General features: G+C 45.0%; 2 protein-coding genes and 1 pseudogene across 3 annotated transcripts; all 3 read left to right on the top strand.

Moving 5' to 3' along the window:
• Positions 1-303: 303 nt before the first annotated feature.
• CYP4F11 (cytochrome P450 family 4 subfamily F member 11) lies at positions 304-20,390 on the top strand. 2 transcript variants are annotated; one of them, XM_055237732.2, is made up of 12 exons: positions 304-684; positions 3,973-4,117; positions 6,088-6,141; positions 6,232-6,359; positions 8,671-8,792; positions 9,469-9,739; positions 11,426-11,492; positions 11,690-11,819; positions 19,181-19,314; positions 19,410-19,474; positions 19,673-19,755; positions 20,153-20,390. In XM_055237732.2, exons 1-12 carry the CDS (start codon positions 487-489, stop codon positions 20,328-20,330), a joined length of 1,575 nt encoding a protein of 524 aa, XP_055093707.1. In that variant the 5' UTR covers positions 304-486; the 3' UTR covers positions 20,331-20,390. The 2 variants fall into 2 exon arrangements, with proteins under 2 accessions (XP_055093707.1, XP_055093709.1); XM_055237734.2 differs by lacking the exon at positions 3,973-4,117 and having other exon boundaries at positions 617-684.
• A 1,678-nt stretch (positions 20,391-22,068) lies between these two features.
• On the top strand, positions 22,069-23,310 carry LOC129460932 (inositol polyphosphate multikinase-like; annotated as a pseudogene).
• A 10,133-nt stretch (positions 23,311-33,443) lies between these two features.
• On the top strand, positions 33,444-52,228 carry LOC129459452 (cytochrome P450 4F2). Its single transcript, XM_055236168.1, has 12 exons — positions 33,444-33,642; positions 35,424-35,568; positions 38,482-38,535; positions 38,627-38,754; positions 40,629-40,750; positions 41,376-41,646; positions 43,686-43,752; positions 43,941-44,070; positions 50,340-50,473; positions 50,569-50,633; positions 50,818-50,900; positions 51,309-52,228. The coding sequence occupies exons 1-12, from the start codon at positions 33,445-33,447 to the stop codon at positions 51,472-51,474; spliced, it is 1,563 nt and encodes a 520-aa protein (XP_055092143.1). The 5' UTR covers position 33,444; the 3' UTR covers positions 51,475-52,228.
• The last annotated feature ends 18,898 nt before the right edge of the window (positions 52,229-71,126 follow it).

Raw genomic sequence — 71,126 nt, 5'->3', positions numbered from 1 at the left:
ACAGCCTTCCCTAACTCGGGGGGCCAGAGGCAAAGACCTCCTAGCAGAGGGGGAGAGGAGGGTGTGTGGGACAAGCTGCTCCTGACAGAAGGTGCCAGAATGGGGGTGGCAGGGCTGGAGGGTCCTGGCCTGGGATGGTGAGGGGACTGCCCAAGGCTGGGGTGGGTCAAGGCTGCTGGCCTGGGAAACTGGTGATTTCCTGGTAACCGGACCCCTGGCAACCTCCCAGTGATTCAGGCTGGGCCTTTTTGGATTCTAATCAGCCTCTCTCTCTCTTTCCCTTTCTGTGTAACTGGAGGCCACTTGGCTGCTGGTTTTGATTCAGCCTTTCTGGACTTTAGATCTCAGCTCTTGTTTACGCATCTCAGAGCCTTCCCTGATCTGCCTCCAGCACTGCCCATCCTTGCACCTCTCCACTGTCCCTGGAGCTTCCTGGGCCCTTCCCTGGGCCTCAGATCTCACCCTCCATCCCGTCTGCCCTGCAGGATGCCGCAGTTGAGCCTGTCCTGGCTGGGCCTCGGGCCAGTGGCGGCATCCCCATGGCTGCTTCTGCTGCTGGCTGGGGGCTCCTGGCTCCTGGCCCGCGTCCTGGCCTGGACCTACACCTTCTATGACAACTGCCGTCGCCTCCAGTGTTTTCCCCAACCCCCAAAACAGAACTGGTTTTGGGGACACCAGGGCCTGGTAAGTTTGTCAGCAGGACGGGTCTGGGATCTCAGGATGCATGGAGTTCCTGAGGGGCAGGAATGGGGCTCAGGGAGCTGGCTTTTGAGGGTGGCTGGGGTGTGGGAACACAGAGAAGAGAGGGAGGCAGCTCACTCATTCCTCTACCCACTCACTCATTCCTCTACCGACTCACTCACTCATTCCTCTCCTCACTCACTCATTCCTCTACCCACTCACTCATTCCTCTCCTCACTCACTCATTCCTCTCCTCACTCACTCATTCCTCTCCTCACTCTCTCATTCCTCTCCTCACTCACTCATTCCTCTGCTCACTCACTCATTCCTCTGCTCACTCACTCATTCCTCTCCTCACCTCACTCATTCCTCTGCTCACTGACTCACTCCTCTCCTCACTCACTCATTCCTCTGCTCACTCACTCATTCCTCTGCTCACTCACTCATTCCTCTCCTCACTCACTCCTTCCTCTGCTCACTCACTCATTCCTCTGCCCACTCACTCATTCCTCTACCCACTCACTCATTCCTCTCCTCACTCACTCATTCCTCTCCCCACTCACTCATTCCTCTGCCCACTCACTCCTTCCTCTGCTCACTCACTCATTCCTCTACCCACTCACTCATTCCTCTACCCACTCACTCATTCCTCTGCTCACTCACTCATTCCTCTCCTCACTCACTCATTCCTCTCCTCACTCACTCATTCCTCTGCTCACTCACTCATTCCTCTGCTCACTCACTCATTCCTCTCCTCACTCACTCATTCCTCTCCTCACTCACTCATTCCTCTGCCCACTCACTCATTCCTCTGCTCACTCACTCATTCCTCTCCTCACTCACTCATTCCTCTGCTCACTCACTCATTTCTCTCCTCACTCATTCCTCTATCCACTCACTCATTCCTCTGCTCACTCACTCATTCCTCTGCTCACTCACTCATTCATCTCCTCACTCACTCATTCCTCTCCTCACTCACTCATTCCTCTACCCACTCACTCATTCCTCTACCCACTCACTCATTCCTCTGCTCACTCAATCATTCCTCTCCTCACTCACTCATTCCTCTGCTCACTCACTCATTCCTCTATCCACTCACTCATTCCTCTCTGCACTCACTCATTCCTCTGCTCACTCACTCATTCCTCTCCTCACTGACTCACTCCTCTCCTCACTCACTCATTCCTCTCCTCACTCACTCATTCCTCTCCTCACTCACTCATTCCTCTCCTCACTCACTCATTCCTCTGCCCACTCACTCATTCCTCTGCTCACTCACTCATTCCTCTTCTCACTCACTCATTCCTCTCCTCACTCACTAATTCCTCTCCTCACTCACTCATTCCTCTGATGTGCCATCCCAAGTCTTTCTCACCTCCCTGTCCTCCCACTCCAGCCTGCTTGGATCTTTGTCCTGCCTGTCTTCCCTGTGTTACTGCACCTCTGATGGGCTCCTGCACACAGCAAATATCTCCTAGCATTTGCACCTTGTCCACTGCTGGACTTGAGGCCTCCTGAACCCACTGTCCAGGGACTACTCCCTGCCTGGCCCATTTGCTTGTGTCTGCCCATCTCTGTGCTGCTGCTTTCCCACAGGAATTAGCTCTGATCCCCTTTCCATACGCAGGGACACAGCGGGGCCAGAAGAGAAGTGTGGGCAGTCTCCCGCTGCCTCCTTTTCTGGACGCACCTTCCTCCTATCTTGCTCTTCCTCACTAACATGTCCCAGTCGGCCTTGTTACCTGCCTGAATAAAAGTTGGCCACTCTCTTCTCTTTTCAGAAGCTGTCCTTGACTCCGCAGACTTTGACCTCCTACTTAGACCTGCTCTCCCATTTGGGGGATGTGGCCTTGGTCTGTTCACTTGTAAATGGCAAGATTGATGGGTGTGTCCATGGGTGCAGTGGAGGGTGACTAGGACACACCAGCAGAGAGCCTGGCCTGCAGGAGGTGCTTACTGTAGACAGTTTAGAGTCACTCCTCTACGCCTGGGGGCTGCTGAGAATGGAATGTCCCCAGAGTGGGAGGAACAGCAGCCGGTACGGACCGGCCAGGACGTGAAAGGGATGTAGGAACCAGCCTCTGGGATGTGTCCTGAGGCCACACTGCTGTCCACAAACCTCCTTCCATGGGGACTTTTCCATGTGGCTGTCCCCAGGTTGAAACCATTTCCAAGATGAGAAAACACATCCTCTTGAGCAGACAGCTTGCCTTCTCCCTCTGCTTTGGTATTTACTCTTGGATTATTTATTTATTTCTTTATTTATTTTTGAGACAGAGTCTTGCTCTGTTGCCCAGGCTGGAGTGCAGTGGTGCAATCTCAGCTCACCGCAACCTCCGCCTCCCAGGTTCAAGTGATTCTCCTGCCTCAGCCTCCTGAGTACCTGGGACTACAGGTGTGAGCCACCATGCCTGGCTAATTTTTGTGTTTTTAGTAGACACGGGGGTTTCGCTGTGTTGGTTAGGCTGGTCTCGAACACCTGACTTCAGGTGATCCACCCACCATGGCCTCCCAAAGTGCTGGGATTACAGGCGTGAGCCACCACGCCCGGCCATTATCTTTGGATCTTGGAGACAGCCCCAAGAGAGACGGAGCAGGGGTCAGCAGAGATTCTCTGCAGCGGTTCAGAATCCACACACGCTGCTCAGGGCACAGGCTGCACCACATCTGGAGGCTGCGAGGGGAACTTGCTGTGGCTCCTGGTGGAGAGGTGCATTACTCAGGGCTGTTTTTAGAAACTGAATTGGCAGGATATCTTCCTGCTTATATCTCATGCATGCATGAGACGGAGAGACAGAGAGAGAGAAAGAGAGAGCATGAGCGAGAGAGAGCTTATTATGGGAATTGGAAAATGTGATGATGGAGAACAAGAAGTCCCGTGATATAGCATCTGCAAGCCAGAAACCAGGGACACTGGTGTTGTAAATTCAGTCTGAGTCCCAAAAGGCCTGAGAACCTGGAGTTCTCATGTCCAAGGACAGGAGCAGATGGATGAGCCAGCTCCAGAAGACAGCGCAAATCTACCCTTTCCTCTGCCTCTTTGTTGTATCTGCACCATCAAAGGATTGGATGACACCCACCCCCACTGGGGAGGTGGATCATCCTTCCTCAGTTTACCTATTCAAACGAGAATCTCTTCTGGAAGTACACCGATGGACACATCCAGAAATAATGTTTTACCAGCATGTTTTATCTGGGCATCTCTTGGCTCAGTCACATGGAATTCATGGTTAATTCAGGACACCTAGAATTAACCATCACAAGAGCTGACTGCCTTTGCCTTGCTTTCAGGTCACTCCCACGGAAGAGGGCATGAAGACACTCACCCAGCTAGTGGCCACATATCCCCAGGGCCTTAAGTTGTGGCTGGGTCCTACCTTCCCCCTCGTCATTTTATGCCACCCTGACATCATCCGGCCTGTCACCAGTGCCTCAGGTACCCGTGCAGAGCTTGTGGTGGTGGGGCTGGGAAACATCGAAGGCCTTCTAGCCTCTCCCCTCCCTAAGCTTCTGCGTGGCCCCTGCAGGACCCAGGTTCCTCTTCCTGCTTCTCTCTCAGCCATGTTCCTCTTTCCTTTATGTATTCATGAACCCCCATCTCAGCGTCTCCTCCCTCCACTGCCATCTCTCTCTGCCTTTGTGTTCTGGGCACCACTGGGACCCCAAGAAACCTCAATTTGGGGCCCTGTCCTCGAGGAAGCCCCATGCTTGAGGAAATGGATCTGGACAGAGACATCTCAAACTTCGTGGAGTCAGGAATTGGCAAGAAGGAGATGGGTGTGACAACTGGGAAAACAAGGTCTTTCCTGGGGGCATATTGGAAGGCTTCCTGGAGGAGGAGTTGCTGGAAAAATGAGTAAAAAGATTTTAAAGCAAGGGGAAGGGTGATGCAGTGGACATCATTAGTATCCAAGTCCCCCTGCCAGGCCTGGCATCAGCCTTGCCTGTCCCTAAGCCTACAGCACTAGGGAGATTTGAGGCTGGTGGAGAATCTGGGCTGCTATTTATGTGATGTTAAAGTCTGGTGAGTTTATTCCTTTTATCTCATCCTGTCACTCATCCACCCTATTCATGGCTCTCCTGCTCCAGGCCCCAGGAATCTCCAGTAGGAGATCCCACCCCAGTCTGGGGCCCTTTCTTTACCTCTGCTCACCCTGTGCTTGAATAGGCCAGGCTAAGCAGGGGCAGGGGAAGCATCCCACAGAAACTATGGCTGTAACCTCAGGATGCTGAGTGACTCTGGGCAGGTCCTCAGCTCTCTCTGGCTGCTGAAGTCTCTTTCAGTTGTGAGTGATGGAAACTCAAACCCATGTGGTCTAAGCAAATAAAGAGAATCAATGTGCTGTAAGTCTGGGAAGAGTGGTCTTCAGGTATAGTTGGATCCAGGTGTCAATTAATCCACATCACTGGGAATCTGTCTCCTTCTCTCGATTTTACCATTCTCTGTCACTTTGCCTTTTCATACGGTGTCAACAATGAGTCTCAGAAGCCCAGCTCCAATCAGAAAGCCCACCTTTGTCCCAAGGGTCCCATAGATAGCCTATGTTTTCTACATTATATTTGATTGTATCTGGTATATGCTTCCACCTGGGATCATACAGAGAAGTCATCATGTGTGGGGCTCAGCTGTGGCTGAGGACATTTGGGGCATGTCAGAGTCTTTTTGGTTCTTGTCTAAGATATAGTGTGAGATTGTCTCTTTATTCTACTTCAAATGTCTTGGCCATGTTTGGTGCTTATCCAAGGTGTAGGACCCAGGGTCTCTTTGAGAACTGTCTGAGATATTATTTGAGTCTTAGTAGAGTTAGATCTTAGGGTAGATTTGAATTATGCCTGAGGAATAGGCTTGGTTACACCCGGGCCATATTTAGGACATTAGTGACATCATATTTAAATGCTATCTGGGACCTGTTATTGGGGTACGCAGAGGTCATATCAGACCATCTCAGGCCCATGGCAGAGCATGTTGTGTCGTTTAGGGTTTGTCATATGTGTTTTGGCCATGTCAGGGAATGTTAACAAAGGTCAGGGCAATATTCCAGGTCCCAGATCCATTTCAGAAGACAGCAGAGAGTGCTGGGGGTAGACAGAGTGCCCTAGGTCTCTGTGAAGGCATTCTGTAGAGTGTTGAGCGATGCTCAGGTGTTGCAGAACATGTTGGACCATGTAGGAGCTATGTCACCGTGTACTGGGGCATGCTGTGTTATTGCTCTACTCTGTCGCTGCAGCCTGGTCTGGTCTCTCCTTCCTCCACCATCCTCCCTTCTTCCTCTACCTTTGGCCTTCTTCCTGCTATGCTGGGTGGGAAGAGTGGAAGTGCACACCCCTGGCTGGGAGCATTCCTCCATACCCAAAGTCCTTCTCTTACCCCTCTCCATGGCGCCTGATGGTCCTCAATCATGTCAGCTGCTGTCGCACCCAAGGATATGCTTTTCTATGGCTTCCTGAAGCCCTGGCTGGGTGAGTAATTCAGATGAATGGGGTTGGGGATATCCTTTAGGGATAAGGGAGGGTGCTGCCCTTGACCACTGTTCTTGGTTGCCCTGCCAGGGGATGGGCTCCTGCTGAGTGGTGGTGACAAGTGGAGCCGCCACCGTCGAATGTTAACGCCTGCCTTCCATTTCAACATCCTGAAGCCTTATATGAAGATTTTCAACAAGAGTGTGAACATCATGCACGTGAGTCCCTTGAACTCTGGGTCCCAGCTGGAGCCTTGGGGCAGAGGGATCACAGGCATATCTGGTCTGGAATTTTGGTTGTGCTTTGGGGCCAGTGCTCTTCCTCTCTGAGCCTTTGTTTCCTTATCTGTAAAATGGGAATAATAATCTCTACTTAAAAGGTGGTAATGGATTCATGTCCCCAGCACATAGTAGGTCTCAGAAGGTGTGAGTTTCCATGTTTCTCTCACAGAAATCCTTCAAACTCAAGAGAGTAAAGATGAAGATTGCATAGTAGCAATTGCTGAGTACAAACTGCCTCAAAACTCATTGGTTTAGAGCAATAAGGGTTTATGATACTTAACAAGTGTGTGAGACAGTTGGCTGGTTCTTCTGCATGTGAATGGGATCACTCTTGGTACATGAACAGCTGTGGGTCATGTGGGCAGCTTTGCTGATCCTGGCTCAGTTTAGTCACATGTTTGTTTGGGGCTTTACTAGCTTTAGGCTGACCTGGGATGGCTTCAGCTAGGACACCTGGACTTTTCTCCATGTGTTTCTCTGCCTCCAGGAGGCACCCTGCTGTTCACATGGCACAGGCTGGATTCTGAGAGACTGCCAGGAGACTGCAATGTCTCTGGACATTTTCTCTGCAATGTTTCGAAGTTCAACCAGGCTTAGGTCAGCACAGACTCAAAGGATCATAAAACAGTCTCCATCTCTTAATAGAAGTTGCTGGAAATCACAGTGCAAAGGGAGAAGTGAAGAATTGGGAGTTGGGATTTTGTGAATTGCTTAGGATGTTTTTCTTAATTGCAAGCTGATAAGCTAGCTTTGTTAATACTTCATGGATTCTGCAAGGAGATACGAAAGTCCTGGGTCAGAGACAAATGGCGATTTATTACTCATGGCATAGCAAGCAGCATGTTCTTGGTTTGCATAATTTCTCCAAACCACCCAAATCCCATGGGGTGCCACAGAGAGGTTTCAGTAGTTGCCTGCTCATGCAGTACATTGCATGGAAGGAAAGGAGCACTAGGCTTAGGGAATCTGCTTTCTTTCTTTTCTTTTTTTTTTTTTTTTCTGGAGTCTCGCTCTGTTGCTCAGGCTGGGGTGCAGTGGCGTGATCTCCTCTCACTGCAAGCTCCACCTCCTGGGTTCACGTCATTGTCCTGCCTCAGCCTCCTGAGTAGCTGGGACTATAGGCGCCCATCACCATGCCCGTCTAATTTTTTGTATTTTTAGTAGAGACAGGGTTTCACCATGTTAGCCAGGATGGTCTTGATCTCCTGACCTTGTGATCCACTCGCCTTGGCCTCCCAAAGTGTTGGAATTACAGGCGTGAGCCACCGTGCCTGGCCGGGAATCTGCTTTTTTAGCAAGCAGAAGCAAGCCTGATATGTGTCCAGGAGCAGTCATTGCCTTATCTCTCAATGTTGTTCTCTGCAAACACAATTCTGAGAAATGGCCCAAACAATTACAGGGTGTGTGTGTGTACATATATGTATATATATATGCACACACACATACACACACGTTTGCTTTAAGTTCTGGGATACATGTGCAGAACGTGCTGTTTGTTACGTAGGTATAAATGTGCCATGGTGGTTTGCTGCACCCACCAACCCGTCATCCAGGTTTTAAGCCCCACATGCACTAGGTATTTGTCCTTATGCTTTCCCTCCCCTTGTCCCCAAACCCCTGACAGGACCCAGTGTGTAATGTTCCCCTCCCACAATAGGGATATTTTTGAAACGAATTTATAACAATGGAGATGAGTAAAACCAACATTTACTGAGCACTCACCATATCCCAGAAACAGTACCATTTGCCAACTCCATGATACGTATTTTGTAATTTAATTTTAATAACCCCGTGAGGTTTTGGTTGGTTTTGCCCTATTGCAGACTATGAAACCGAGGTCCAGAGAGATTAGGGAGCTTGCCAAAGTTCAACCAGACAGTAAGTGAGCTAGGAGTGGTGGAGCAGTGATTCTGTCCTGGTTTATCTGGCCCCAAAGCATGTTGTCCTAACTGTTACTGAAGATTTGATAGATGGCACCTACGGGAGTGCAGGAGGTTGACCAAGAGCACACAGACCATAGGAAGCTGAACTGGGACTTGAACGCAGGTCTCTCGACTCCTAGCCATGAGTCTTTATCTCCTAATAGTAACAGTTTCCGCTTCTATCCCAGGCTGGTCCTTCCTGGGGATGGGTACCTAGGGCAGAGGACCAGGAGGATGATTGCGGGGAGTCCATCTTGATGTTTGGGTCTGGGAAGGTGCTCCCAGGAGGCAGTTCCCAGCTTTGGCTCTGTTTTTTCTCTGGCCAGGACAAGTGGCAGCGCCTGGCCTCAGAGGGCAACACCAGACTGGACATGTTTGAACACATCAGCCTCATGACCTTGGACAGTCTGCAGAAATGCGTCTTCAGCTTTGAAAGCAATTGTCAGGAGTGAGTCCTTTCCTAGGACCTGAGAACTTGGGCCTCGAACCCAAGGGAGAAGGTTGGAAAAGGATGGCTGACCGGGGTTACCAGAAGTGCCTTTCTGAAGGCACTTTCTGTGTGTCATAGCTGGGCTTTGAAGGATGGGGAAGGGGAGAGAGATAGTGGACATGAGGTTGTGGAAGTAGACAGGGGATAGATTTCAGGACATTGAAAATCAGGAAAAGTGGCATCAACTTTATCAGGAAGTTCCCAGGAATCTTTTGAAGGGGGCTGGGCAGATGACAGATGTAGTCGCAGCTGAGCTCTGTGGAGGTCTGCCTGTCATGTAGACACTACATGGAGCAGACTTTGAATGCAAGTCGGTTATGGTGGGGGCTGGGTCAGAAAGAGCTGGAAGACAGTGAGGTCTGAGTTTTGTGAACAGTTTTTGGAAGGAAGAGTCCAGGCTGGATACTGGGTGGGAGAGACAGGAGAGAAGCATGGTGTCCAAGCTATGCTCTGGGTACCTGGGTGCATGGAGGCAGCTCTCAGAGATGGGATGCCTCAGAGAAGAGAATTTGGAGAGTCAAGTCTCCTGGCTGTTTCTGGATACTCAATTTCCTGGTGGGCAGTAGCTTCTAGCTGCTGGTGAGAGGTGCTCCTGGGACTTTGCATATGTTAAGTTGTTACCTCCTGCATGCAGGAAGCCCAGTGAATATATTGCCGCCATCTTGGAGCTCAGTGCCTTTGTAGAAAAGAGAAACCAGCAGATCCTCTTGCACATGGACTTCCTGTATTATCTCACTCCTGATGGGCAGCGCTTCCGCAGGGCCTGCCACCTGGTGCACGACTTCACAGATGCCGTCATTCAGGAGCGGCGCCGCACCCTCCCCACTCAGGGTATTGATGATTTCCTCAAGAACAAGGCAAAGTCCAAGACTTTAGACTTCATTGATGTGCTTCTGCTGAGCAAGGTAGGCTTCTCTGGGATGTGAATTCAAGTAATAGAGTGGAGATTTATGCCTCTGTCAAATGAAAGAACTTGGACTTGATCCAAAGGGCACTGGGAGCCATGGAACATGCTTGAAAAAGACAGGTCAGAGACAGGTTTGAGAGATGACTCTGTGGAATTCGGCTGGCAGGGGACTGCTAAGTTTGAAACAGTGAGGAGCCTGAGATTTTACTCTACTTACATGTTAGCAAGTTAGGCTGACACATGCATATCTATATGTCTATGTCTGTATCTATGATGACAGATGCACCAAACCCCTGGATCACAGCAGCCTATTCATCATTCACAGCAATAGCAGCAACCAGAGTAGGACTGTAGAGCTGGCTCTCCATTCCCATATTCCTTCTAGGGTAACACAATGTTTTTACCTGTAAATACACCAGAATGCACTGCAGAGAGGGGCTCCACAGTATACATCTTGGGGCTTATATAGGATAGCTAGCACATCTGCCCCTTCTTCCTTCTAGGGCGAGAGTGGGAATGAGAGAGAGAGAGAGAGAGAGAAAGAGGATGTTTGCTTTGTTCTGGAATAAAAACTACTCCTTTCCAGTGAGATCGCCATGCCTGTAGGTTTATAGGTTTATAACCCAGATGCCTTCTGGAAAGATAAGAAGGACTCTCTGAGTTTATCACTCTAGAATGTGAGCAAATACATTCAGAGTAATACTTCATTTCTTTCTTTCTTCCTTTTTTTTGAGACAGAGTTTCACTCTTGTTGCCCAGGCTGGAGTGCAATGGTATGATCTTGGCTCACCGCAACCTCTGCATCCCGGGTTCAAGCGATTCTCCTGCCTCAGCCTCCTGAATAGCTGGGATTACAGGCGCGCAACATCATGCCAAGCTAATTTTTTTTTTTTTTTTTTTTTAGTAGGGACGGGGTTTCTCCATGTTGGTCAGGCTGGTTGCGAACTCCCGACCTCAGGTGACCCACCTGCCTCGGCCTTCCAAAGTGTTGGGATTACAGGTGTGAGCCATTACGCCCAGCCAATACGTAATTTCTTTCTTTCTTTTTTTTTTTTTTTTGAGACGGAGTCTCTGTCTTTCACCCAGGCTGGAGTGCAGTGGCGCGATCTCGGCTCACTGCAGGCTCCACCCCCCGGGGTTCACGCCATTCTTCTGCCTCAGTCTCCCGCGTAGCTGGGACTACAGGCGCCTGCCAACACGCCCGGCTAATTTTTTGTATTTTTAGTAGAGACGAGGTTTCACCGTGTTAGCCAGGATGGTCTCGATCTCCTGACCTCGTGATCCGCCAGCCTCGGCCTCGCAGTGTTGGGATTACAGGCGTGAGCCACCGCGCCCGGCCGCCAATACGTAATTTCTAACCTCCAAGCGATATTGCCATTGAAATATGCTGTAACCCAGGTTGCCAGTAATGCTTTACTCCAAAAGTCCTCATTATTCAGAAACAAGAAAATATCCATAGGTCATTGACTCTTCCCAGCAGGGCCAAATAGGAGGCAAAGAAGCCAGCGGAGAAGCCTGTGGGTGGTGGGCTCTGATGGTGGTGACCAAGAGATATCTAGGAGTGCATGATGGGCTTGGGTTTCTGGAAGGAGGATGGATCTTCAGAAATTGTCTTAGGTTTGACTCAAGAGCCTTCAGAACTGGTGTGATTTGGGGCGGGGATATTGTCTTGCCTTCTCTCCAGGATGAAGATGGGAAGGAATTGTCTGATGAGGACATAAGAGCAGAAGCTGACACCTTCATGTTTGAGGGTGAGGGTCTCAGTGTGGGAATACAGTGGGAACAGGGGCCTCTCCATCCCAGGGACATAGTGGGTGGACCCTGGATCACTTCATTCTGCCCAACCTCCCCCTCCCTACATTCTCCTGAGGGCCTCAAAGTTTGGGTGCTCTCCAACCTCTGGTGCTGAAGCAGCCCAGAAACCCAGTTTTGCTTGGCTGCCCCTCAGGCCATGACACTACAGCCAGTGGTCTCTCCTGGGTCCTGTACCACCTTGCAAAGCACCCAGAATACCAGGAACGGTGCCGACAAGAAGTGCAAGAGCTTCTGAAGGACCGTGAGCCTATAGAGATTGAATGGTGAGTGCAGGTGCTAGCCTGTTCCTGATCTTTTCTCATTGGTTCTGCTCCTCAGGTGGGCGGAGGGAAGGAGTTTTTTTTGTCAATTCTTCCATTATCGCTTAGCGGGAATCGGTGCAAATCTCAGAGGCGGGGCTTAATACACAGCCTGGCCAGCAGGGGATGGTTTGCAGGTTTTTGGGACCTGGGCTGCTGGGAGAATTGGTGACAGCATGTGAAGGCAGATGATGCTACTTAGCATGTGTTCAGCAAGTGAATTTCTCCTCCACTTCCTCTTTTCACTGAATTATCATGTTTTTTCAAACATCTTCACTTTCTGAATGTTTGCTCTTCCGTATCCTAATTTCAATCCTGTTGTACAGTCCAGGGATTTATAAGGGAGACCTGAGGGTAAAAGTCATTCACTCCCATCCAGAACACCTGCATTGTTCATCCATCCAGTCTTCATTCAGCAAACGCTCCCACACTGCATTCCTATCCCCAGTTTTGTATCTAGCACCTTTCGGTGCTCTGGAGACACTTGGAAGGATCCAGCCCTGTGATCTGTTTTCCAGGTGCTCCCAGCCTGGTTGGGGAACAGTCCCAGTACAGGAAACTCCCAGCCCACATGGGCAGGGATGAGGTTGAGAACAAGAGAAGCATGACTGGGGGGTACAGAAAGTGTCTCACCTGGGCATGGTGGCTGGCACCTGTAATCCCAGCCACTCAGGAGGCTGAGGTAGAAGGATCACTTGAGGCCAGTACTTCAAGATAAGCCTGGACAACATAGTGAGAATTTTTCTCTAAAAGACACGAATAGATGAAAATAAAAGTGAGGTGCCTCAGTTGAGATCCTTAATAATGATAAGTAGATATTTGGATGCAGTAGGGCTCTAGGTCAAGAAGAGATCCTAGGCAAAGGTCGTGGGAGGAGAGAGGGAGGGAGAGAGAGAGAGAGACCAAGAGCAAGAGAAACAGAGAGAGAGAAGAGAAAGAAAAGAGGGAAAGAGAGAAGTGGCTTGTGTGCAGGGGGAGGGAGAAGGTCATAAAAAGAGAATGGAGAGAGAAGGAAAGCGAGAGAGAAAGAAAGAGAGAGGGAAGACAGAAAGAAACAAGAGAGATGAATAGAGAGGGAGAAACTGAGTCATGATGAGGTGATGAACCTGGAGATGGCAGCAGAGCCTGGGTGTGGAATACATGGAAAAAAGTCAAGAACTTCAATTTTAACTCAAGGGTAATGGGAAGGGACAGGTAGCAGAACAATCTTTTTAGGGCTAGTGTAGGGGGCATACTGGAGAGGACCAGTTGTAGAAGGAAGTCCCAGGGAAGGACATTCTGAGGTCTGAGCCAGGCCAGGAGCTGGGAATGGAGAGGAGACATTAAGCTGGACAGGCCTTTTGAAGGTAGCGCCCTTACACCCAAGCCTTTGCTCAGCACAGAGTCCTGTAAGGTGGAGAAACATTTTTATGCTTTTAAAACCAAGATTTCAAGCAAAATTACACATTGTTAAAAACAGTGTCCAAAAATTTTGATAAAAAATAAGCTTCCTTCTTAAGCCTCACACTCCTCACTCTGGCAGTTTCCATCATCACTGCTTTTCTGTGTGTCCCTCTAGAAAACGGCTACCCTGATGCCCACTGTATATGAACACACACTCTCTTTTTCTATATGAGTAGGAGTACATAAAATAGACACAGGTCTGCACACTAACAATGTATCTTTAAGATCTTCTGTTTTTCTCAAAATATGAGTTTTGGAAAATGAGTTTTTCAATTTGTCTTTATTTTTAATTGACAAAGTTTGATTATATATATTTTTGGGGTACACTGTGATGTTATGATGTACACAATGCAGAATGATTAAATCAACCTGATGGTCATATCCTTTACCTCATATACTTATTATTTTAGCAGTGAGAACATTTGAAATTTTCTCTTTTAGCCGTTTTGGAAAACATAATATATTATTATTAACTGTAGTCACCATGCATATAATAGATCTCAAAACTTATTCTTTCTGTCTAATGGAAACTTGTACCCTTTGACCAACATCTTCCTGTTCCTTCTTCCTCCCTCCTCTGGCAACCACCATTTTCTTCTGTTTCTGTGATTTCTACGTTACCTATTTTAGCTCTCACAGATAATTGAGATCACTTGCTATTTGTCTTCTTGTGCCTGGCTTATTTCACTCAGCATAATGTCCTCCAGAATCATCCATATTGTCACCAACGACAGGATTCTTTTCATTTTAAAGGCTGAATACCATTCTATTTTGCATTTATACATGGAAAATGAGTGTTGACTTACAGAAACAATGATGAGAACAGATTCTTCTTGGACTCAATGAGACATTACAGATAAGACAGAGTTTAACCTTGACATTCCCTTGACCCCACCTAATATCCTCCCTTTCCCTAAAGGGGTCTCCTGAGACATCAATTTGTCATCTAACTGTCTGCTTATCTATCAATCAATCAATCAATCATCTATCTATACATCTGTCCATCCATTCATCCATCCATCTATCCATCCATCCATCCATCCATCCGTCCACCCATCCTTTATCTTATCTATTCATCCTTCTTGTCTATCTATCTATCTGTCCATCGATCTATCTCTATCATCTATTTCCATATATATGCTATGTATTTTATTGATATAAATAGGAGTCAATGAAATATATACATATTTATATATTTTAATACATATTAAATTTATTAATATATTTATTTAATTTAATAATCAGGAGTCAATGAAATGTATATATTTATATACATAGAAATATATATTTCCATATATATACTATATACTTATATATACTATGTATATATATACTCTATATATAGAGTAGTATATACATACACACTATACTATATATATTCCTAATTATTAAATAATAATATGTTATTAATATGTTTATTTAATTTAATAATTAGGAGTCAATGAAATGTATATATTTCCTTATACATAGAAATATATATTTCGTATGTATATATACACTATGTATTTTGCCCTTTGCTATTTACATATATGCATTTTGTGGCTTATTTTTGCCACTCAACAGTGTTTTTTTTTTTAAACAACAGCTGTATTTTTTTTTTAGTATGGCATAACATTCCATATTTTATTTGTTTCACACCTTTGTTGAAAGCACTTGTGTGTCTTTCCAATTATTGTAGATATGGCCAATTTGCCTTCCAGAATCTCTGTACTGATTTAGCTTCCAGCCTGCATTGTGTGACACAGCTAGTGACCTATTGCCTCCTTTTTTGTAGTTGCATTGTATTCTATGGTACTAGTGTTCTGTTGTGTGGATGTTTATCTAAACCTCTTTCCGTCAATGTATATTTAGCTTGTTTCAGACTTTTGCTAAATTAAACCTGTTGCAGTCAGCATGTGTGTATAGTGACCATTGCTTATTTGTGTGAATATCTCTGCAGGACAAATTCCCAAAAGTGCAATTGCAGAATCAAAGGCCGTTTTACTCTACAATTTTAATAATAATAAAAAATCTATTCCTATTAGCTGAGTTTGATGGCAGCTTTCCCATAACTTCGCCAAGAGTATTACATTATTATTTTTTTTTTCAACTTTTATTTTAAGTTTCGAGCTATGCAGGTTGATTACATAGGTAAACGTGTGCCATGGTGGTTTGCTGCACCTATCAACCCATAGCCTTGGTATTAAGCCCAGCATCCATTAGCTATTCTTCCTGATGCTCTCACTTCCCCAACCCCTCCCTGTGACAGGCCTCAGAGTGTGTTGTTCCCCACCATGTGTCCATGCGTTTTCTTTGTTCAGCTCCCATTTGTAAGTGAGGACATGTGGTGCTTGGTTTTCTGTTCCTGCATTAGTTTGCTGAGAATAACGGCTTCCAGCACCATCCATGTTCCTGCAAAGGACATGATCTTGTTCATTTTTATGGCTGCATAGTATTCCATGGTGTATATGAACCACATTTTCTTTATCTGGATTATCATTGATGGGCATTTGGGTTGATTCCATGTCTTCACTATTCTGAATAGTGCTGCAATGAATATATGCATGCATGTATCTTTATAACAGAATGATTTATATTCATTTGGATCTATACCCAGTAATGGGATTTCTGAGTCAAATGGTATTTCTGCCCCTAGATCTTTGAGGACTCGCCACACTAAATTTTTGTCAGTCTGCATGTTTCTTCTTTTAGTGAACGTTTCCTTAAATAAGAGTGGGATAGAACATCTCTTGCCATTTTTTTTTCTTTTTATGGAAGAGATCATCTTACATTGCTGTTTTCCTTTGGGTTATTTTCCCATATTTACTTATGAGACAATGTATTCAAATAAATCTTTTTTTCTGTCTTTTGTTGCCTTTTGACTTCTTGGGGACACTTTTGGTTAGTTGATATGAAGCCAATTTTTTCCACATTTTCTTTTGTAGCTGCACTATCCATCCATTTCCCAGGGTTTTGTGGGGCTTCCTTTACCAGATGTGGGTTTTCACTTATTCACATATCTGTCTCCGAGTTCCTTATTCGGAACTCGGTCTGTTCTTCTGTTCTTGCAGCTTTGCCATGCTACATTTATTACTGTAACTCAGTAATAGGTCTTAATATCTGATAGAGTGACTTTCTCTTCTGTTTTTATTTCAATAATTTGGGGGTGGGGTACAGCTGGTTTTTGGTTACATGGGTGAGTGCACCTGTCTCCTAAGCAGTGTACACTGCACCCAATATGTAACCTTTTATCCCTTGCCTCCCTCCCAACCTCCCTCCCTGAGTCCCCAAAGTCCATTATATCACTCTGTATATTTTTGCATCCTCATAGCATAGCTTCCACTTATAAGTGAGACTATATGATTTTTTTTTTTTTTGAGACAGAGTCTTGCTCTGTCGCCCAGGCTGGAGTGCAGTGGCATGATCTCAGCTCACTGCAAGCTCCACCTCCCGAGTTCACCCCATTCTCCTGCCTCAGCCTCCCAAGTAGCTGGGACTACAGGCACCCGCCACCACGCCTGGCTAATTTTTTGTATTTTTTAGTAGAGATGGGGTTTCACTGTGTTAGCCAGGTGAAAGGAGGGTCAGGATGGTCTTGATCTCCTGACCTTGTGATCCACCTGCCTCGGCCTGATATTTGGTTTTTTATTCTTGAGTTACTTCACTTAGAATGATGGTCTCCAGCTCCATCCAAGTTGTTGCAAAAGACATTATTTCATTCCTTTTAATGGCTGAGTAGTATTCTATGTGTATATATGCCACATTTTCTTTATCCACTCTTTTGTCAGTGGGCACTTAGATTGGTTCCATATCCCTGCAATTGTGAATTGTGCTACTATAAGCATGCATGTGCATGTGTCTTTTTCATATAATGACTTCTTTTCCTTTGGATAGATACCTGGTAGTGAGATTGTTAGATGGAATAGTAGATCTACGTTTAGTTCTCTAAGGAATCTCCTTACTGCTTTCCACAGGGGTTGTACTAATTTACATTTGCGGCAGCAATGTAAAAGTGTTCCCTTTTCACCATATCCACACCAAAATCTATTGTTTTTTGACTTTTTAATTATGGTTATTCTTGCAGAAGTAGGGGGTATCTCATTGTGGTTTTAATTTGTATTTCCCTGATGATTAGTGATGAGCATTTTTAAATATGTTTGTTCACTGTTTGTACATTTTCTTTTGAGAAATGCCTATTCATGTCTTTGCCTACTTTTTGATGGGGTTATTTGGTTTTTTGCTTGCTGATTTGTTTGAGTTCCTTGTAGATTCTTGATACTAGTCCCTTGTCAGATGCATAATTTGCAAATATTTTCTTCCACTATGTGGGTTGCCTGTTTACTCTGCTGATTGTTTCTTTTGTTGTGCAGAAGCTTTTTAGTTTAATTAGGACCGATTTCTTTATTTTTGTTTTTGTTGCATTTGCTTTTGAGGTCTAAGTCATGCATTCTTTGCCTAAGCCGACTTCCTCTTCTCTAATATTTTATTTTCAGATTGACCTAGCCCTTCATGATTTTTTTCTTCCCAAAAAAGTTTAGAGTAAGTTCATCAGGTTCATAAAAATTAGATAGATTATCATTTGCACTGAATATATTCTCTTGTTTGACGTGAATATATGATTGATATGTGTGAAAGCAGGTAACATCATAATATTGACACATAGTAAAATGGTTATTAATGTATTCAAATAATATTTAAGCTTTTAATAGAGCTTAAAATATTTGCTTAGATATCATATGCATGTTTTGTTAAATCAATCCTTACATATTTTGTTGCTATGGTGAAATGTATCTTTTATTCAGATAGAGGGAAATGTATAAATTCATTTGAAATACAGAGACTTTATGTCTCTTGTTAAAATTTAATTCAGATATTTTATATTATTATCATTATTATTAATATCTTATCTTTTATCTTTTTCCAGATGCTTGTTATTTTCCTGGAAAAAAATCAACTCAATCTGGTTGCCATGCCTTATAATGAGACAATGTTTAGATTACTCAAGTATATACCTTTGTTTTAAAGGCTGTTAAAAGCTCTAGAAGAAACCATGGGAGAATTATTTTATAGCTTCAGAGTAGGGATAACCCTATTTTGATACAAGTCCCAGGAGCTACACAAGAAAAGGCTGACATACTGTTAAATGAGAAAAGATATGGAATATGTGTATAGTATATGATGTACTCATATTTTTAAGATACTAAAAATTAGCTTTAGAAAGATACATAAAAATAATAATAGCTTAGGCAACCTGTGAGGAGAAGAAGCAGGTGACTTTGGGCCATAGGGGTAGAGGATGTTTTATAGAGCCACTTAAGTGTACAATGTATTAAAATTTTAAACAGCCACAGAAAAAGAAGAAAGATTAAGCAAACAATTCAGCTCCCTTACTGGGTCTTAAATGTTTTTAAATTTTTTCCAGTGAAGTGTTCTGTTTTTCTAAGTATAAAATCACCATCTGCCACCACCACATTTCAAATTGCATTCCTCTCTTTTTTTTTCCCTTGTCTAATTGCATTTGCTACTATCTCTAATACAGTGATGAATAAGAGCAAAACACTGGATCTGGGTATTTTGTTTCTTATTCACTTGCATTTTGTGTTTGCTTCCTTGCCATAAAGGATATTTACTTTTATGCCAATATGTTAACCTTTTTAATAGCTGGCTTCAGAGTGTTGTGTTTTCCTCAGAATAATCTTTAAAAAATCGGCACCATTTTTTTTTCTGGTACTTTTCTAATTCTCTGCTTTTCTACTTTTTTTCTGCTTTTTAAATTCTCCAGTATTTCATCCATGTGGAATTTATTTTGTGATAGGGAGAAAAAGTCTCACTTGGAAACAGAGAAGCTGGAGAATTGTGTCTTTGTTCCCTTGATAATGATTGAGTCTGGGGTGTTTTCTTAGGGATGACTTGGCCCAGCTGCCCTTCCTGACCATGTGCATTAAGGAGAGCCTGCGGTTGCATCCGCCAGTCCCTGTCATCTCCCGATGTTGCACCCAGGACATTGTGCTCCCAGAAGGCCGGGTCATCCCCAAAGGTGCTCACAGCCTCAGAGGGAGGAGCCTCCTGGGTAGCAAGAAGGGTCTCTCAGGCAGGGGGGCCTTGTCCTGACTGCCCTCTTCTCTCCCACAGGCATTGTCTGCCTCATCAGTATTATCGGGATCCATTACAACCCAACTGTGTGGCCAGACCCTGAGGTACTGCCTCCCTCACCCCACCCTTTTTGGAGTCCATTCCAAGTTTCCTAGAGGAGGTGACAGGGTTTTGGCCAGGAAAAAATCCAACATCACCTCCCCTCAATGGAGACACATCTGCCAAAATGTCTCTCCAAGGATGGTGGTCTTGGAGACAACTGGGAGACCCCACCCAGCAAGCCTTCTTGGTCTCATCTGCAGGTCTACGACCCTTTCCGTTTCGACCAAGAGAACATCAAGGAGAGGTCACCTCTGGCTTTTATTCCCTTCTCGGCAGGGCCCAGGTAAGGGTGGCCTGTGCCTGAGGCAGAGATGGCATGATGGGTGCAGGGGTCCAAAAAGGGGGAAGTTACAGATGGTCGATGGTTCCAGCTCTCCTTCCCTCCCTTCCTCAGGAGTTCATGGGCAACTGTTCACAGGATGAGGTTGGGAAGGTCCTAGAGGGGTCTGCGGTGTGCACAGAGTCCCCTCCTTCATCTGTTGATCTCAACTGGGGGTAGGAGCCTGGGCCAGGTTTGGGGGACATGCAAGCACACATGGGAGTCCTATGGACACTTAGCCCCTCTTTCTGCCCCTCAAGCCGATCTGGGTGCGAGTCGGGGTCCCAGGCCAGGTTCTAAGCATGATGGGGCCGGGATGGGGGTCATGGGCACAGTCAGATTCCCTCACTTTCGCCCCCAGAAACTGCATCGGGCAGGCGTTCGCCATGGCTGAGATGAAGGTGGTCCTGGCGCTCACGCTGCTGCGCTTCCGCGTCCTGCCGACCCACACTGAACCCCGCAGGAAGCCGGAGCTGATATTGCGCGCAGAGGGTGGACTTTGGCTGCGGGTGGAGCCCCTGGGTGCGAACTCACAGTGACTGTCCGACCCACCCACCCACCTTTGTAGAGACCCAGGAATAAAACTATGCTGACACTTCCGCTTGAGCCTCGTTGACAGCCAGCATGGGGCTCCTGGGGACTGGTGGGATCTGAGAAAGGGAGGTGAGTGGGTGGAGGCAGTGTGGTGTCTCCGAACCCAAAACCCTGACGGCCTCTCTGGCCGAGCACAGGGTACCTAGGCCCTTAGTGGCTTCTCCCAGAGCCCAAGTAAAAAGTTTGTCCTGTGGGGAGTAGGGAGCCCTGGGAGGTGTTTGAGCAGGAGAGGGAACAGGATTAAGAATGGGTTTAAGGAGCAAGACTGAGACTGATTCAGCGAGAAGCAACCATAAGGGTAAATCCCTTCATCTGTCCCGGGAATGTCCTCCCAAGACTGGAGTCCTCAGCTCAGAACAAAGGGAAAGGGGTGCAGCTTCCACTCTGGCAGGCTCTCAGAAATTTTTAGTTCCTTTTTCCACCAACATCCCACCCCTGTTTCTCCCCCTCCCAGTGCGTTCCCTCTGTGACTCTCTTCCCTTACCTTCAGAAGCATAGGATCTGGAGCCAGACTGCTTGGGCTCAAGTCCTGGCTCTGCTGTGTGACTTGAGCAAGTTAATTCCTCTCTCTGTGCCTCGGTTCCCTCAACCATATAATGGAGACAACAGCATTACCTACATCAGGGTTTTCCTGAGGTCTCAATATAAGGGACTCAGAACTGTGCCTGGCACACAATGAATGCTAAATATGCGGGGCTATTATTACTTACTCTCTCAGAAAGTCTGGCTGTTAAAGAATGTTGTCTTTCAAGATCGTTATTTCTACTATGACTTTAAAGGCTGTGTTTTGGAACTCAAAGGCAAAAATTCTAATATCTGTGCTCCTTGAACAATCTCTTCTCCTAGAGGGCTGTGCATATAAGACATATATATACATATATATATATATATTTTTTTTTTTTTTTTCCTGAGGGTGATGAAGGCACCTGACTGTGTGAGGTGGTAGGAGAATGAGAGAAACCTCAGTCAGTGTCTCAAAATAAAATCTTGCTACAAACATTGATCTCTTTTCATAGCCTAAGGGATGTTGCATCACTAAACCCTGTTGACTTCTCTAATCTCTTCTCTAGCTGATCTCCCTCCCTTGCTACACTCGGTTACTCTGGCCTTGATTCTGATCTCCAAATACATTATATTTTTTTATTTGGGACCATTGTATTGCCTTTGCACCTTTATCAAAGATAAGTTGCCTATATTTATTGGGATCTATTTTTTGGGCTTTTAATATTCTGTTCCATTGACTTATTTGTCTTTTCTTTTACCAATACCACAACATCTTGGTTACTGTAGCTTCACAGTAAGTCTTAAACTTCGATATTGTCAGTCCTCCGACTATGTTCTACTCCTTCAATATTGTGTTGGTTATTCTGAGTCTTTTGTCTCTCCATATAAATTTTAGAATTAGATTGCTGATATCCATTAAAAAACTTTCTGGAGGGCCCCAGGGAGCGCGGGGCGCCGCCGCTGCTGCTGCTGCTCCTCGGCTGGGTTCTGTCTACCAGGCCCGCGGCCCCGCGGCGTCATGGGCCCCCTCCCCTCACCTCAGCGGGCACCAGCCGCGGGAACCCCCGGGCCTCCTCGCCCCCGAGCCTGAGCGACCCCTGGGTTCTCCGGCGCCCCCTCCCTCCCTCCCTCTATTTTTTTTTCCTGCTCTCGCTGACCCTACCGCTTCTGTTGTCCGTTATGGCAAGAGAGCCACTATCCCCGCTCCGGGTCGAGGCGCCGGGTCGCCCAGAAATGCGGACCCCACCGGCGATCGAGGCCACCCCTGAGGGCACCCCGCAGCCGGCAGGCGGCAGACCCCGCTTCCTCAACGGCTGTGTGCCCATCTCGCATCAGGTGGCCGGGCACATGTATGGGAAGGACAAAATGGGTATACTGCAACATCCAGATGGCACAGTTTTGAAACAGTTACAACCACCTCCAAGGGGCCCAAGAGAGCTGGAATTCTATAATACGGTTTATGCTGCTGACTGTACCGAGGGTGTTCTTCTAGAGCTACGAAAATATTTGCCAAAATATTATGGCATCTGGCCATCTCCCACTGCCCCAAACGATTTATACCTAAAACTGGAAGATGTGACCCATAAACTTAATAAGCCCTGTATAAAGGATGTAAAGATAGGGCAAAAAAGCTATGATCCTTTTTGCCTCATCTGAGAAGATTCAGCAACAGGTCAGCAAGGACCCATTAATGGAAGAGATTGGGTTCTTGGTGCTTGGCCTGAGGGTTTATCTCGTTCATTCCCATAGCTGTGAGACACTAACCAACATTATGGAAGAAGCTTAACAGAAGAAGCTATAAAGGATGGAGTCTCCGGATTTTTTCATAATGGGTACTGCTTAAGAAAAGACGCTGTTGCTGCCATTATTCAGAAGACAGAAAATTCTGCAGTGGTTTGAAAACCAGAACCAGCTTAACTTTTACGCAAGTTCATTACTGTTTGTTTAGGAAGGTTCATCTCAGCCAATCACCACAAAACTGAATGACAGAAATTTGGCAGAAAAGTTTTTGTCCAAAGGACAACTGTCAGACACAGAAGTACTAGAGTGCAATAACAACTTTCATGTATTAAGTTCCACAGTGAATGGGAAAATAGAGGTTTCAGTAGGCAAAAGCTTGTCCAAGATGTATGCTTGTCACAGGAAAATGTATACAAAAAAGCATCACTGTCAGACTTCATTGAAAGTTGAAAATCTGGAGCAAGACAATGGGTAGAAAAGCAGTCACAGGAACATTTAAATGGAAATGTACTTTCCCAACTGGAAAAAGTTTTCTACCATCTTCCCACTGGTTGCCAAGAGACTGCTGAAATGTGCATGATAGATTTTGCTCATATGTTCCTTAGCAACACAGTAGATGAGGGACATGTTTATGGGCTAAAGCATTTAATTTCTGTACTTCGAAGTATTTTAGACAATTGAATCATCTGTTGCAGTCTTTTTTTTTTTTTTTTTTTGAGACGGAGTCTCTGTTGCCCAGGCTGGAGGGCAGTGGTGCCATCTCGGCTCCCTGCAAGCTCTGCCTCCCGGGTTCACGCCATTCTCCTGCCTCAGCCTCCCGAGTAGCTGGGACTACAGGCGCCTGCCACCGCGCCCGGCCAATTTTTTGTATTTTTTAGTAGAGACGGGGTTTCACCGTGTTAGCCAGGATGGTCTCGATCTCCTGACCTCGTGATCTGCCCGCCTCCACCTCCCAAAGTGCTGGGATTACAGGCGTGAGCCACTGCACCCAGCCTGTTGCAGTCTTTTTAAGAGGTGGGCCAATTATAATGAAGAGGAGCAGGCAATATCTCTGCACCTTTAATGCTATGCAAAAAATAGGTATTGTGAGTTGACATTTTATTTGTCTTTATACTTTTGGAAGAAAGGTTAACTTTCTTATAATCTTACTCAGGAAAGCTATATGTTCATTAGAAAAGTATGAAGAATAAAGAAACTTAGGAATGTTAAGCAGGGAATGTAGTGGTACATGGCTTAAACATCTTTTTTGGCTCAAGCAAAATGCAAACAATTATTCAGTCATTAAGAGTTGAGTTAGCTTTCTGTAACCAATTCGTGAAATCTCTGTCCACCCAATCTTGACAATGAGCCATATCTAAAATAATACATTATTAGAACACCTACCAAAATCTCGAAAGCACAGGTTGATGTACTTAGTCTTGCTATGTATGAAGTTATTAAAACTGGAGAAAATTCTACTTCAGAAATAAGTACTGTTTAGGTTTTGTATTAAAAATTCAGACCAGCATATCAAAGCGTGCTTCTTAGTGAAATGATTTAGAATTGTTGCATTCCAAAAGCAGGTTTTCTCTTTAATTTTTACAACTCTCTCTCTCTCTCTCTCAAAATATTATACTTCATGAAAAAGACAATTGACATGGATGACAACAACAACAGTCTTGAAATTAAGAGAACATTCATTGTTCTTACCAGGGTTAGGAGAAGAGAGAGGTTATTTTCAAGGAACAAAATATTTTGCTTTACAATCTTTCACTTATGAGAAAATTGGAATATAAATGTATTACATTGTGAAAAGTATCATAAACCATATACCTTTTTATCTAAATGCAGTTTCAAAAAAGTAAATAATTGGTTTTATTTCTCCTCTAAATAACTTGAATTTTTTTCTTTAAAAATTTATGTATTTATATGTCCCCATTTAGTTAAGTGGTAGTGTAAATGTATATTGTTAAAAGTGGTTTCTCAGAATTATAGTAAGCAATGAAAGACAGTATCTAATTAGGTTGTTATCAAAAATACTATGTGTGAATAAGTCCATCATATAGGGTTGGTGTGTATCTAAATTCATACTTATATTTCACTGTTATTCAAAAGAGTTTTATATTTGTTTAACAGTGAAATTATAATTTAATTTCATGGGGACAGGGCGGTGCTATAGTTCCTGGAAAAATTAGATTTGTATTATCTTTATTTCACACCCACCACCTTAGAAAAATCAACTAGTTGTTTGTCATTGAAAACATTTAAAACTTTGAGTCTTCAAATACATTTGATGTTAATGCTGTCATTACTTGCACTTCGATTCACTAGTAACATTTCTAGGTAGTGACCAGTTTTGTCATTTTTCTGGAAAATATTTTGGAGTTGTAAATTGTTTCTCCTCTTTTTCTTCTAGAGTTACAAATTGAATTTTTAAATGCAAGCACCTTTGTTGTGGTGTGGAGAGAAGTGTCACAATTTTATGTTTATTTTATCTTCTCAACCTTCTCTCAGGGTACTTTGCAAATACCTGAGTCTAAACAGAAGTATCAAATACATGCTCTATGAACTCTATCCTTAGTAAATCTATTAAACCTGAATAACTTAAAAGATCATGTGTGTTTTGTAATAGCAAAATTTGATTTTAATTTTTTGTTTGGAATTGGTGTATTTATCATAGGGACTTCCAATTTTTCTTCACTTTTCAAATGGATATTGGCTATAGTTTTATGTTTTGATGGGAATGAATTTCAAGTCAATTAATAATCAGAAAATTTTTAGTTTTACTTTTTCTTTTACAATATGGACTTTTGTTATTATTTGGATAGTGGTTCAATAAATCTTAAGCTCAGATAATTAAACACTATTTTGAATCCTAACAAGATACTGAGCATTTTTTCGTATGGGATGATATCAGCCTAGGTACAATGAATTTAATAAACTTAAGTATTATCAGATATTTTGCACATTTTAGATCAATAAAATCTGAATTAACTGTTCAAGATTTTTTATATGTATTTGGAAATATAATTTTGTAAAATCAATGTCTTACCTTTTTATTACAATAGATCATGTTTTGTATTCAATAAAACAAGAAGCACTTTTATCTGTTGTTTTTCAGGGAAGGGATTAACATTTAATTCTGTTTGTTTACATTTGTTTTCATTGTTATCCAATACTCATTTTATGTTGCTTTATAAGTAAGCTTAGGTATAACAGAATAAGTATCTGTTTATCTAATCTACATGAGACTGCTTTAGTCTCTCTCAGTCACTTAATATTATGCTGAAATTTACCACTGTAGGGATGAATGATCACTATCCACCAAGCGTATTTGAACATGTAAATACTTAAGAAATAAGCATAATATTGATATAGTTTGGGTTAATAGGGTTCTCATAGTTTTTTCCCTCTATGAAACGTAAGTAATGATTTTAGTGTATTTCTTATGGAATACACTCATTTATAAAGGACTTTAAGAAATTGTGGATGCAAATAATATCTTTCTCTAATAAAAATTTAAATGGTAAAAAAAACCCCAAAACCTTTCTGATATTTTCATTGTGATTTCACTGAATCTATAGATTTAGTTGGGAAGAACTGACATCCTGACAATATTGAGTTTTTTGTCTTACAAGAAATGCTCAAGGGAGTCCTGCATCTGGAAGTGAAAAGAGGATGATTACCATCATGACAACATGCAAAAGTATAAAATCCACTGGCAAAGCAGATACACTTAAGAGAAAAGAATCAAACCTTATTACTATAGAAAACTACCAAAACCACAATCATAAACAATAAGAGAGGAAGAGAGGAATAAAAGATATACAAAACAACTAGCAAACAATGAATAAAATGACAGAAGAAGGTTCTTACCTATAATAACTTTGAATGTAAATAGATTAAATCCCCCATTTAAAAAATATAGGCTGGCTGAATGGATTTTTTAAATGACCCAACTATGTGCTTCCCATAAGAAACTCACTTTACCTATCAAGAAACATATAGACTGAAAGTGAAGGGATGGAAAAAGACATTCTACCCAACTGGAAACCAAAAGCAAATAGGAGTAGCTATGTTTATATCAGATAAAAATAAAACAGACAAGGGATAAATTCAGCCAGAGCATATAACAATAGTAAATATATATGCACCCAACACTGGAGCACCTAGATACAGAAAACAATTATTATTAGATCTAAAGGGAGAGATAGACTTCCATACAATAATAGTTGTGGACTTCCATAACCCAGTCTCAATACTGGAGAGATCATCTAGACAGGAAGTCAACAAAGATACATTGTATTTAAATTTCACTTTAGACCAAATAGACTTAACAGACATTGACAGAACAGTTTGTGCAACAGCTGCAGAATACACATTTTTTTCATTAGCACATGGAAAAATCTCCTGGAGAGACCACACATTGGGCTACAAAGCAAGTCTCAACAAATTTAAAAGTACTGATATCATATCAAGTATACTTTCTGATGGCAAGGAAATAAAGCTAGAAATCAATAACAGAAATAACTTTCAAAACTGTACAAATACATGAAAATTAACAACATGCTCTTGAACAACCAATGGACTAATAAAAAATTAGGAAGTACATTTAAAATTTCTTGAATCAAATGAAAGTATAAACACAATGTATCAAAAGCTATGGGATACAGCAACAGCAGTATTAAGAAGGAAGTTTATAGCAATAAACACCTACATCGAAAAAAGTAGAAATATTTCAAATAAACAATCTAATGATGTACCTCAAGGAACTAGAAAAGCAAAAGCAAACCAAACTCAAAATTAGTAGAAAAAATGAACTAATGAAGATCAGAGCAAAAATAAATGAAATTGAAAGTAAAAATAAAATACAAAAGATCAATAAAACAAAGAGTTTTGTTCTTAAAAAGTAAAACTAACAAATGTTTAGCTAAACAAAGTAAGAAAAAAGAAAAACTCAAATAAATGAAATCAGAAATGAAACAGGAGACATGACAAGTGATATCACAGAAATACGAAGAATCATTAGAGTCTATTACAATCAACCATAAGCCAACAAATTGGAAAACCTAGTAAAAATGTATAATTTCTCAGGCACATACAACCTATCAAGATTGAACCAAAAAGAAATAGAAAGTCTAAACAGACTAATTACAAGTAATGAAATATAACCAGTAATAAAAACTCTCTCATCAAAGAAAAGCCCAGGACCTCATGGCTTCAATGCTGAATTCTACCAAACATTAAAAAAAATACTTAATACCCATTCTTTTCAAACTATTCCAAAAATCAAAGAAGAGGGAGTTCTTCTTAATTTATTCTACGAAGCCAGCATTACCCTTATACCAAAACCAGAATGGGACACAAGAAGAAATGAAAACAGCAGACCAATATCGCTGATGAATAGAAGTGCAATAATTCTCAATGACATACTAGCAAATCAAATCCACCAGCACACTACAAAGATAATTTACTATGATCAATTGAGATTTATCCCAGGGATGCAAGGATGTTTTGACATATTCAAATAAAAAAATGACATCACATCATATTTATTGAAGAGCAACAGAGTGAACAGCAAAAATGATATGATCATCTCAATAAATGCAGGAAAAGCATTTGACAAAATTCAACATTTCTTCATAATAAAAAACACTAAACAAAGTAGGTATACAACAAGCATACATAACAAAATAAATATATAGAACAAGTATACATAACAAAATAAAGGATAGGCATGACAAATCCACAGCCACCGTCATACAAAATGGGGAAACACTGAAAGCTTTTCCTCTAAGAACTGGAACAAAACAAGTGTGCCCACCTTCACCACTTTTATTCAGCATAGTGCTGGAAGTCTTGGCCAGAGAAATCAGGCAAGAGAAAGAAATAAAGGGCAAGGATGTCAAATTTTCCCTGTTTGAAGATGACATAATATGTGCATAGAAAACCCTAAAAGCTCCACCAAAACTCTCTTAGAACTGGTAAACAAATTCAATAAAGCAGCAGGATTCAAAATCAACATACAGAAATCACTAGTGTTCCCATACACAAATGACAAGCTAGCAGAAAAAGAAAAAGAAAGAAAGCAATGCCAATTACAATAGGTGCATATATATATATATAATATTTAGGAATAAATTTAACCAAGTAGTTGAAAGATCTCTGCAAGAAATGCTATAAAACACTGATGAAAGAAATGGGAAAGGTCCTTCAAAAATGGAACATCATCCCATGTTCATGGATTGGAAGAAATAATATTGCGAAAATGACCCTACTACTAAAAGCAATATAGAGATAGAATGCAATTCCTATGAGAATACCAATGAGATTCTTCACAAAAATACAAAAAATTCTAAAATTCATGTGGTATCACAGAAGACCCCAAGTAGCCAAAGCTGTCCTGAGAAAAAAGAACTTTGATGGAGATATTACACTGCCAACTTCAAATTATACAATGCTATAGCCAAAACCATATAGTACTGGTATAAAAAGAGATGCATAGACCAATGGAACAGAACAGAGAACCCAGAACTAAATCCATGAATTTAGAGCCAACTAATTTTTGACAAAAGTGCAAAGACCATTCATTAGAAAAAAACAGTCTCTTCAATAAATGGTGCTGAAAAACTGGATCTTCATATTTAGAAGAATGAAACTAGACCCCTCTCATCCTATTCAAAAATCACATCAAGATAGATGTATTAGTTTGGGTTCTCTAGAGGGACAGAATTAGTAGGATAGATGTATGAACCCCACTCCTGGTACCAAAATCTGTATTAGTCAGGGTTCTCTAGAGAGACAGAACTAATAGGATAGATGTATGAACCCCAATCCTGGTGCCAAAATCTGTATTAGTCAGTGGTCTTTAGATCGACAGACTAGTAGGATAGATGTACATATAAAGGGGGGTTTATTAAGGAATATTGACTCACACAATCTCAAGGTGAGGTCCCACGGTAGGCTGTCTGCAAGCTGAAGAGCAAGGAAACTAGTCCAAGTCTCAAAGATGAAGAACTTGGAGTTTGATGTTCAAGGGCAGAAAGCAACCAGCGAGGGAGAAAGATGTAGGCTGGGATGATAAGCCAGTCTAATCTCTTGACGTTTTTCTGCCTGCTTTTTTTCCAGCTGCACTGGCAGCTGATTAGATTGTGCCCACCGAGATTGAGGGTGGGTCTGCCTTTCCCAGTCCACTGACTCAAATGTTAGTCTCCTTTGACAACACCCTCACAGACACACCCAGGAACAAAACTTTGCATCCTTCAATCCAATCAAGCTGACATTCAAAATTAACCTTCACAATAGATTAAAGACTTAAATGCAAGACATGACACTTTGAACTAGTAGAAGAAAACATTTGGGAGACACCTCAGGACATTGGTCTAGGCAAGGATTTTTTTTGGTAAGACCTCAAAAGCACAGGCAACAAAAGCAAATAGACAAACAGGGTTGTACGAAACCAAAAAGCTTCTGCACAGCAAAGAAACAAATCAACAAAGTGAAGAGACAACCTACAGAATGAGAAAAAATATTTGCAAATTATCCATCTGACAAGGGATTAGTAGTTAGAATACATAAGGAACTTAAACAACTGAATAGCAAAAAAAAAAAAAACCTCAAAATAATCCTTTTAAAAAATAGGCAAACTATCTGAATAGACATTTCTCAAAAGAGGAGATACAAATGGCAAACACATACATTAAAAAATGGTCAACATCACTAATCATCTGGGAAATGCAAGTCAAAACCATGATAAGATGTCATCTCACCCCTGTTAACGTGTAATTATTTTTATACATTGTTAGATTTGATTTGATATTTTCTTGAGGATTTTGCATCTAGGTTTGTGAGCAATATTAATCTGTATAGTTTTTTGTTTCTTTGTTTCTTCTTTTCTTTTCTTCTTTCTCTTTTCATTTCTTGTAATGTCTTTGTATTTGGCATTAGGTATAATGCTGGCCTCATAAAATGAGTTAGGGAATATTTCCTCTGCTTCTGTCTTTCAAAAGACATAGAAGAAAATTGGTATAATTTCTTCCTTAAATGTTTAGTAGATGCAACCGCCTACAGCATTATGCTGCCCTGGGCTGCGACAGCGTGGGCACCGCCTTGGTCAACCTGGAGCCCTCGGATGTGCCGCAGGACGTGTACAGTGGTGTGGCCGTGCAGGTGGAGGTGTTCTGTAGGCAGGACGCCCAGCGGGGCACGCGGGTGGCACAGGTGCTAGAAGGCTTCATCACCCACAAGGTGGTGAAGCAGACGGTGATGACCGTGGTGTACGGGGTCACCCGCTACTGCGGGCGCCTGCAGATTGAGAAGCGCCTCTGGGAGCTGAACGACTTTCCCCAGGAGTTCGTTTGGGAGGCCTCCCACTAACTCGTAAGCCAGGTCTTCAGGAGTCTACAGGAGACGTTCTCGGGGACCGGGCCATCCATCACTGGCTGACGGAGAGCGCCCTCCTTATCTCCCACGCGGGCTCCGTAGTAGAGTGGGTCACACCCCTGGGCGTCCCCATCATCCAGCTGTATCACCTGGAGTCCAAGGTCAAGCAATTAGGAGGTGGAATTCAGAGCATCACTTACACCTACAACGGAGACATCAGCCGGAAGACCAACACACGTAACCAGAAGAACGGCTTCCGCCCAACTTCATCCACTCGCTGGACTCCTCACACATGATGCTCGCCGCCCTGCACTGCTGCAGGAAGGGCCTGACCTTCGTCTCTGTGCACGACTGTTACTGGACCCACGCAGCTGATGTCTCATCTCCGTCATGAACCAGGTGTGCCGGGAGCAGTTTGCCCGCTTGCGCAGCGACCCCATCCTGCAGGACCTGTCCAGGTTCCTGGTCAGGCGGTTCTGCTCTGAGCCCCAGAAGATCTTGGAGGCCAGCCAGCTGCAGGAGACACTGCAGGCGGTGCCCAAGCCACGGGCCTTCGACCTGGAGCTGGCGAAGCGTTCCACCTACTTCTTCAGCTGACACCCGGGGGGCCTTGCGCCAGTGTGTAAATAAAGCTCTTTTGCCACCTCCCCCACAAAAAAATGTTTAGTAGAATTAATCAGTGAACCGGCTGGGCGTGGTGGCTCACGCCTGTAATCCCAGCACTTTGGGAGGCTGAGGCGGGTGGATCACCAGGTCAGGAGATCGAGACCACGGTGAAACCCCGTCTCTACTAAAAATATAAAAAATTAGCCAGGCGCGGTGGCGGGTGCCTGTAGTCCCAGCTACTTGGGAGGCTGAGGCAGAATGGCGTGAACCCGGGAAGCGGAGCTTGTAGTGAGCCGAGATCGCGCCACTGCACTCCAGCCCGGGCGACAGAGCGAGACTCCGTCTCAAAAAAAAAGAATTAATCAGTGAACCAATTGGGGTCTTGGTTTTCTGTTTTGGAAGGTTATTAATTATTGTTTCAATTGATTTAATAGATATAGGCCTATTCAGATTATCTATTAGTGCTTACCTTTTATTCTTTTCTTTCCCCTTCTCGTATCTTTTGGATGGATGAAAGGTAAATGATGGTATATACATGTGATTCAAAATTATGTAGCTGATAAAAATTATAACATTGATAGAGAAGTATAGGGCCTATATGCATTATTTAAATACCTATATAATAATCATAAAACATGTTTATGCCATAAGTGGTGGTGCTCTTGGTGCCCATGGTGGTGGTGGTGGTGATGGGGAATTATTTGCCCTGTGACCTCCCTTGGATTAATTTCTCCCCAGGACAATGGGAAAAATCACTTAATCTTGGAGTTTTGGTTTTTTTTTGCTTGAGAGTGACTCTGATCCTGTTTCTGATGCTCATGTTCTTCAGCATCGTACTGAGTAAGTCACTGGCCTTGTAGCATCTGGAGCAATTGGAGTGACCCAAGATCCCCAGTTCCCATGTCACAAATGAGGATCCCACATATCTGGGACAGGGATGGAACATTATTTCTGGGTGTGTCTATCTAATCTATTCATCCTATCCATCTAATTTCTCTATCTATATATATATCTGCCTACCCATCCATCCATCAATCCATCTTAGCTGTACGTTCATCCATTCCATCTGTTTATCCTATTATCTATGTATCTATCTATCATCTATTAATAGCTATCTATCCATCTGTCTAATATATCCATTATCTATATCTACTTTACCTATCTACCTAATCTATCCATCCTGTCTACTCTATCTATCTATGTATCTACCCATCCATCTGGACCCTGAGCTGATTGCTCTACACCCAGCTGGCCTGACGCCAGGTGTTGGTTGGCTGCCCAGGCTTGGGAGACACATCCAGGCTGCAGGGATTGGTTGGCCCCGCCCAATGCAGCCAGCCCTCCCATAGCCTTTCCTATATCAAGGGCCAGGGTCAAAGGCTTCCCAGCAGACGGGGAGAGGAGGTTGTGTGGGACAGACTGCTCCTGACAGAAGGTGCCAGGATGGGGGTGGCAGGCCTGGGGGGGTCCTGGCCTGGGATGGAGAGCGGCACTGCCCAAGGCCCAAGCAGCTCCCGGGTGCTGGCCTGGAGGTTGGGTGGTTTCCCGGTAACTGAAACCAACCCCCTGGCAACATCCCAGTGATTCAGGCTGGGCCTTTCTGGACTTTAATCAGTCTCTCTCTCTCTTTCCCATTCTAAGTGCTTACTAGGGAACTGGAGGCCACTTGGCTGCTGGTTTTGGCTGGGCCTTTCTGGACTTTACCTCTCAACCCCTTTTTACCCATCCCTGAGCCCTCCCTGCTCCACCTCCAGCACTGCCCGTCCCTGCCTCTCCACTGTCCCTGGAGCTCCCTGGGCCCTTCCCTGGGCCTCAGGATCTCACCGTCCATCCCGTCTGCCCTGCAGGATGTTCCAGCTGAGCCTTTCCTGGCTAGGCCTCGGGCCAGGGGCAGCATCCCCATGGCTGCTCCTCCTGCTGGTCGGGGCCTCCTGGCTTCTGGCCCGTGTCCTGGCCTGGACCTACACCTTCTATGACAACTGCCACCGCCTGCGGTGTTTCCCACAACCCCCGAGACGGAACTGGTTTTGGGGACACCAGGGCATGGTGAGTGTCAGCAGGATGGGTCTAGGTCTCAAAGTGGATGGACTTCCTGAGGGGTACGAGGCTCAGGTAGTGGGGGTGAAGGGGTGGGCTGGGATCTGGGGTGGCAGAGAAGCAGGGGAGGCATCTTACTCATTCCTCTGCTTATTCACTCATTTCTGTGCTGTGCCAACCCAAGCCCTTCTCACCTCGTTGTCCTCCCACTCCTGGCCTGTGTTGAATCCTTTTCCTGCCTGTCTTCCCACATTAATGCACCTCTGCGGGGCTCCTGGGCAGAGGGTTGGTGGCACAGAGAGGTGAGTCCCTGGCATTCCCACATTCTCCATTGCTGGACTCGAGGCCTCCTGTGCCCACTGTCCAGGGTCCCCTCCTTGCCTGGACTATTTCCTGTTATGAGGGTACAGCTGGGCCAGAGGAGAGGCATGGGCCATCTCCCACTTCCACCACACCTGAAGGCACCTTCCTCTTATCTTCCTCTTCTTCTTTTCTCCCTCTTATCAGTGAGACCTGTTGCCAAACCCAGATAAAAGTTGGCCACTCACTTCACCTTTCAGAAGCTTTCCTTGGCCTTTCTCCTCCCCGAGACTTTGCCCTCTGACTTAGACCTGCTCTGCTCTTTGGGGGATGTGGTCTTAGTCTGCTCATTTGCAAATGGCAGGATTGATGGATGTGTCCACAGGTGAAGTGGAAGGGTGCACAGGACGCACTAGCACAGAGCCTGGTACAGAAGCTGCTCCTAGGTGGGAGCCATTGTCCTGATGGACAGTTAGAGTCACCTCTGCTCCACTAGTGGCTGCTGAAAAGGGAGGGTCTCCCATGTGCAGAACCTTCTCCATGGGAGGAACTGGAGCCTCTGTGGATCAGCCAGGACATGAAGGCTTGTGGGGACCAGCCTTAGGGACATGTCCTGAGGTGATACTGCTCCCCACAAATCTCCCCTGTGAGGACCTCCCCATATGGCTGCCTCTGGTCTGAAATGACTCCCAGAACAAGAAAATCTTTCCTCTCAAGATAACTGGGCCTCTGTGAGCGGACAGTGTGTCTTCTCCCTCTGCCCTGGGATGCACCCTTGGGACTTGGAGATGGACCCAAGAGAGATAGAGTAGGAGGAATGTGGATAGATAGATAGATAGATAGATAGATAGATAGATAGATAGATAGCTAATAGGTTAGATAGATAGATGCACAGATAGGATGGATGGATGGATGGATGGATGGATGGATGGATGGATGGACAGGTACGTAGGTAGATAGATAATTGGATAGGTGGATGCATGGACACATGGATGCACAGATAGCATGGATGGATGGATGGATGGATGGATGGATGGATGGATGGATGGATGGATGGATGGATAGGTAGGTAGATAGACAGATAATAGGATAGATGGATGCATGGACACATGGATGCACAGATAGGATGGATGGATGGATGGATGATGGATGGATGGGTAGAGTAGATAGGATGGATAGATTATGTAGATAGATAGAGTAGATATATATGATGGATAGATTAGACAGATGGGTAGATGGCTATTAATAGATGATAAGCAGACAGATAATAGGATGAATATACGGATGGATGAAAGTACAGATAAAATGGATTGATGGATAGATGGGTAGGCAGATAGATATATAGATAGAAAAACTAGATAGATAGGATGAATAGATTAGACACACCCAGAAATAATGTTTGACCAACTACCTGGGCATCCCTTAGCCCAGCCAAGTGGACACCTAGAATTAACCATCACAGAAGGTAACGACCCCTGCCTTGCTTGCAGGTCAACCCCACAGAGGAGGGCATGAGAGTTGTGACTCAGCTGGTGGCCACCTACCCTCAGGGCTTTAAGGTCTGGATGGGCCCCATCTCGCCCATCCTCAGTTTGTGCCACCCCGACATCATCCGGTCTGTCATCAATGCCTCAGGTACCATCTGGAACACCTGGTGGTGGGTGCTGCAGGACATTTGAGGCCTGCACTTCCTCTATCCCCAAGCTCCTGTGTGGGCCTTGCAGTACTCTGGCCTCTCCTTTCCTTCTCTCTCAGCTATCTTCATCTTTCTTTCATGTGTTCATCAATTCCCATCTCAGTGTCTCCTCTCTCCATTGCCATCTACCCCCTGTTCTGGTGTTCTGGGCTGCCCTGGAGCCCTAAGAGACCTCAACCCAAGGCCCTGTCCTGGAGAAAACCCCAACTTTAAGGAGATAGACCTGGATAGAGATATCCCCAACTTCATGGGATCAGGAAAGGGCCAGAGGGAGAAGGATCACAGCCCAGGGAAGAACAAGGTCTCTGCTGGGGCAGGCTGGAAGGCTTCCTAGAGGAGGAGTTACTGGAGCTGTGTCTGGAACAATGAGTAGGAATGTTTGAAAGGAGAGTGCAGGGTGATGCAATTGGACACCGTTAGTATTCAAGGCCCCTTGCCAGGCCTAGCATCGCCTTGCCTGTCCCAAAGCCTAGAACAATGAGGAGGACTTGTGGCTTGTGGGGGATCTGGGCTGCTATTGCCATGATGTCCGCCTCTGGTGGGTCAATTCCTTTTACCCCATCCTATAGCTTGTCTGCCCTAAGTTCATTGCTCTCCTGCTGCAGGTCCCGGGGATCTCCAAGAGGAGACTCCACCCCAGCTTGGGACCCCTTCCTTGACCCCTGTGCTTCCTATCATTGGACAGGCCAGGCTGAGCAGCGGGAATGGGCAGCATCCTACAGAGACCATGGCTCTGACTTCAAAATGCTGAGTAACTCTGGGCTGGTTCCCAGCTGTCTCTGGTTATTGAAGTCTCTTCCAGTTGTGAGTAGTGGAAACCCAACCTGGTGTGGTCTAAGCAAAGAAAGAGAATCTATTGACTTTAAAGTTCAGGGAGGGTGGCCTTCAGGCATGGCTGGATCCAGGTCTCACACAATGTCACTGGGAATCTGTCTTTCTCTCTTGGCTTCAGCTTTCTCCACATTGCTTTTCCTTTCAAGGTGACCTTTTCCTCATGACGTCAACAATGAGTCCCAGAAGCTCAATTCTCATGGGAAAGCCCACCTTTCCCCTAGAGTTCCCAGAAATGGCCCATGATTTACTTCTCCTGGCCTGGATCACAGGACCAGTTTTTCACCCAATTCCTGTGTCTCTGATTGCCCAGTCTTGGCAGGCCTGGGTCTTCCAGAGCTACTGTTTTGGGGGCACAAAGAAGTTTGTTGGTTGAGGATTCAGGCCATGGGTGCAGAGAGACCTAGTCTTAGGTCTGAGGCTTGCCATGATCTGGGACTGTGGGCAAGTGACTTTATTGTTCAGAGCCTCAGGCTCTTCATCTGGAAAATGGGATGAATGAGAGCCCAGGGAACATGGTGTGTGGATCCACATGGGGAAAGGCCTTTTCCATCTGTGTAACTGAAGGACTGGACAGTCCTGCATGGAAGATGTGAGGAGGCAGGGGGTGCTCAGCACTGAGAGGGAGATGAGATGCTGCTTGAAATTCTCAGGGAGAGGGCTTCGACCTCTTCCCTGCAGATCCTTCTCTCTCACAGCCTAGGAGAGCACGAATTGGGTCCTGTGTGGTTTTCTCCAGATTCACAGCTTGGAGGAAGGTCTTCTATACACACAAAGCCTGGCGTGCACCTTTGGGGATATGTGCTGCTGGTGGGTGGGGCCCTGACAGACAGTCATCCACATCTTCCTCCCCACCTGCATCAAGCCTGTGCTCTTTGCTCCAGGTAGACATTGCACTGGCCAAGCTTTGCCCACAGCTGGGGTCTCTGTCCTGCCTCCAGCTGATCACGTGACCCATGTGCAGACAGGAGGGGCTGTGGTGGAGATGCCACTGCCTCCATCGCCCCTGGACTTCCACCTGTCTGACCTCTGTTCCTGTTTGCTCATGTCTGGGGTGTGTCTCTATGATGGCTGTTATATGGCCAGGTCTGCCTTGTATATTTACACCTGGGTCCTGGTTACTCCTGAAATATGTTATACCTGGTTACATCTGGTATATAATTCCAACTGGAGTCATGTAGAGCTGGTCATGTGTGGGGCTTATCTGTGGCCAAGGACATTTGGGGCATGTGAGGGCCTGTTTGATTCTTGTCTCAGGTGCTGTTTGACATTGCCGTTTTCCCCTGCTGGTCCAAACATCTGGGCGTTGTGTGAGGTCTGGGACCCAGGGTCCCTATGTGAACTGTCTGAAACATTATTTGAGTCTTGTCTGAGGCATGTGTTATAGTATGTTTGGGTCATACCTGAGGAACAGTCTGGGTCACGTGTTGGCTATGTCTGGGACATTAAAGCTACCATATTTATATTCAACCCAGAGCCTGTATGTGGAACACAATTTTAAGATCATGTTAGACCATCTCATATGCATGTTAGAGCATACTGTCTCATGTTAGGAATTGTCATGTATTTTGTGGCCATGTCAGGACATGTGAACACATGTCAGGGTCATGTCTCTTGTCCAGGTCCATGTCAGAAGATGCCATATCAGAAGATGTCAGAGAGTGCTGGGACAGACAGGGTGTCCTAGGTCCTCGTGAAGGCATTCCATAGAATGCTGAGCTGTGCTCAGGGGTTGCAGAACATGTTGGATCATGTAGGAGGCGTGTCAAGGCATGCTGGAGCCCTGACATAGCTCCTACATGCCATGTTAGGCAGTGTCATTGCTGTACTGTGCTGCCGTAGCCTGGTCTGGTCTTCTCTCCCCTCTCCATCCTCCCTTCTTCCTCTGCCCTTGGCCCTCTTCCTGCTATGTGGGGCTCAGAGTGGGAGAAGTGCAAACCTCTTGCTGGGAGCCTCCCCCCACCCCCAAAGTCCCTCCTTCACCTGCCTCCATGGCCCCTGATTGTCCTCATTTATGTCAGCTGCCATTGCACCAAAGGCCAAGGTCTTCTACAGCTTCCTGAAGCCCTGGCTGGGTGAGTATCTGAAGGTGAACAGGGTTTGGAACAACCTGGGGGGCCAGGGGAGGGAGATGCCCTCGCCCATGGCCCTTGGCTGCCCTGCTAGGGGATGGGCTCCTGCTGAGTGCTGGTGACAAGTGGAGCCGCCATCGTCGGATGCTGACACCTGCCTTCCATTTCAACATCCTGAAGCCCTATATGAAGATTTTCAATGACAGTGTGAACATCATGCATGTGAGTTATTTGAAGCCAAGGTCGCAGCTGCAGCCTTGGGGTGAAAGGACCACAGACAGGTCTGATCTGGAATTTTGGCTTTGCTGGGTGCCATTGGGCCATTGCTCTTTCTCGCTGAGCCTTGGTTTCCTCATCTGTAAAATGGGGATAATAATCCCTACTTAAAAGATGGTCAAAGTGATGTAATGGAGTCATGTCTCTGGTGCATAGCAGGTGCCCAGAAGGTGTCTGTTTCTATGTTTCCATTACTGAAGCCCTGTAAACGCAAGAGGGTCATGACAACAATTGCATAGTAGCTGTTGCTGATAAGAAACCACCTGAAAACTCATTGGTTTAAACCAATAAATGTTTATGATTGCTAATAAGTCTGTAGGACAGTTGGCGGGTTCTTCTGTATGTGGAAGGGATCACTCATGGTACATGAGCAGCTGGGGGTCAGGTAGGCAGCCTTGCAGGTGTTGACTGAATTCTGTCACATGTTTGGGTTTTGGCTGGGACATGTTTGGGTTCTCTCACGTGTCTAGGTTTGGCCTCAGCTGGGACCCCTGGATGTTCTTCCCTATGATTGTCTCCTTCCAGAAGGCACCCCATGGTTCACAATGCAGGCAGGGTTCCAAGGAGTAAGACAAGGCTTAGCTTCATTAGTTATTAACTCATCATTTTCACCACATTGTATTTTGACATCGAAAGCCAAAAGTCCAACACAGAATCAAAGGCAGGGGGATAAAATAGGCTCTGTCTATTAATGGGAGCTGCTGAAAAATCACATTGCAAAGGGTGTGGATATGGCAGGAAGGGAAGAATTGTGGCAAAGCTTTTGCAAAGTATCTAGGATTTTTTTTTAACTTGCAAATTGATAAGTTAGCTTGTTACTGTTTCATAAATTCTTCCAGAAGGACAAGAGACTCCTGGGTCAGAGACAAAGGATAGTTTACTACTCATGACACAGACGGCAGCCTGTGTTTCTTGTTAGATTGCCTTTTTTTCCTCCAAGCTTCCCAAATCCCATGGGCTGACACAGGTGGGCTTCTATAAATGCCTGCTGACATCATATATTGCATTACAGAAAAGGAGCCTTAAGCTTAGGGAATCTGCTTTTATAGCAAGCAAAAGCAACATGTCTAGGGAGAGTCTTTACCTTATCCCTCAAAGTTACTCTTCGCAAACACAACTCTGAGAAATTTTTCATGTTAAGAACATCAGTGTCTTGCATTCATGACATGCCCAGAAAGAATGCTCAGGACTCAACGAAGGACTACCTCCCCCAAAACAGGGATATTTTTGAAATCAATTTATAACAATGCAGATGGGGAAATCCAACATTTATTAAGCACGTACCATACGCCAGAAACAATGCCATGTGCCCATTCCATGATAAGAGTATGTATTGTCTAATTTGATTTTAACAACTCTGCAAAGGAGAGATTATGTATTTCTGCCCCATGGTAGATGATGAAACTGCAGGTCTGAGAGATTAGGGAACTAACCCAAGTTCACCCAGCTAATAGGTGAGCATGGCGAGGTGGAGCAGAGTTTCCAATGTGAATTATATGGCTCCAAAGCACATCATCTTAACTGTTCCTGAAGATTTGACAGGCAGGATATAGGGGAGGGTAATGAGTTGACTAATGGCACACAGAGCACAGGGGACAGAGTTGGAACTTGAACCTAGGTCTCCTAACTCCCAATCTTGGGTCTTCATCTCTTAATAGTAACAGCTTTTGTTTGCATCATAACCTGGTCCTCCCTGGGGAGGGGTCCCTGGGGAGAAGATGAAGAGGGTTATTCTGGGCAGCCCATCTTGGCAGTTGGGGTTAGAGAGGTGCTCAAGGGAGCAAGGAGCCTGCCCCAGCTCTGTCCCCTTCTCTGGCTAGGCCAAGTGGCAGCTCCTGGCCTCAGAGGGTAGTGCCTGTTTGGATATGTTTGAGCATATCAGCCTCATGACCTTGGACAGTCTGCAGAAATGCGTCTTCAGCTTTGACAGCCATTGCCAGGAGTAAGTTCCTGCCCAGGATCTGGGATCTTGGGCTGTGGACCCAAATTGGGTAGGTGGGGGAAGGAGGACTGAGTAGGGAAATCAGACAAACCTTCCTGGAGGAGTTTTGTTATACCTGATCATTGAAGGACTGGTATGAACTTTATCTTGAGGTTTCCAGGGAGCCACTGAAGGGGTTTGAACTGGTGGGTGTGGTCAGAGCTGAGCTCTGTGGGGGACTGACTGTAATGTAGCACTAAATGGAGTTAACACTGATGCAAAGTGGCTAGGGTGGAAGCTAGACAATGGACCAGTTGCAGGAGGATAAAGTCTGAGCTTTGTGGGCAGTTTCAAGGAGAAGGGTCAGGACTATACACTGGGAAGGAAAGAGAGAGTAGGAGAATAATGTGCAAGCTATGCTCTGGGTGCCAAGCAGCATGGAGGCATCTCACAGAGATGGGATGCAGGGAGAGAAGAGAGCTTGGAGAATCAATCTCATGCTTATCCCCACCCTGTATCTGAGGGGCCATCTGTTCCTGGATACTCTGTTTACTGATAGGATGTAGATCCTGGCTGCTGGTGGGAGGTGGTCCTGTGGCTTAAGGTATATTAAATCGTTGCCTCCCTTTCTGCCCTTATCCTTCAGGAAGCCCAGTGAATATATTGCCGCCATCTTGGAGCTCAGTGCCCTTGTATCAAAAAGACACCATGAGATCCTCCTGCATATTGACTTCCTGTATTATCTCACCCCTGATGGGCAGCGTTTCCGCAGGGCCTGCCGCCTGGTGCACGACTTCACAGATGCCGTCATCCAGGAGCGGCGCCGCACCCTCCCTAGCCAGGGTGTTGATGACTTCCTCCAAGCCAAGGCCAAATCCAAGACTTTGGACTTCATTGATGTGCTCCTGCTGAGCAAGGTGGGCCTCTCTGGGATCTGAATTCAAGAAGCAGAAGGGAGCTTCATGTGAAATGTCAGATGAAAGAATTTGAACTTGATCCAGAGGGCACTAGGGAGCCATGGAAGGTGATTGAGGAAGGGAGGGACAGGTCAGAGATAGGTTTTATAGATGACTGTGGAGTGCACCTAGCAGGGAGCTGCTAGGCTTGAAACTGACAAGTGTGAGTTTGCTCTATTTGCAAGCTAATAAGTTAATTGTCCACATTTAACTTCATACATCTACATCTATATCTATGTCTGGTCTATGTTTATGCTTTTGCCTATGTATTTCTATATCTTTGTCTCTGTTTGAGTTTGTGTCTCTGTCTATGACTGTGACTATGTGTATGTCTTTGTCTTTGTCATTGGCCATATCTGCATGTCTTTGTATCTGTGTCTTCATCTTTGTCTATGTCTACGCCTTTGTCCTGTCTTTTCTATGTCTATGTTTATGTCTTTGTCTCTGTCTATATTTTCATCCATGTCTATGTGTATGTGTATATCTGTGTCTGCGTCTATGCCTTTGTCTTTTTTCCGTGTTTGTGTCTTTGTCTCAGTGTATGTCTATGTCCATGTTTTTTGTCTGTGTCTATGACTATGTCTTCGTCTATGGCTATGTCTATGTCAACGCTATGTCTATATCTTCGTCTGTGCCTGTGCTTGTGTCTGTTTTTGTCCGTGTCTATGTTTATGTCTATGAGTAGTTGTGTCTGAGTGTGTGTCTATGTCTATGTTTATTTGTATTTGTGTGTCTGTGTTTCCAAGTCTGTGACTTCATCTATGTGTGTGCGTCTGTGTCTATGTTTATGTGTGTTTGTATTTGTGTGCCTGTGTTTCTAAGTCTGTGACTTTGTCTATGTGTGTGCGTGTCTGTGTCTATGTTTGCTTATGTGTATTTGTGTGTCTGTGTTTCTAAGTCTGTCACTTCATCTATGTGTGTTTGTGTCTGTGTCTATGTCTATGTTTATGTGTATTTGTGTGTCTGTGTTTCTAAGTCTGTGATTTTGTCTGTGTGTGTGTGTGCCTGTGTCTACATCTGTGTCTATGTCTATGTTTATTTGTATTTGTGTTTCTAAGTCTGTGACTTTGTCTATGTGTGTGTGTCTGTGTCGATATCTGTGTTATGTCTATGTTTATGTGTATTTGTGTGTCTGTGTCAGTTTCTAAGTCTATAACTTTGTCTATGTGTGTCTATGTCTGTGTCTGTGTCTATGTCTTTGTCTATGTGTATGTCTATTGTGACAGATGCATTAAACCTCTGAATCAGAGCAGTGCATGTCTTGCTCACAGCAATACTATCAGCCAGAGTGGGATTGTGGCACTGGCTCTTCATCCTCAAGTCAAATTTCTCCAAGGGCAATGTTTTCACTTGTATGTGCAGCAGAGTTTGCACCCTAAGAGAGGGGCCCTACATTATGAGTCTTGGCACATTTTCTATTTCTTCCCAAGAAAGAGAATGAGAGAGAGAGACAGAGAGAGACAGAGAGAGACAGAGAGAGAGAGAGAGAGACTGAGTGAGAATGCTAGCTTTGTGAGAGAGGGTGTGCTTTGTGCTGGAGCATAAACAAATCCTCTTCAGTGAGATGCCATAGTCCGTAGGCTTACAACCCAAATGTCTCCAGGGGGATAAGATTCTCTAGATTTATCACGCTAGAATGTGGGCAAATATCTTTGAAGCAATACTTAATCTCTAATTTCCAAGGGAAATTGCCATTTAATTCTCCTGTAACTCAGGTTGCCAGTAACTTCTTCTCAGAAACTTTTCATTAAAATGTTCATGGGTCATTGAGTCTTCCCAATAGGAACCCAAGAGGAGGCAAGGAAGCCAGAGAGGAAGGCCATGACGTGGGGGCTCTGGCCATGGTGACCAAGAGGGGTCTAGGAGTGCAAGATGGACTTGGATTTCTGGAAAAAGGATGAATCTTCAGAGATTGTCTCAGATTAGACTCAAGAGCCCTTAGAACTAGTGTGACTTTTTATGGGGGTGGGGGTTGGGGGGGTTATTGCCCTTCTCTCCAGGATGAAGACGGGAAGAAGTTATCTGATGAGGACATAAGAGCAGAAGCTGACACCTTTATGTTTGAGGGTGAGGGCCCCAGTATGGGGCTAGAGAGGGGACCGGGATCTCTCCCTTCCAGGCACAGGGTGGGTGGACCCCCACAACCTTCCCATCCCCCTTCCCCCATCCTCCCGGAGGCCCTCAATGCATGGGTGCTGTCTACCTTCGGGTGCTGAAGCAGCCCAGAGACCCAAGCCTGCCTTGCTGCCCCCCAGGCCATGACACCACGGCCAGTGGTCTCTCCTGGGTCCTGTATCACCTTGCAAAGCACCCGGAATACCAGGAGCACTGCCGGAAGGAGGTGCAAGAGCTTCTGAAGGACCGTGAGCCTAAAGAGATTGAATGGTGAGTGCAGGTGCTGGTGGCCTCTTCCTGAGACCCTGCTCCCCAGGTGGGGAGGGGAGGAAAAGCAGCTTTTGTTTATTCTGCCACTATTGCTTAGTGAAAATAGGAGCAGAGGACCACAGGCAGGACTTAATACCCAGCCCGACTGTCTGGGGAAAGGTTACAGGCCCTTAGGACAGAAAGACCTGGGCTTCTGAGAGAATTGGTGATGATATGTGAGGACAGATAACGCCACTTAGCACGTGTTCAGCAAATAAACTTCCCCTCCACTCTCTTCCTTTTCTCCCAGAAATATCGTTTTTTTCGAACACCTTCACTTCTTGAATGTTTACTCTTCTGTTCCCTAATTCCTACTCTCCAGTCCAGTCCAGGGATTTACAAGGGAGACCTGGGGGTAAAATTCATCCATTCTTGTCCAGAACACTTGCACCGTTCATCCACCCCGTCCTCAGTCAGCAAACACTCCCGCACTGCATTCCCACCCCCACATCTGTGCACACCATCTTTCTGTGCTCTGGAGACCTGGGAAGGACCCAACCAGGGATCTATTTTCCAGGTGCTCCCAGCCTGGTGGCGGAACTGTCCCTGGGCAGGACAGTCCCAGCCCATGTGGGCAGGGACGGGGTTTACAGTAAGAGAAGCAGAACTAGGGGGTATAGAAAGTGTCTCAGTTGAGAGCCTAAATAATGACCAGTAGATAATTGGGTACAGTTGGGGAGCAGTGCTGTAGGTCAAGAAGACTGCCTGGGGTCTTCAGGGGAGGAAGAGAGAGAGGAGAGAGAGGGAGAGAGAGAGAGGGAGAGAGAGAGTGAGCACAGAGTCAGGACAGAAAGGACGAGAAGGGGAGAGAGAGGGAGAGACTGAGTTGTGGTGAGATGATAAAACTGGAGATGGTAGCAGGGGCTGGCTGTGGAAGCCTTGGGGAAAATGTTAATGGCTTCAGTTTTAGCCCAAGGGCAATAGGGAGCCATGGGAAGTGTTTGAGCAGGGGAGGGACAGGTCACATCTGGGTACCAGGAAGATCTTTCTAGGGCTAGTGTGGAGGGCGTACTGGAGAGGACCAGCTATAGAATGAGGGCACAGTGGGGACATTCTGAGACCAGAGCCAGGCCAGGGGCTGGAGGAAGGAGAGGAAGCATTGGAGTGGGCGGGTGTCTTGGATTCAGTGTCCTCTCGTCCACACCTTTGCCCAGCACAGCAGTCCAGTGAGGAGGAGAAATATTTTTCTGCTTTTAAAACCAATAATTTTTCTGCATTTTTAACAAACAATTTTTTATTGCTGCATAAATAGATGCACATAGATTTGAAATACATGTGATAATCTAATACATTCATATAAGTGGTAAAGATCAAATCAGTGTACTTGGGATATTTGTCGCCTGAAATATTTGTCTTTTCTTTATGCTAGAAACATAACTAACATAAGCTAACTATTTAGCAATTCACAGTACATATCGTAAACTATAGTGAACCCACTGATCTATCAAGTGCTAGGTTTTATTTCTTGTATCAAACCTCTTATTTATGACCATTAATCAACTTCTCCTCACCCCTCCCTCTCTTCTACCAATCTACCTTCTATTTTCATGAGATCCACTTTTTCAGCTCCCACATGTGAGTGAGAACATGAGATATTTGTCTTTCTGTTTTTGGCTTATTTACTTAACACAATGACCTCCAGTTCCATCCATGTTGCCGCAAATGACAAAATTCGGGTCTTTTTAATGGTGCATAGTATTCCATTGTGTATACATGCCACAATTCATTCCTTCCTTCCTTCCTTCCTTCCTTCCTTCCTTCCTTCCTCCCTTCCTTCCTTCCTTCCTCCCTTCCTCCCTCCCTCCCTCTCTCTCTTTCTTCTTTTCTTTTCTCTTTCTTTCTTTCTTTCTTTCTTTCTTTCTTTCTTTCTTTCTTTCTTTCTTTTTTCTTTCTTTCTTTCTTTCTTCTTTCTTTTTCTTTCTTTCTTTCTTTCTCTTTCATTCTTTCTCTTTCTCTCTCTCTTTCTCTTTCTTTCCTTCCTTCCTTCCTTCCCCTTCCTTCCTTCCTTCCTTCCTTCCTTCCTTCCTTCCCCTTCCTTCCTTCCTTCCTTCCTTCCTTCCTTCCTTCCTTCTCTCTCTCTCTCTCTCTCTCTCTCTTTCCTTCTTTCTTTCTTTCTTTCTTTCTTTCTTTCTTTCTTTCTTTCTTTCTTTCTTTCTTTCTTTCTTTCTTTCTTCTTTCTTTCTTTCTTTCAACAGAGTCTTGTTCTGTCGCCCAGGCTGGAGTGCAGTGGCACGATCTTGGCTCACTGCAACCTCTGCCTCCCAGGTTCAAGCTATTCTTCTGCCTCAGCCTCCCAAGTAGCTGGGACTACAGGTGCACACCACCATACCTGGCTAATTTTTGTATTTTTAATAGGGCTGGGGTTTCACCATATTGGCCAGGCTGGTCTCGAACTCCTGACCTCATGATCTGCCTGCCTCGGCCTCCCAAAGTGCTGGGATTACAGGCATGAGCCACCGCACCAGGCTGCTGCATTTTCTTTATCCATTCAGTTGATGGGCACTTAGGTTGATTCCATATTTTGGCTGTTGTGAATAGTGCTGCAATAAATATGGAAGTACAGATATCTCTTCCACAGATTTATTTTCTTTCTTTGGGATAGAAATTTCTTCTCTTTCTTTTCAGTAGTGGAATTTCTGGGTTATATGTTAGTTCTAGTTTTAGTTTCTTGAGGAACCTCTGTGCTGTTCTCTGCAGTGGCTGCACTAATTCATATTCCCGCCAACAGTGTGTGAGAGTTCCCCTTTCTCCACATCCTCACCAGCATCTATCGTTGCCTGTCTTTTTGATAAAAGCCATTTTAACTGGGATGAGATGATACCTCATTGTGGTTTTGATTGGCATTTCTCTGATGATTAGCGACATTGAGCATTTTTCCATCTACCTGTTGGCCATTTGTATGTCTTATTTTAAGAAATGTCTATTCAGATCTTTTGACCATTTTTAAATAAAATAATTTGAGTTCTTTTTCCCCTATTGAGTTGTTTGAGCTCCTTATATAATATATTCTGGTTATTAATCGCTTGTCAGATAGGTAATTTGCAAATATTTTCTGCTATTCTGTGAGTTGATTCTTCACTTTGTTGACTGTTTCCTTTGCTATGCAGAAGCTTTTTACCTTGATGTAATCTCATTTGTCCGTTGCCTGTGCTTTTGAGGTCTTACACAGAAAATCTTTGCCCAGACCCACGTCCTGGAGTATAAAACCCAGATTTCAAGCAAAATTATGGATGTGGTTAAAAGAAAGGGTCCAAAAAATTTTATGATAAAAATGAGCTTCCTTATTAAGCTCCACCTTAGCAGTGACTATGGTCAACAGTTTTCTGTGTATTCTTCCAGAAAATGGCTATCCCAATGCCCACATTTATAGGAATTCATGCTGTGATTTTTATTTATATGAACACATACTGTGTTTTTCTTTGTAAATAAAACTATACAAAATAGACGCAGTTCTGGACATTATCTCTGAGATCTTCCATTTTTCTTAAAATATGAGTTTTCAAAAATGAGTTTGTTTTTAAATTGTTCTTCAATTGATAAATTTTAATTATATATATTAGAGGTACAATGTGATGTTATGATGTATGTATACAACCTGAAATTATTAAATCAAGGTAATGAACAAATCCATCACTTCATGTATTTATCATTTTTATGTTGAAAACATTTGAAATTTACTCTTTTAGCAATTTCAATTAATACACTGTTCACTAAATCACCATGGTGTGCAGTAGATCTCAAAAACTATTCCTCTTGTCTAACCGAAGCTTCTATCCTTTGACCAACATCTCATCCTTCTCTATCCCTCCCTCAGCCCTGGCCTCTGGTAACCATCATTCTGCTTCTATTTCTTTTCTTTTCTTTTTTTCTTTTTTTTTTGAGATGGAGTCTCGCTCTGTCACCCAGGCTGGAGTGCAGTGGCGCGATCTCAACTCACTGTGACCTCTGCCTCCCAGGTTCAAGCGTTTCTCCTGCCTCAGCCTCCTGAGTACCTGGGATTACAGGCTCCCGCCACCACGCCTGGCTAATTTTTTTGTATTTTTATTAGAGACGGGGTTTCACCGTATTGGCCAGGCTGGTCTTGAACTCCTGACCTTGTGATCTGCTGCCCTTGGCCTCCCAAAGTGCTGGGATTACAGGCGTGAGCCACTGCACCCAGCCTCCACTCCTATTTCTATGAGCTTGACTATTTTAGTTCCCAAGATAAGTAAGATCATGTGTGTTTGTGTTTCTGAGCCTGGCTTACTTCACTTAGCGTAAGTTCCTCCAGGTTCTTTCATGCTGTGGCAAATAAGATAAGTCTTCTTTCTTTCTTTCTTTTTTTTTTTTTTTTAAGGCTGAATGGTATTCCATTGTATATACACACCACATGGAAAATGAGCATTAAATTACAAAACCAATGATAAGAACAGATTCTTCTTGCTCCAAATGATATATTACAGATAAGACTAGCATTTTCCTTGACAATCCTGCCACCCCACCTAATCCTTTCTCATTCTCCAAAGGTGTCTCCAGAACCATAGATTTGCTATCTATCTATCTGTCTATCTATCTATCTATCTATCATCTATCTATCTATCATCATCTATCTATGTATCTATATACCTACTATCTATATATCATCTGTGTATCTCTGTTTCTATCATCTATGTATGTATCTATTCTCTATGTCTCTATATCTGTTATCTATTATCTATCATCTATCAATCATCTGTCTCTGAATCATTAATTTCATAAATATATATTCATATACTTTTTGCCCTTTTTATGTGCACATATGTATATATTTGTAACTTTTTTTCACTCGACAGTGTGTCTTAATGCTATTTTTTTCTGAGTGCTAAATATTTTATTCCCTATTTATTCAGCTCATTCCTGTGTTGAATGCACATAAACATTTTCAGTTATAGTAGATATTCCCAATTTGCCTTCCAGAGTGTCTGTACTGATTTACCTTCCAGCCTGCAGAATGTGATGAGACTAGTGACCCCTATTTCCTCCCTTTGTGTAGCTGTATAGTATTCCATTGTGTGGCTGTTTATCTAAACATCTTCCCATCAACGTGTATGTGGCTTGTTTCCAACCTTTTGCTAAAAGTGGACATGAGGCAGTCAGCATGTGTGCACAGTGACCATTCCTTGCATGTATAAGCATCTCTGCAGGACAAATTCCCTGAAGTGCAATTGCTGAATCAAAGAACATTTGCATTGTACAATTTTAATTATCATTGCAAATCCTTTCCTATTAGCAGAGTTTGATGGCACAAGTTTTCCCATAACTTTACCAATACTACTAATGTATTATTAAATTTTAAAATCTATGCCAATCTTCATATTTCTTCTTTTGATGGACATTGTTTTAAATAAGAGTGAGGTTGAACAACTCTTGCACGTGTTGATGTTTGTTTCTTTTTATGGAAGTGGTTCCTTTATTTATTTTTTTTTTCTTTGGATTCTTTAAAAATATTTACTTTTAAGTATGTGTATTAAAATTGATTTTTTTTTTTTTTGAGACGGAGTCTCTGTCGCCCAGGCTGGAGTGCAGTCGTGTGATCTCAGCTCACTGCAACCTCCACCTCCCAGGTTCAAGCCATTCTCCTGCCTCAGCCTCCCGACTAGCTGGGACTACAGGTGCCCGCCACCATAACCCACTAAGTTTTTGTATTTTTAGTAGAGGACGGGGTTTCACCGTGTTAGCTAGGATGGTCTCGATCTCCTGACGTTGTGATCCACCCACCTTAGACTCCCAAAGTGCTGGGATTACAGGCGTGAGCCACCGCCCTGGCCAAAATTGATTTTTTTTTTCTCTTGGGTTGCAAAATATTGCCTTTTAACTTTTGGAGGGTACTTTTGATTATTATCCTTTATCTGCAAAAACTACCATCTTGAGCATATTCAACTTCTGTGAAGTTAAATTGGTCCACTTTTTTCTTTCACAACTGGAAATTCCATCAGTTTCCCAGGATTTTGGTTTGGGCAGGGGCTGTCTTAATCAAATGTGAAGTTTTCACTTATTCTCATGTCTTTTCCTGAGCTCTCCCTCCTGTTCCATGGGTCTGTTTTCTCGTTTTTGCCACAGTGCCACACTATTTTTATTCTTGCGACTTTGTAACAATTCTTTTTAAAAGTTTACTTCGTTACAGGGAGAAAAGGTCTCACTTGCAAACAGAGAAGCTGGAGAGTTGTGTCTTTGCTCCCTTGACAAGGATTGGGGCTGGGGTGTTTCCTTAGGGACGACCTGGCCCAGCTGCCCTTCCTGACCATGTGCATTAAGGAGAGCCTGCGGCTGCATCCCCCAGTCCCGGTCATCTCCCGCCGTGTCACCCAGGACATTGTGCTCCCAGATGGCCGGGTCATCCCCAAAGGTGCTTACAGTCTCACGGGGATGAGCCTCCTGGGTAGGAAGAGGGGCCCCTCAGTGAACGAGGCCTTCTCCTCACTGCTCCCTTCTCTCCCACAGGCATTATCTGCCTCATCAGTGTTTTCGGAACCCATCACAACCCAGCTGTGTGGCCGGACCCTGAGGTGCGGGGCCCTCCTCCCTCCCTCTGTTTTTGTCCATTCCAAGGCTCCTAGAGGAGGGGGCAGGGTTTTGATCAGGAGAATCCAACATCACCTCCTCCAAGACACACACAACTGTCTGTCTCTCCAAGGCTGGTGGACCTGGGAGACCCCACCCAACAACAACCCTTCTTGGTCTCACCTCCAGGTCTATGACCCCTTTCGCTTTGACCCAGAGAACATCAAGGAGAGGTCACCTCTGGCTTTTATTCCCTTCTCAGCAGGGCCCAGGTAAGGGCGGCCTGTGTCTGAGGTGGAGACGGGTTGATGGGTGCAGGGGTCTGGGCAGACAGTGGGGAAAAGGGGGACATTGTAGATGGTCCGAGTTCCAGCTCTCCTTCCCTCACCTCCTCTGGAGTTTATGGGAAAAGGTCCATAGAGTATGGTTGGGTTGGTCTTAGAAGGGTCTGTGGTGTGCTCAGAGCCCCCTCCTACCCCACCTTGGTCTAGGCTGGGGGTTGGAGCTGGGCTAGGCTCGCAGGATATGCAAGCCCGCATGGGGATCCAGGCACGGATACCCCATTCTCTATTCCTCAAACTGCTCTAGGTGGGGTTGGGTGTCCCAGGCCAGGTTCCCAGCTTGATGAGGCCAGGATGGGGTTCTTGGTTGCAGTCAGAGTTCCCACCTCCCTCCCCTAGGAACTGCATCGGGCAGACGTTCGCGATGGCTGAGATGAAGGTGGTCCTGGCGCTCACGCTGCTGCGCTTCCGCGTCCTGCCTGACCACACCGAGCCCCGCAGGAAGCCGGAGCTGGTCCTGCGCGCAGAGGGCGGACTTTGGCTACGGGTGGAGCCCTTGAACTGAGTTCTGCAGAGACCCACTCTGACCCCACTAAAATGACCCTTAATTCATCAAAAGTGAAGCCTAGAATTACCCTAAGACCCTATTCCACAGTCCTGTATTCCATCCTAGATATCTACTCAAAATAATTGAGACAGGTGTTCAAACAAAAAGACGCTTGTGCATGAATGTTCATGGCAGCCCTATTCACAGTAGCCAAATGATGAAAACAACCCCAAGGTATATATTACCAGACGAAAGGATAAACAAAATGTGGTCCATCCATACAATGGAATATTACACAGCCATAAAAAGGAATGAAGCAGTGATCCCTACTACACTGTGGATGAACCTTGAATACATGACACTGAAGGAAAGACATCAGAAGCAAAAGGTCACATAGTGTACGGTCCTTTTATATGAAATTTCCAGAACAGGCCAATCTGAAGAGATGCATAGCGAATTGGTGGCTTTCAGCAGCTGTGGGGAGGTGGGACTGAGGAGCGACTGCTAATCAGGATGGGGTTTCCTGACTGCTAATCAGGATGGTGAAAATGTTCCAGACCTAGATAGTGACGAAGGTAGCACGACACTGTGAGTGCACTAAATGCTATTGAATTGGACACTTTGAAATGGTGAATTTTGTGGTATGTGAATTCTACCTCAATCAAAAAAATTTGCTATTTTATCTCACATACATTTTTTTTGTCCAGGTTGTTCATATAATAATATGCTGTGAGCATCTTTCCATGATATTAAATCATCTTAGGAAACATTATTTTGTGTTCTTCAAAATGTGTGTGTTAAGTGTTCAAATCAGTCTTAATTTTAAAAAAGACATGTTAGAAAATAAAACTGTTTTGTCTCACTTTGTAAGAATTAGCTTCATACACATTGACTATTAGTAACAAATTGAGTTATTCTTCATCAAGTAACTTTTGGGGTAGAGATCTCATTTTCACAGCAATAGATGCACAAATATTCATGTAAGATACAGGTGTGTTTAGACACCTTTCATAGAACAGTTATGGTCTGGACTGAATGTTTTGGTCGTATTAACAGAAGTAGATCACTGAGAAGGGAGAAGGTGACTTTTCAGCTCCTCCAGGTAAATGCTGATTTCATCCTCACATCGATCTTACAGATTGTAGATGAACTCACTTGCTCGAGGTCACTGAGTGAAGGGTGGAGTCGGGAGTGAATCTGAGCAGTTTGGCATCAGAGGTCATGCCTTATCGTATCAAGGACATGATTTTCAAAGCGAGTCTCAGCCCTAGGCATATCAGATCACCTGGGAACCCCTACAGACTCTAGACTGAGTAGATGAGACTCTTTGACAGGTGGTGCCTACATTTGCTTTGTTTTGTTTTTTGTTTCTTTCTTTTTTTTTTTTTAATTCATTTTGTCTTTTTGAGACAGAGTCTCCCTCAGTCTCTCAGGCTGGAGTGCAGTGGCACAATCATAGCTCACTGCAACCTCAAACTCCTGGCCAAAGTGTTGGCATTAAAGGTGTGAGCCATTCCTCCCGGTCCCAGTTTTTTTTTTTTTTTGAGATGGAGTCTCACTATGTCGCCCAGGCTGGAGTGCAGTGACGCCATCTTAGCTCACTGAAACCTCTGCCTTCCAGGTTCCAGCAATTCTCCTGCCTCAGCCTCCCAAGTAGCTGAAATTACAGGTACGCTTTACCACACCCAGCTAATTTTTTGTAGTTTCAGTAGAGACTTGGTTTCACCATGTTGGCCAGGCTGGTCTTGAACTCCTGACCTCAGATGATCCACCTGCCCCGGCCTCCCAAAGTGCTGGGGCTACAGGCGTGAGCCACTGCATCCAGTCCCAAGTTTTTAAATATAATATTGTTGACCAGAAGTACATTCACTCATGTAAAAAGTAAAATACCCAGTGAGAAGTAATGGTGCTACATATGCCCTTCATCTGCCCAGTTTCTTCATGTGTATAAAGGTAAATACTTTCACACCTAGTGCATCCTTTCATAGTATATTTAGCCAAACAATATATGTAATTAGTCACCCTAATTACATATTAGTATGCCTACATTCCAATGAGTGTGCTTACTTGCCACTCCTGTATTTTCATGGCTCATCTTAAAATCACATTAAATTTTCAGAATTTGTTCTCTTTGGTGCATAGTTCAGTTTGTTTTTTGAGACAGAGTCTCACTCTGTCACCCAGGCTGGAGTACAGTGGTGCGATCTTGGCTCACTGCAACCTCCACCTCCTGGGTTCAAGCAGTTCTCCTGCCTCAGCCTCCCGAGTAACTGGAATTACAGGTGCACACCACCACACCCGGCTAATTTTTCTATTTTTAATAGAGACGGGATTTCGCCATGTTGGCCAGGCTGGTCTCAAACTCCTGACCTCAGGTGATCTGCCCGCCTCAGCCTCCCAAAGTGCTGTGATTACAGGCGTGAGATAGTTCAGAGTTTTGACAAATGGCTAGAGTCATGTAACCACCACTGCCACAGCCACCCTTGGTGGTAAAAAACCTCCTTCCACTCCTGACCCCTGAAAACCACTGCTGTTTTCTGTCTTCCTATAGATTTGCTTTCTTCCTATTGTTGTGTGAATGGGGTTATACCATAGGGAGCCTAGGAGTCTCGCTGCTTTCGCTTAGTATAAAGCATCTGAGAGTCTCCCATGTCGTCTGTATCGAGACCTTGTTTCCTCTTATTGCTGGGTAGAATTTCTGGACATGGACAGGACACTCTTTGTTCATTGGCTGAAGGACAAGTGGATTGTTTCTGGTTTTTGGATATTATGAATAAAACTGTTATGGATATTCATACACAGGTTCTTGGGGGAAACTAAGTTCCCATTGCTGTAAGAATGGGATGGCTAGGTCATATTATCAGTGTACGTTTACCATGATGAGAAACTATCAAACTGTTTCCAAAAGGTCTGTGTCATTTTTAATTCCTATCAGGAATGTATTGAAGTGGCATCATTGTCTGGGGTAAATACCCAACGTTCATCATCTCACATCAAGGAAATCAAGGACACAGACACACAAGTAGCAAGTTTAAGAGTTGAGGTTTAGGCTGGGCACAGTGGCTCACTCCTGTAATCCAGCACTTTGGGAGGCTGGAGCAGGTGGATTACCTGAGGTCAGGAGTTCGAGACCAGCCTGACCAACATGGTGAAACCCTGTCTCTACTAAAAATACAAAAAATTAGCTGGGTGTGGTGGCGCACACCTGTAGTCCCAGCTACTCGGGAGGCTGAGGCAAGAGAATTGCTTGAACCTGGGAGGCAGAGGTTGCAGTGAGCTGAGATTGCACCGTTGCACTCTAGCCAGCCTGGGCAATAAGAGGAAAACTCCATCTAAAAAAAAAAAAAAAAGAGTAGAGGTTTAATAGGCGAGAGAAAAGAGAAAAGCTCTCTCTTCTGCAGAGAAAGAGGGGCTCCTGAATGGGTCTTCTGGTTTTGTGGTGAAATGCACAGGGTTTTATAGACAAGCTTGAGGAGGCAGTGCCTGATTTACATAGGGCATGAAAGATTGGTCAGACCAGGTGTGCTGTTTGCATAGCATGGGAGGAAGCTGGTCATCCCACCCGAATCTTTTATTATGCAGATAGGGGTCTCTACCTGGCCGGTGCTTTTTCTACCTGTTGCCTGCTTTTTCACTACACACATGGCGACAAAGAAAAGGGAAGAGGGAACCTCCATGTTGAATACACCTGGCTTCCAGGTATCCCTTTTCTATTGGCACAGCTGCCAGCATTTACCCATGCAAACTTCCAGCTTGCTTATCTATGCTTGCAGCTTGATTTTTCAGGCTGCTTTTTGTTAGAAAAGAAATGACTTGGGGGCTGCTTTTTATGAAAAGGAAACCTTACTGATAACTCTCTTACCCTCACTATCTGCCAAAATAATTTCTTTCTAGCTCCTGTATTGGTATGAGAATTCTAGTTCCTCCAAATATTCACTGGCACTTGATGGTGTCAGTTTTTTTTTCCAGTCTTCCTTGTGGATATGCTGTGGAGTATGTCACAGAGATTTTAATCTGCATTTCTCCATCTTTTCTTGTGCCTTCTGGGCCACTCCTGTATTTTCTTTGCTAAAGTGTCTGTTCTAATCTTTTGTCCATTAATTTTCCTTGGGTTGTTTGCTTTCTTATTTTTGGATTTTGAGAGTTCTTTATAGATTACATTTTGCAGACAAGTCTTTTGTCAGATGTGTGATTTGCAAGTATTTTCCCTAGTCTGTGGCTGGCCTTTTCATTATCTGAAGTTTTTTTTTTCTTCTTTTTTTCTTTTTGAGACAGAGTCTCAGTCACCCCAGCTGGAGTGCAGTGGCATCATCTTGGCTCACTGCAATCTCCGCCTCCTGGGTTCAAGCAATTCTCCTGTCTCAGCCTTGGGACTACAGGCGCCCACCACCGCATCCAGCTACTTTTTGTATTTTTAGTATGGAGGGGGTTTCACCTTGTTGACCAGGCTGGTCTCAAACTCCTGACTTCAGGTGATCCACCTGTTATAAGTAAAGTTTTGGTGCTGCAAAAGAAATAGCACTCCAATGTAAAATTTTCTTTTTAATTATCAGCAAGGAAAGGTACTTCCGTAGACGTGTGCACCGTTACAGATGGAGCAATGGTGAGCTTACACTTGGACAAGGGAGGGGAAGGGGTTCTTATCCCTGATGCACGTGGCTCCTGCTGCTGTGTCATTCCCCTATTGGCTAGGGTTAGACCACACAGGCTAAACTAATTCCAATTGGCTAATTTAAAGAGAGTGGCGGGATGAGTGGTTTGGTGGGAAAAATGGTTATGACAGAGCAGGTAATCGGAATGAGTCAGGGTGGAGCAGGTAATCCGAAAAGGTTGCTTTATGAGGAAGTTAAATTTAAAAGTAGAAGGCAAAGAATTGAACATCATGAAATATTGATTCTTGAAAAGAAATTTAGAACTCATATCTAACACACCCGCCTCAGTCTCCCACAGTGCTGGGATTATAGGTGTGAGCCCAGCCCTGAAGTTTCTTTTATAGAGTGAAAGGTTTTAATGTTTATGAAGTACCCTTTATCAATTTTGGTTTTTATGGATTACTTTTACACCATTATATATAAGAACTCTTTGCCTAATCCCTGTGTCCCAGGGGTTGAAATATTTCTGTATCCCTGGGATATACGGGTTAGGCAAACAGGTTTTTTGTTTTTTGGTTTTTTTGGTTGTTTTTTTGTTTTGTTTTTTTGGACAGATTCTTGCTCTGTCGCCCAGGCTGGAGTGCAGTGGTGCGATCTTGGCTCACTGCCACTTCCGCCTCCCAGGTTCAAGCAATTCCCATGCATCAGCCTCCAGAGTAGCTGGGATTACAGAGGCATGCCAACATGCCCGGCTAATTTTTGTATTTTTAGTAGAGATAGGGTTTCACCATCTTGGCCAGGCTGGTCTTGAACTCCTGGGCTCAAGTGATCCGCCAGCCTCGGCTTCCCAAAGTGCTGGGATTACAGGTGTGAGCCACCGTGCCTGGCCAAAGAGTTCTTATATGTAACAGTGAAATATGTGGGATGTAGAAATATAATTGAGTTTTGTTTATTGACTGTGTATCCTGCACTCTACTTGATCATTCTTGTTGGAATACATTTAATGCTATATTTCCTCAATCTTAAAACAGTTGTTCTCTTAGCTTCACTTTCATACTAGCTGATGTTTGTTATTTTCCCATGTTTAGATTCCAGCCATCCTAGGGGCTGTGAAGAGGCATCAAATTGTGGTTTTGATTTGCTTCTCTCTAATGACCAATAATGTTGAGTATCTTTTCCTGTGCTTCCCAGTGTTTAAAACAGCACTTTTAGGCTGAATGCGGTGGCTCACACCTGTAATCCCAGCACTTTGGGAAGCCAAGGTGGGTGGATCACTTGAGGCCATGAGTTTGAGACCAGCCTGGCCAACATGGCCAGGTGTAGCCACTGTGGAAAGCAGTTTGGAGATTTCTCAAAGAACTTAAAACAGAGCTACCATTTGACCCAGCAATCCCATTAGTGGGTATCTACCCAAAAGAAAATATGTTGTTCTACTAGATAGACACATGCACTTGTATGTTTATTGCAGCACTATTCACAATAGCAAAGACGTGGAATCAGCCTAGGTGCCCATCAACAGTGGATTGGATTTTTTTTTTTTTTTTTGAGATGGAGTCTCGCTCTGTTGCCCAGGCTGGAGTGCAATGGTGCGATGTTGGTTCACTGCAACCTCTGCCTCCTGGGTTCAAGCGATTCTCCTGCCTCAGCCTCCTGAGTGGCTGGGACTACAGGTGTGTGCCACCTGTTTAAATGTGGTACATATACATCATGGAATACTATGCAGCCATGAAAAAGAGTGAAATCATGTCCTTTGCGGCAACATAGATGGAGCTGGAAACCATTATCCTAAGCGAATTAATGAAGGAACAGAAAACCAAATACCGCATCTTCTCACCTATAAGTGGGACCTAAACACTGGGTACACATGGACATAAAGATGGGAACAGTAGACCCTGGGGACTACTAAAGCAGGGAAGGAGAGAGGCGGGCATAGCTCAAAAAACTACCTGTTGAGTACTATTCTCACTCCCTGGGTGATGGCATCCATACCCCAAACCTGCACTTGTACCTCCTGAATCTAAAACAAAGGTCAAAACAATAAAAAAAATTGAGACCCATGAAAGAGTACGATGAACTGGTATGCCCTTCAACTAGATTCACACTTTGCTAACACTCTGCCACGTTTGTATTATTGAGGTATCTGTCTATCTATCTGTCTATCTATCATCTATCTATCTATCTATCTATCTATCTATCTATCTATCTATCTACCTACCTACCTACCTACCTACCTATGTATCTATTTCATACTCTTCATTGCTGATTCTTTTGTGTGTGTGTGTGTGTGTGTGACAGAGTCTTGCTCTGTTGCCCAGGCTAGAGTGCAATGGCGTGATCTCGGCTCACTGCAATCTCTGTCTCCCGGGTCCAAGCAATTCTCCTGCCTCGGCCTCCCGAGTAGCTGGGATTACAGGCGCCCACCATCACACGCAGCTAATTTTTGTATTTTTAGTAGAGACGGGGTTTCACCATGTTGGCCAGGATGGTCTCGATCTCCTGACCTTGTGATCTGCCCGCCTTGGCCTCCCAAAGTGCTGGGATAACAGGCATGAGCCAACGCACCCGGCCCATTGCTGATTCTTTTAAGAGTAAATTGCGGGAACTGCTTTTGAACACTTTTTTTTTTTCTTTTAAGATAGGGTCTCCTTCTGTCACCCAGGCTAGAGTGCAGTTGTGCAATTCTAACTCACTGCAACCTTGAACTCCTGGCCCCAAGTGATCCTCCTGCCTCAGCATCCCAAGTTGCTAGGACTACAGGTATGTGTCACCACACTCGGCCTGAACAATTTTTTTTGACTTATGATTAGACACTGTTTATGTAGCATTTCATGTCTTGTTCATTTGTTTGTCGTTCAACATTATAAAATGTGGAAGGTTCCTCCAAGTGCTCGTATGTAGTTTTAGTGAGCTCATTTTCGTTGATGTATGCTTCTCCATTGTTTGGATATAACACCGTTTATTCCTCATTGTACCCAAGTGGGTATTTGGCTTATTCTTAATTTTGTCTATTACAAAAAATTGTGATGAACATTCTTATACATGCTTCCTGGTGCAAATAAGCACACAATCCTGTTAGATATACACCTAAGAGTGGGTCTGCAAGGGTGTGTGTGTCCTCAACTCAACAGTACAGAGCTGAACTGCTTCCAGAACAATTGCTCCAATTTATACTCACACCAGCAGTATATGAATGCCCTGGTTGCTCCATATCTTCACCAATACTTGGTGAGTCTTCTTAATTTTCCCCAACGTGATATGCATGGAATAATATCTCCTGGTCATCTCATTTGCATTTTTGTGACTACTAATGAGTGTGAGCACATTTTTCCTGTTTCAAAAATTGTTAGGATTACCTAGAAGCATGGGGAACTCTTATGACCTATACTATTATGGCCATAATAGTGTAAAACATACCTGCATGTGGCAAAGGATTGTAAAACAATAGGCAAAATAGGTGGTGTGTTAGTTCCCTGGGGTTCTGTAACAAAGTACCATGAACTGAGCAGGTTAAACAACAGGAAATGGTTGTCTCCTGGTCCTGGAGACCAGAAATTCTAGATCAAGGGACCGGCAGGGTTAGTTTCTTCTGAGGCCGAGGGAGAATGTGTCCCATGCTTCTCTCTTAGCTTCTGGTGGTTTTCTGGCCATTTTTGGAGTTTGTTGGCTTTTGGAAGCATCACCCCATCTCTGCTTTCATGTCCATGTGGTGTTCTTACTACGTGTATCTGTGTTTGTCTCTAGATTTCCCTTTGTAAAATAAGGACGGCTGGGCGCGGTGGCTCACACTTGTAATCCCAGCACTTTAGGAGGCCAAGGCAGGCAGATCACTTGTGGCCAGGAGTTTGAGACCAGCCTGGCCAACATGGTGAAACCCCGTCTCCACTGAAAATACAAAAATTAGACTGGAGTAGTGGCGCATGCCTGTAACCCCAGCTACTCTAGAGGCTGAGGCAGGAGAATTGCTTGGACCCAGGAGGTGGAGCCTGCAGTGAGCTGAGATCACACCACTGCACCCCAGCCTCGGCGACAGAGTGGAAAAAAAAGAGGACAACTGTTATATTGGATTAGGGGTTCATCCTATTTCAGCATGATCTCATCTTAATTTAACTAATTACATCTGCAATGACTCTATTTCCCAATAAGCTCACATTTTGAGATACCAGGAGTCAGGAGTTCAACATATGATTTTTTGGGTTTTTTTGAGATGAAGTCTTGCTCTGTCGCCCAGGCTGGAGTACAGTGGGGGCAATCTCAGCTCATTGCAACCTCTGCCTCCCAGGTTCAAGTGATTCTTGTGCCTCAGTCTCCTAAGTAGCTGGGATTACAGGCGTACCACCACACCCAGCTAATTTTTATATTTTTGGTAGAGACAGAGTTTTACCTTGTTGGCCAGGCTGGTCTCAAACTCCTGACCACAAGTGATCCACTCGCCTCGGCCTCCCAAAGTGCTGGGATTATAGGTGTGAGCCACTGCTCCCGGCCTCAACGTATGAATTTTTGAGGGGACACGATTTGACTTATAGCAACTGGCTAGGTAATTTTTCTTTCCCTTCTTTCAAACATATAGTATAGATATTTGAAACAGCAGAGAATAACAGAGGAAAAAAGTTTTGGTATTAGAAAGGGCTGATTCAAATCCTAACTGTGCCTCTTGTTAGTTTGTGATTTAAGCTCTGAGCCTGCAGCCTATCCTGTGTTGAACCGCTGTATCTTAGACAGTTTGTGAGAAGATGAAATAAGATGTGTAAATGGCATATCATGGTGTTTGACACATAAAGTCAGTCAATATATGTCAGTTCCTCCTTTCTTATTTGTTTCATTGTATTCATTTTTTAAAACCTTTTTTTTTTGAGACGGAGTCTCGCTCTGTCGCCCAGGCTGTAGTGCAGTGGTGCGATCTCAGCACACTGCAACCTCCACCTCCCGGGTTCAAGTGATTCTCCTGCCTCAGCCTCCCGAGTAGCTGGGACTACAGGGACCCACCCTCACGCCCAGCCAATTTTTGTATTTTTAGTAGAGACGGGGTTTCACCATGTTGGCCAGACTGGTCTTGAACTCCTGACCTCAGGTGATCTGCCTGTCTTGGCCTCCCAAAGTGCTGGGATTACAAGTAGGAGCCACTGCACCCGGCCTGTATTCATTTTAAAAAATTTTTATTTTACGTTCAGGGGTACATGTGCGGGTTTGTTATACAGGTAAACCTGTGTCATGGGAGGTTGTTGTACAGATTATTTTTGTCACCCAGGTATTAGGCCTAGTACTCATTAGTTATTTTTCCTGATCCGCTCTCTCCTCCCACTCTCCACCCTCCAATAGGCCCCAGTGTGTGTTGTTCCCCTCTATGTGTCCATGTGTTCAAATCATTTAGCTCCCATATATAAGTGAGAACATGTGGTATTTGGTTTTCTGTTCCTATGTTAGTTTGCTTAGGATAATGGACCCCAGCTCCATCCATGTTCCTACAAAGGACATGATCTTGTTCTTTTTCATGGCTGCATAGTATTCCACGGTGTATCTGTACCACATTTTCTTTATCCAGTCTATCATTGATGGGCATTTAGGTTGATTCCATCTCTTTGCTATTGGGAATAGTGCTATGATAAATATTCTCATGTGTCTTTATGATAGAATGATTTATATTCCTTTGGATAAATACTCAATAATCAGGTTGCTGGGTCAAATGGTAGTTCTGTTTTTAGCTCTTTGAGGAATCGCCACACTGCTTTTTACCATGGTTGAACTAATTTCCACCCCCCACCAACAGTGTATAAGCATTCCGTTTTCTCTGCAACCCCCTGCCCCCGGCATCTGTTATTTTTTGGCTTTGTAGTAATAGCCATTCTGACTGATGTGAGATGGAATCTCATTATGGTTTTGATTTGCATTTCTCTAATGATCGGTGATGTAAAGATTTTTTTTTCATATGCTTATTGGCCACGTGTATGTCTTAAAACTACAAGTAGCTACCTAGCTGGGGAGATGAATGAAAGCTGTTGGGAAATGTCATTGTCCTCGGTGTCCAAGAAAAGAGTCACACAAATCATTTCCTAGGTTGAAATGTCCACCATTTCATCATGAGAAGCCGAGAGCACTTTTCACGCTAAGCTGTGAGTAGCAGAAAGTGGCAGTGGGGGTGTCAGTACAGGGATCTGAGATTCTGTTCTCTGTTGCTTTGTGTTTCGATCACCTTGGACAGAAATCAGCTTTGCAGAGGAGACTTGGTGCCCACTGCCTCCTGAGCTCAGAGACCCAGGTCCCCTTTCCCGCTGTGTTAACAGATGACCAGATATCTCAGGATCTCGGGCCACACTCTAAGCCAGGAAGGAGGAGCAGTGTAAGAGGGTTGAGGGGGAGCGTTTCCTTCCAAGGGCAGAGTAGGAGCATCTCAGAGCAGAGTGAGCTGCGGTCATGATTGAAGGCAGGAATGCTAGCAGCAAGGACCCCAAAGAATTATCAGCATTGGGGCCCAAACTTCCCCCCAGGCTGGGGGAAACTGGTGAGTCAAGAAGCTGAGACCAGAAACCCTTTTATGTGCAATTCAGAGCTTGGTGGGCCAGGCGCGGTGGCTCACGCTTATAATCCCAGCACTTTGGGAGGCTGAGGTGGGCGAATCACAAGGTCAGGAGTTCGAGACCAGCCTGGCCAAAATGGCGAAACCCCGTCTCTACTAAAAAATACAAAAAAATTAGCTGGGCGTGGTGGCGGGCGCCTGTAATCCCAGCTACTTGGGAGGCTGAGGCATGAGAATCTTTTGAACCCTGGAGGCGGAGGTTGCAGTGAGCTGAGATCGTGCCACTGCACTCTAGGCCGGGTGACAGTGCGAGACTCCATCTCAAAAAAAAAAAAAAAAAAAAGAGCTGGGTGCTGGGTTGCCCCTGCACTCTAACCATAGGCAGAGAAAGAGAGGGCATAGGGTTCCCATCTTTCTGAGGCTTCCTCCTCATTACTACACATCCCAGAGGGACAGGCTTCTTTTCCTAGTCTTTTCTGAGTCCTCAACATCCGGTGGGTTCAGCAGGGGGCCCAGAAGAGCACGGGGGATTCAGTGATTTCCCTGCAGCCCGAGAGGAGACTCGGGCATCTAAGGAAAAGAGAGTGGGTATCCCTGAAGGGAGGGGAAGCTGACCTGGTTTCCACCCAGGGCAACGGGCACAGAAGCCCCATGACAAGACCTGGAAATGCCGGGCGCAGTGGCTCACGCCTGTAATCCCAGCACTTTGGGAGGCTGAGACGGGTGGGTCACGAGGTCAGGAGATTGAGACCATCCTGGCTAACACGGTGAAACCCCGTCTCTACTAAAAATACAAAAAAACTTAGCTGGGAGTGGGGGTGGGCACCTGTAGTCCCAGCTACTGGGGAGGCTGAGGCAGGAGAATGGCGTGAACCCAGGAGGCGGAGGTTGCAGTGAGCCAAGATCGCGCCACTGCACTCCAGCCTGGGCAACAAAGCCAGACTCCATCTAAAATAATAATAATAATAATAAAATAAAAAATAAAAAATAAAAAAAGACCTGGAAGTATCTCTGCCTGGTGGTGTCTCTGATCCTGCTTCTCCTGGTTGTTCTCCTCAGTGTGCTTCTGTCCAAAGGTAAGGCGACTGAATCAGGCGGGACCGGGTGGCTCCCGGGACAGCAGCCGTGCGGGCTCCCAGCCTGTAGGATGGGTCGGGTTCGGAAACCCTGGGACAGGGGTGGAGCTGGAGGGGCTGCTGGTCGTGTCCCTGGGGATGACCTTGGTGACACAGGAGGGAGCTGACCTCCTCACCAGCCTCAGAGGGAGGCATGCGGGGGTCTGTGGACTGAAGGAACAGAATCATTAGTGAGCAGGTTTGAGTCATTGATCAGTACCTCCCCCAAGCCCAGCCCTGATCTGGGATTAGAACCTCCAGGCTGCCCTGCATTCCCTAAACAGTCCAGACACACTGGAATGAAACTCCCTCCTTACTGCTCCCTATCTGGTTGCTTTTAGGCAAGAAACTTTATGTCCCTGGGCCTGGGTTTTCTCATCTGCAAAATGAGTGGAACATTTCAGAGCTCCAAAGCGCCTTGCCCTGGGGCTAGAAGAAAGTCTTGGACTCTGGGAGTTCGGGAAACAGAGAGAAACCCCAGGGAGGTTCTTTGAGTGAGGGGAGCGTCTAGAACATGCTGCTGGCGTCTCTCCCCAGTCTTGAGGATGACGAAGGATGTGCGGGATGAAAAAGGTGAGTGGGCGTCCAAGGAGATGCCCCGCCCCCCGACCCTTAATCACATCCCCCCACCCGCAACTCTGCCAAGACCTTTACCAGCGGCTTCTCTTTGGGTCTCTTAGTGACACAGGGGTTGGCAGACGCCGGACAGGACCGGGACTTCATTCGGGGTGAAATGCTCAGGCAAATAAAGGTTGTCCAGGCACGCAATGGTGAGGAGTGGGGAAGGGGAGGTGGGAGAAGGGCGGGGACTCTGCTCCCTTCGGCACTGGTGATGGGGACTTCCTGCAGAAGGGATCTCGGAAAGGCAGCCCAATGCCCGGGGGATTCTTGGGTCTTTTTAGTGCTAGCAGAACATGGAGAAAGTTGAGGTGACATGGTCAGACCAAGGGATAGTGAAGGGATACCAGAAAAGTAAGGCTTTGAGGACAGTGAGACCTGCTCTGCAGGTGTGGCTGTGTGCGACCGCGGGGACAGCCCTTTTAACCGCTCTCAGCCTCAGTTCCCTCAGCTGCAGAATCGGGGGGAAATGAGCAGTGTCATTCTCAAGAGTCATTGTCAGGATTCAGAGCCTCCTCTTTTCTTTTAACCTCCCCTCCCTTCCCCCTTCCCCACCCCTTCTTCTCCCCACCCCTTCTTCTTCCCCTCCCCCTCCCCCCTCGCTCCCCCTCCCTCCTCCTCCCTTCCCCCGCCCCCTCCCCTTCCCTCCCCTCCTCTTCCCCTGGACTATGTTGCCCAGCCTTGTCTCACATTCCTGGGCTCAAGCGATCCTCCCACTTTGGCCTCCCAAAGTGCTGGGATTACAGGTGTCTGCTGTAAATCTACGTCTGACTGGAGGAGCCTCCACTTTAAATCACCACATCAGTGTGCTGCAAAATATGGTGGGTCCTCTGCAGCCTGTCAGATGAATGCAGGGAGTTTGCTAAAATGCAGATGCCTGCGTTCCAAACAATCCTATTAGATCACGTTCCGTTGTAGGTGGTACCTTTTTGTGCGCTACATATTTTAAGTGGAACTCTTTTCCTTCCCAAAACTAAAAAAAATTAAGTTGATATCAAAAAATTAATAAAAATTTAAAAAATATTTGACATTAATGCAAGTTTAATTTAAATTTAAATGAACATTTAATTAAATGAAATGTTTAATAAAATTTCAATGGATAATTGTATAGATCCATGGGGTATAATGTGAGGCTTTGATAAATGTACACATTGTGGGCCAGGTGCAGTGACTCACACCTGTAATCCCAGCACTTTGGGAGGACAAGGAAGGCAGGTAGATCACTTGAGGCCAGGAGTTTGAGACCAGCCATGAGTTCGAGACCTGGGCATCATGGTGAGACCCTGTCTCTACTAAAAATACAAAAATTAGCCAGGCGTGGTGGCATATGCCTGTAATTCCAGCTACTCGGGAGGCTGAGGCAGGAGGATCACTTGAACCTGGGAGGCGGAGGCTGCAGCAAGCTGAGATTGTGCCACTGCACTCCAGCCTTGGTGACAGAGTGAGACTCTGTCAGAAAAGAAAGAAAGAAAAGTGGCAGTTTTTTCTTGGCTGTCTCTCTCCTGCCACCATGCGAAGAAGGTCCTTGCTTCCTATTTGCCTTCTGTCGTGTTTGTAAGTTTCCTGAGGCCTCCCCAGCCATGCAAAACTGAGTCAGTTAAACCTCTTTTCTTTATGCATTACCCAGTCTCTGGTAGTTGTTTATAGCCATGTGAAAATGAACTAATCCAAGTCCATTCAGCCTCACCACTATCCCAGCCACTCTCCACCTCCCTCTCTGGCATCTCCCACTGGTCCACCCTCCTGTCTGGTTTCCCAGTGTGATTGTTCTAAGGCGTCGCTGAATCCCCTTCACAGTCTGGCCACTTCCCTTTCTCCACACTCCTCACACTTCCATACCTTTGCTCGTGCGGTTCTCCTCTGCTCGGGGTGCTCTCCCTGCCCTTGGCTCCCTGTGGGGCGTCTCCTCTTGCTTCACTGGGCCCATCTCAACTGGCACCATCTCCTTGGGTCTTTCCAAGTCTGACACCCTTTTCCCTCTTAGAGCCTTTGTTATTGTTGTTTTTGAGACAGGGTCTTGCTCTGTAGCCCAAGCTGGAGTGTAGTGGTGCGATCTCGGCTCACTGCACCCTCAATTTCCTGGGCTCAAGGAATCCTCCCAACCCAGCCTCCCAAGTAGCTGGGATTACAGGCACATGTCACCATACCCTGCTAGTTTTTTAATTGTTTTGTAGAGACAGAGTCTCCCAGGCTGGTCTTGAATTCCTGGGCTCGAGCGATCCTTCTGGCCTTGGCCTGCCAAAGTGCTGGGATTACAGGCATGAGCCACCGTGCCGGCTCCTCTTAGAGGCTTTTATTAACTTTGTGCTTACTATTCATATGAGATAGATGCCGTGGTTCTCTATCCCATTGAGAAAGAGCATCCTTCAATCTCTTAGTGGGACCTCTATCCCATTAAAAAAGATAGACTGCAGCATAATAGACATCAGAGACTCTGGAAAGTGCTAGGAGGTTGAAGAATGAGAAGATACTTAATGGATACAATGTATGTTATTCAGGTGCTGATTACACTAAAAGCCTAGCCTTCACCATTGTGCAAAATATCTATGTTATAAAATTGTACTGGTGGCCTTTAAATTTATACCATTTTTTTTTTGTGGTCCCAGCTACTCAGGGAGTTGGTGGTTGCAGTGAGCTGAGATTGCGCCACTGTACTCCAGCCTGAGTGACAGAGTGACACTTCATCTCCAGAGAAAAAAAAAAAGAAAAAAGCATCCTTCAAGTTCTTTGTGGGATTTCTATCCCATTAAGAAAAAAAATCCTTCAACCTCTTAATTATAAACTACCCCCTTTCAGTTAATTCCAAAATCTAAGTAAGTTTCTTTTACATTTGCAAGCCTGGGTTCCTGAGGCCAAGATCCACAGGAGATGCAAGCATCAGATATAGAATTAGACACTACATTAGAATTTATATGTTACAATTATATTAAGTAAAATATGTGAGTCAGGCTGGGCACAGCAGCTCATGTCCATAATCCCAGCACTTTGGGAGGCCTAGGACGGTGGACTGCCTCAGGCCAGGAGTTCAAGACAAGCCCGGCCAACATGGTGAAACCCTGTCCCTACTATAAATACAAAAATTAGCCAGGCATGGTGGCACATGCCTGTAATCCCAGCTACTTGAGAGGCTGAGATAAGAGGATCACTTGAACCCAGAGGTAGAGGTTGCAGTGAACTGAGATTGTGCCATTGCACTCCAGCCTGGGCAACAAACACTTTGTCTCAAAAAAAAAAAAAAAAAAAAAAGAGTGAGTTCATCGAGAGAAACACATCATAGTGCAGATGGTTCTTAGTGAAGATTATTAAGGCAGTAAAAGACCAAAGTCTGTGAGGCAATGTTGGATCAACATGAAGAACTGGCTAAGGGATGTGATCCTCCCAGTCCTGTTGCTGCATTCAGGCCCAGTTCAAACCCATCAGAATACTTGCTCAATAAATATTTATTGAAAGAATAAAAAAAGAATTAGGCGTGATTGTTCCTTGAACCTGGCTCAAACTCACATATTTACAGGAATATCACTCACAGCCGAACAGTCACGGCATAACAAGGTCACGATCCGTAGGAACACTTGTTCCCCAACAAATATCATTTGGGATTAGCCACGGTCAGTGGCTCATGCCTGTAATCCCAGGACTTTGAAAAGCTGAGGCGGGCAGGTTGCTTGAGCCCAGGAGTTCAAGACCAGCCTGGGCAACATGGTGAAACCCCATCTCTACAAATAAAATAAAATATAATATAAAATAAAATACTAAAGTTATCCAGGCATGGTGGCACTCACCTGTACTTCCAGCTACTCAGGAGGCAGAGGCAGGAGGGTTGCTTGAGCCCAGGACTTTGAGGCTGCAGTGAGCCGTGATTGTACCACATAACGCTGCACCCCAGCCTGGGTGACAGAGTAGACCCTATCCCCCAAAAAAAAAGAGGAATTAGGTCAAATAGGAACCTGGTCTGGTTCTTGCTCTCACTGCCCTGAACCTTAGGACTACATGGGAACTGAACCTGGAACTGCATGGGAATGAGAGAGATGCCTGCATCCTTGCTGCAGAGAAGAGAAACACAATGTTTGATTTTTCTTCCAGGGTCATGGAGACAAGCTATCAGAAACTAAGAGCAGTTTCTTGCTCCTGGTTCAGAAACAGCTTCAGATCAGGGTTATGAGCTGAAGGTGTGTCTCCCCGAAAATTCATGTGTTGAAGCCCTAACCCCTCATGTGATAATACTTGGAGATGGGGCCTTTGGAATGCAATTAGGTTAAGATTAAGCCAGGAAAGTAGGGTCCCCCAGTAGGGTTAGTGTCCTTATAAGAAGAGAAATCAAGACCAGGTTGGGCGCGGCAGCTCACACCTGTAATCCCAGCTCTTTGGGAGGCTGAGGCCAAGAGTTTGAGACCAGCCTGGCCAATATGGTGAAACCCCGTCTCTACTAAAAATACAAAAAATTAGCCAGGCGTAGTGGCAGGCGCCTGTAATCCCAGCTACTCTGGAGGCTGAGGCAGGAGAATTGCTTGAACCCAGGAGGCGGAGGCTGCAGTGAGCTGAGATCACACCATTGCACTCCAGCCTGGGCAACAGGCTCTGTCTCAAAAATAAATAAAATAAAATAAAATAAAATAAAATAAAATAAAATAAAATAAAATAAAAAAATAAAAAGGCAACAATGGGGTCTGAGCTTCATGGGGATGCAGCCACACCCTAGAAAGTCATTTAATTACAGTCCACCCTGATTGTGATATAATATCCATTTATTTGTTTACTCTGATGCTAAATTTGACCCAATATTTACAATCACAGATACATTTTCTTGAAATTATTATTTTATATGTCTGATGCATTAACTCATATTTTAATACATTTTCTCCCCACGAGAACATAACAAACACCAAGAGGGCAGAAGATCTCATTTTGCTTGTTCTCTTGTTTGAGCTACAGGCAGACAAGATTTGGTTCCTACAGCCTGGAACACAAAAAGTGTTTAATAAATCCTTAATACAGGCATGAATAGATGAGTTTTAAAGGCATGGGGGTGAGGTAAGTAAAGGAATGAGCTGGCTCCATCAATTGTACCCAGATCCCTACAAGACTCTACTGGGTGACACGATCATACTATCTAGCACATACTGAGGATTTATGAAATGCCAATACATTTACAAGCATCATGCTGTGGGGCAGGTGCTATTATTATTGGCCTCCCCATTTGCAGACAGAGGTTCAGAGAGGTCAATTCACTTCACTAAGGTCACACAACCAGGAAATAGGTAGGCCAGGATTCGAGCCAAGTTTATCTGATGTGAGCCAGGGTCCTGAGGCATGAAGCCACTTAGACTATTATACAAGTCACCCTCTGCCTGTTAATCTGTGTTTAAGAACCCAAAGAGAAATCAACAATTCACACTGCCAGTGGATCTCTGCTGAAACAAAGAAAACAACAGCCGGGCGCGGTGGCTCATGCCTGTAATCCCAGCATTTTGGAAGGCCGAGGTGGGAGGATCACTTGAGTTCAGGAGTTCAAGACCAGCCTGGCCAACATGACAAAACACCATCTCTACTAAAAATACAGAAATTAGCTGGGTGTGGTAGCGGGTGCCTGTAATCGCAGCTACTCAGGAGGCTGAGACAGAAGAATCACTTGAACCCTGGAGGCGGTGGTTGCAGTGAACTGAGATTGTGCCACTGCATTCCAACCTGGGCGACAGAGCGAGACTCCATCTCAAAACAAACAAACAAACAAACAAACAAAAGAAACAAACTCCCAGGGAATTCAGTTGAAGTGATGTCATGGGGTCCACATACCAAGCAATTAGTAGAATCCATCTGAACCCGCCACCTCCAGCCCTCCTCTAAAACTCCCTGTACTCATCGGTCAAAGCCCCTGGACACCCTTCCTGGAGGACGCATCAGATATGTACTTGGCTAGAGCCTTGAGTGGCACCAAACAGCCCAATGGAACACCTGCCGGCATGATCTACCAAACTCTCCTGTCATAACAATCCCTGGGAAGCCAATTCTAAGTTTCATCAGTGAACAAGCCATGGGATTTTTCAATGACCCTTGAGGGCTCATTAAAAGTTGACACACAATTCTTATCTATACTTCATTTGTGCAAATGAAGGAGTCCCTCAGGATCAACCACAGAGCTGCAGGCAGACGAGGTTTGATCCATAGCTCGGGGCTAAGATGAAGACAGAAACACAGGCTCACTCCAGTCCGGAGGAATGGTCCCCAGGTAGCATCCCCCTTAGCCTCTAAACTTAGATGTTTAATTAGCAGCAAGAGACATAGGTAGGAATTAGAAGCAGTCCTTCAGCTGGGCGCAGTGGCTCATGCCTGTAATCCCAGCACATTGGGAGGCCGAGGCAGGTGGATCACCTGAAGTCAGGAGTTCAAGACCAGCCTGGCCAATATGGTGAAACCCCATCTCTACTAAAAATACAAAAATTAGTTGGGTGTGGTGGCAGGCGCCTGTAATCCCACCTACTCAGGAGGCTGAGGTAGGAGAATCACTTGCACCTGGGAGGCAGAGGCTGCAGTGAGCCAAGATCGTGCCACTGCACTCCAGCCTGGGCAAGACAGAGCAAGATTCTGTCAAAAAAAAAAAAAAAAAAGAATGGCCCTTTCTTCCCCCAAGACACAAGAATCCCAGAGCTCCACACAGTTAAATGCTACAGAAAGCACCATGGTATCTTGGCCCTCAGAAGCAAAGCATGGAAAACACTTGGTGCCAACTGTGGCCCCCGTGAACTTCCCATGCTGCCAGAGTAGATGGAGGGGAAGGTCTCCAGAGCTCTGAGAGGGGCCAAGGCTTCTACTTCTATTGTAATGCTAACTGCATTATGT

This window comes from Symphalangus syndactylus, chromosome 13 (genome assembly GCF_028878055.3).
Source record: "Symphalangus syndactylus isolate Jambi chromosome 13, NHGRI_mSymSyn1-v2.1_pri, whole genome shotgun sequence".
NCBI classification, from domain to species: Eukaryota; Metazoa; Chordata; class Mammalia; order Primates; family Hylobatidae; genus Symphalangus; species Symphalangus syndactylus.
Note: the sequence above shows the minus strand (reverse complement) of the source record. Positions and strands in the feature narration are given on the sequence as shown.

Coding starts and splice junctions, on each gene's coding strand:
- CYP4F11 (XM_055237732.2), top strand. CDS start 487: ATGCCGCAGTTGAGCCTGTCCTGGCTGGGCCTCGGGCCAGTGGCGGCA. Junction 4,118..6,087: donor GCCTGTCACCAGTGCCTCAG/GTACCCGTGCAG, acceptor CAATCATGTCAG/CTGCTGTCGCACCCAAGGAT. Junction 19,315..19,409: donor AGGCCGGGTCATCCCCAAAG/GTGCTCACAGCC, acceptor TCTCTCCCACAG/GCATTGTCTGCCTCATCAGT.
- LOC129459452 (XM_055236168.1), top strand. CDS start 33,445: ATGTTCCAGCTGAGCCTTTCCTGGCTAGGCCTCGGGCCAGGGGCAGCA. Junction 38,755..40,628: donor ACAGTGTGAACATCATGCAT/GTGAGTTATTTG, acceptor TTCTCTGGCTAG/GCCAAGTGGCAGCTCCTGGC. Junction 41,647..43,685: donor ATGTGCTCCTGCTGAGCAAG/GTGGGCCTCTCT, acceptor CCTTCTCTCCAG/GATGAAGACGGGAAGAAGTT.